Raw genomic sequence first — 72089 nt, 5'->3', positions numbered from 1 at the left:
AACATCCGGTTTTGATTTATTTTAAAAAAAAACAATTTAGTTTAGTCAAAACCGGATGTTGACAATCAACGTAAAATGTAACAACTATTTAAATCAAATTATTTATGCTGATAATACTTTAATACATTAAAACAATAAAATATGATCATATTAAAATAAATATGCTGACACATAATTGTTGGCGGACTGGTTGTAGTGGTGACTTAGATATTGAAACTATAAGGTATATAAATAATAATAAATAAATAAATCATTTTTCATATTGATGGTAAGTCAATTTGGATTTGACGTTATGATCCTTTGACACCGGACTTCAAAATTTTTTTAAAGAATTGCTGTTTGTCAAAACCTTTACGGGCTTGCATAACCAAGCCATCTCAAAATTAAATTGTTTTAATTATCCTCAATAACCAAAAAGGATTAGAGTTTGTTTTTCCTGTATTATACGCGAACCTCTAAACTTTTCCAATGGTTTTATCACGGATTAAATATTTGTTTTACATAAATAATGGGATTATATACATAAATTAAACGGAAATCCTAATTTAAGAATGCCTTTAATTATTCAAAGGATGTATGCGTGTAATAGAAATCCTTATTATTTAAACATGAGAGGATGTTATAAATTTATATTACACATTTTTAATAAAGTGATATCGATCTATTTATATTATATACGAGTATCATGTATTTGCGAGTACCTATCATGCGACACAAATTCATTTTCAATCGACTTAAAAAAAGGGTAGGGTGTCAATTCGTCTGTGTTTTTTTTATATATATTACCTCATAACCTTTTACTAGATGAACGGATTTTCATATTTTTTTTGTTCGAAAGCTAGTGCTTCCTCTGTGGTTCCATTTTAATTTAGTCCAAATCTGATGATGGTATCCATATGAAAACGATATACCTAAGTCTTAAATTTGCATTATGTATCTGCGTGATAAATAGGTTAATAACTCAAAATTGCGCCAACCAATTTCGATGATTCTTTTTTTATTATAAAGAAACTACTTCAAGGGTAGTTTGGTGAAATTTTGGTTCTGAGCATATCATCCATGAGAAAGTAACGGAACGGAAAAGAACAGAACAATTCCTTAGCGATACTCGGCCTAATCTTTTCTTTATATGTTTTTTGGATATTTGAGTCACCTTGTGTAACGTGGTTATGTTTATGTAATTGTCATAGTCGAATATTATAGTCAACTAGCGACCCGCCGTGCGACCTCGCACGGGTGCAATACTGATACTAAATATACTACAGAATTTATTTATTTACGACATCACATTACAAACTTCTAAAATGATCAGTGTTTCTTTACTATATTGTTCATGTATAATATAAATACACAAACCTTCCCCTTGAATTACATTACCTATTAAAAAAACCGCATCAAAATCCATTGCGTAATTATTAAGATATAGGGACCAAGAAAGTGACTTTGTTTTGGAATGGATGGATGGAACTCCTAGGCGGCTCACAGTAAGGGTGCGATACGGGGCAGAATTTCTTACTGTCTTTAATCAAATTTTGTGTATTTGATGTGATGTCATATGTTCTACGACATATATTAGCTCTTTTGCAAAGTTTTTTTTACTGAGGTCGATTACAGCTCTTTCGAGGGTGGTATTAAAGCCGCATTTTCTTTTGAAATTGTCCTCAAAGTAGTTTCTGACTCATATAAACGGCACGATTAATCTATCCGTATTAAGAAAACTTAGTCATCACTACATCAGCTTCGCTTAAAATAAAAAAAAAAATAAAAATTTAACAAAAACCGACTTCAAACAAAATACTATTTTAAAACAAATAATTATGCACTAAAAAGTAATAAAAATAATTCCGTACTTAACATATTTTTTAGATAAGTAAGTAAAATAAAATGAAAAGTATTAGACTACTTAAAAGTCGATTTACGATTATATAACGTAGTTATAGTTATTACTATATATGGAGTCGGTGTTTATACTTTTAACTTAAAGACCTCTTTTGCCTTTCCTCTCAAAGTCACCAAAAATGACATATTACTGTAACATGTTTTGTTTATTTGGACATTTTAATGAAACGAAAATGTGAAAACTTTTGGAAGCCATAGCCCAGGGCGCTTCGGTGGTCAAGTATATAAAACATGTGGATCTTAAACAAAGCTTACAGGCTACCATGTACATTGTACATTCACTAACTCGCAGTGGAGCAGTATGGTACAATAAATCGTATTGCCATCGTACGAGAGTATTCACTTGTCCAGCAATACGTGCTGTTACTACCTTTTGCTATCAGAATTTGTTGAAGTTCAATTATTATTAATAGACGAGAATATCACGAAATCATTTGCCAATATTATTTACTAGTAGTCGACTCGCGACTTCGCTCACGTTTTTGAATATTGGTTGTCATATGTTGGGTAAAAAAGAAGCCTATCCTTTCTTGGAGATCAAGTTTGCCTCATACAAAATTTCATCAAATTTGGTTCAGCGGTCTGATCGTGATAGATCGTCAGACAAAGTTATTTATTAAAATATTTATTATAAATATTTAATATAAAATACGGACAGACACTATTTGACTAATTCTACTCTTTAATTTGGTAGTTGTTTGGTGAAAATTTCATTCACAGTACTGAAGTTTTACTGATTGTTTTGTTATAAAATTTCGAGGGACTTGGTTGGGTTTGCGGTTTATAATTGTCGCTGAAAGTATTGTTCAAAATTTTCTCCCAGTATTCAATAGCATACGAAATCAGTATCCGAATCTCTGTCGCCAGCCTGCGGTTACACTCGGCGCGGTTTTCAACAAACTTCCACAAAAGGATTAGTTAGTTTCGTCCGTAGTTTGTTTTACTGCTTTTCAGGAATATTTTAAAGTGGTATTCATTTTAATTAGTGTCTTTGTATTTATACAATTCAGCACTGAATGTAATTATGCAGTGTTTTAAATTAAATGAATGGAAATAAATTCCTAAGGTTAAAATAACTACAACATACTTAATTCACGGATCCATTTTATATCTGCGAGTGGACTATGGGATTAATTTTAAGATCTTCTCCTTGATGAAAGGGAAATCTTTTGCCACGCAATAGGTCGTATACGACATGGGGTCATTTCAAAATTTAGTTTATATTTCCCAGTAGATATAAAGGCAGAGAGAGCATATTTTACAAGTGGCTCATTGGTTAAACTAAGCTAAAATGTAATAATATATTCTATATACATATAAATAGACAAATGAGAAAAAAGAAAAATGAGTTGTGCGCCTGAGTAGCTGCGCGGGGGGAGGTAACTAAGCATTTCGTGTCTCATTGCAGTTGGCCGGCGACAGGCGAGGTGTTTAGACGGTATTCAAGTTGCGACTGGGTGAGTTTCACCCATCTTACGCTTCTTGTTACAAATTTGCGTAAACATTTTTTGCGTTATATTCGTTATATTTTAATTTGTTTTTGTTTTTTCAGGTAAATATTTAATAATATCATACGAACAAAACCAAAGAAGATTATTAAGTCTTTTTGAAGCAGCTGAGGACGATGATTCTAATGATGATTTCGGTAGTGACTTCGAAATTGATAATGTTTGTCAAAGAAGCTGTGGAAGTGATTCGGAACAAGAGATAGAATTACAAAATGAGGCAGAAACAGACTCAGCTGGACGCGAAGATTGTGAAAGCGAAGGTGACCCTATTTTACTGGAAACGAACTGGAAGACGAGCTGTGCGCAAACTACGATGTTTCACGCAATACATAGCGCTCGCCAATGGTAATTTTCTATGCTGTTCTGAACATGGCCGGTATAAATAGCATGATAATTTACAAATCCAATAATGGCAGTAATTTATCACGTCGCAATTTTTTAAGAGACCTGGGAGTAGATTTGGTTTCAGAACACTTACAAAACAGAGAAGAAAATAAGCATTTACCCCGAGTCCTTCGCAAAAGAATTCTAGATCAAGTCGGTGAATCCTCACACTCACAACCGCCTCCGACCAAAGTTTCTAAGCCTATCAGGAGATGTGAAATATGTCCCACTAAAAAAGACCGCAAGACTAAACACACTTGTTATAAATGTAATCGTTATTTATGTATGGATCATGCTGTTTTTACGTGTGGACATTGCGCTCAAATTGAAGATGATTATGAAATGTCTGATTAATTATATAGTACAAATTTGATCTCATTTGATTCCAAATATTATTACCTAATAGGAAAAGCTTTTAGTTTTATTTCTTTTTTTTGTTTACCATTTTAAGAAAATAATTATTTCAAGTGCCATGCTATGTTTAAGGGAAAATGTTATTTTTTTATTATTCCATAAATAAATGATTAAAAAATATTTCTTTGGTTTATTTTTTTTTCACAATCAATGCTTGTACTATTAAATAGTTATATTAGTTAATAAGGTCATCAATAAAATATTATATTCACATTAAAATGCCTAATTCAACATTAACAACAACAACCTTACGCTCTATGTAACAAATATTAACCTTACGCTCGCCGGGTTAATTTGTCTTTATAATTCATCATGTGAATTCCACCAACCCGCATTGGAACAGCGTGGTGGAATATGTTCCAAACCTTCTCCTCAAAAGGAGAGGAGGCCTTTGGCCCAGCAGTGGGAATTTACAGGTTGTTGTTGAGGTCAATGTCATAGCAAAAAGAAAAAAAAAAACAAAAAGTCGCGACTTACGTCGTTTCGATTTATGTCGAGTATTTCAAGAACCTGACATGCCGTAAGTACGAGGTCTGCGTGTACATAATTAGGCTATTGTAATAGCCATGTTCAGATGGAATTTGTTTAAGCCAACAGACGATGTTATTACAGCATTACTGCATTATCTGATATCAAGCTTACTGAGGCATTGACGGAATTCAGGACAACTATTCGAATTGAGTATACAAATGCATGTATAATAGGTAATTAGATGATAGTGCGTAGTGGTAGATCGACCACCTAATCAAATACAGAAAGTCAGTAGCAAAATTTTAAAGTATTTATTATGTCGGATTATCCGATTATTTCGGAAATTTAAGTTACGGATATTTGATTATTTAAATTTGTAAAAGAGTAAATTTCGAGGTTACTTGTAAGCTATTGTCTGGTGTTAAGTGTAACAATATGCAAAAAATTAAATTATAAAAAAAAAAATTTGTATCGGATTTTGTTTAGTATGGATTCGGATAGATTTTTACTATCGGATATCCGAAAGTTTCCTAGATCACCAACATCCCTGATCTCCTTACCCACTATTTCTTTTCTTAATCATACTCTCAAGTAGCTTAATACTATTTTTCTCACTCACTTTACAATATATATACATATGTTTTAATATTGTTCCTTAGTTAGAATCAACGATATGAAATATATATGTATCTATACGAGCTCTATATATAATGTTTAATATAATCATTGTTACCCAAACGACATTCTTGAGACCACAGCGATTTCTGGCATGTATTGAATATTAATTTAGTTATTAATATAATTTATGTATATGCAAATTATAAAGGCAACGCCACATTTATGTTTGTATAATCGAATTAATATGCAATCGAGAACCTTCCTAAATTAAATATAGAAGCATCACCGGATAGGAAAAGGATATACCCTTATCTGAGAAGAACCGGCGAAAGAAAACTCAGCGGGTCTTTTTTCGTAAATTTTATTATTTACATATGTTGAATATGAAAAGAAATAGCCTGGATGCGATCGTTTCATTCTCAAGGTGTGCTATCAATCATAAACTCAAAAGACCATTATGTAATATGAATTTACCTTTGTATTTAACTTATCTTACACATCTAGAGAATCGAGGAAGGCTCTATTGATGGTATCTTCATTTCTGTCTCATATATGCAATATCAAAAGATATCGGTTCCCATGATCTTTTTACTATGACCCAGATATGTTACCGATTCTTTCTGTTTCTGCCAAAACATGTGAGATATAAACCAAGTATAATATAAAATCAGCAATTCTGTGATATATTTATATCAGAAACGACTCCAATGATATGGATTTTTTTTTTATATAGAAGGTTTTGGTTTTGTATGTATGAATGAATATTATTGAATGAATGTCTAAGACATTAAAAATATAGCTTTTGACTTTTGATTTTTCACTTTTATATGAAATTTGAGCCGAGATGGCCCAGTGGTAAGAACACGTACATCTTAACCGTTGATTTCTGGTTCAAACCCAGGCAAACACCACTATATAATATATAGTATATTATATGTGTGTTTAATTTGTGTTTATAATTCATTTCGTGCTCGGCGGTGAAGGAAAACATCATGAGGAAACTAGTGTGCATTCTACCAACCCGCATTGGAACAGCGTGGTGGAATATGTTCCAAACCCTCTCCTTAATGGAGGAGGCGTTAGCCCAGCAGTGGGAAATTTACAGGCTGTTACTTTACTTTTTTTATGTAAAATTTATACATACTTACAGAACTCTGAAAATTACTACATAGATTACAATAGGCGATAAATGTTTATACATAACAAGTCAAATAAATAAAAATAAAAGTTAATAGATAAATATATATAAATGTTACACTTCATCCACTGGTGACAGCATGTTAATATTTCTTATGTTAATAAATATATAAATAAACTAACGACCTACCCCGGCTTTGCACGGGTGCAATACTGATACTAAATATACAACTTTATTTGTTTATTTCCGACATCACATTAAAAATGCTAAAATTATCAGTGTTTCATCACTATGTTATCTATATTTTGTATACAAAAACTTTCATCACCAATCTTTTTAAATATCTAAACATATATAGGGACAGACAGCGGTAAGCGACTTTGTTTTATACTATGTACTGATAATATAAAGTAGCAAAAAAAAGTTTAATTGAAAATCAACTGCGTTAATTTTTTAAAGAAAATAAGGACCTGATGGCATCCGAAAAACGAGAATTCTCACCTAATGTCTTTCATTAACCCCTTAAATTAACTTTTAGCGACGTCGAAAACTTCACCGTTAGTAATTAAATTTAACAAGATCAACTTAGCGAACTGACTGAAGACTTTCAAACTTTTTCGATAATAAGCATATTGAAATTATATCCAAGGAATTCGAATTCGCTTTTTTGTGTTTGTAGCTTCACTACACATTATAAAACAAAGTCGCTTTCTCTGTCCCTATATCCCTATGCATGCTTAATATTTAAAACTACACAACGGATTTTGATGTGGTTTTTTTAATAGATAAAGTGATTCGAGAGGATAGTTTTTGTTTATAATAAATGGACAATAGGTATAGTAAAGAAACACTGATCATTTTAGATGTTTGCAATGCGAGGTCGTAAATAAACAAATTCTGTTGTATATTTAGTATTAGCATTGCATCCGTGCGAAGCCGGGGCGGATCTCTAGTAAACATATAATTAGTTAATATAACAATAAAAAACTATTGCTTTTTCTGCGAAGTTATTATCTTGATATGACAGCGCTTATACATATATTATTGTAAAGATAATAAAGACGTTGATCTCTTCGTTCGTGTCGAAGTATCGTTTCGTCGGATTATAAGAGAGAAAAGAGATGGCTTAGTGGTTAGAACGAGTACGAGGTAACACCACTGAATTGATATGTAATTAATTTGTGTTTATAATTCATCTTGTACGGTGGTGAAAGAAAAACATCGTGAGGCGAGCTTCATGTGTTTAATTTCATTGAAATTCTGCTACATGTGCATGCCACATGAACAGGGTGGTCGAATATGTTCCAAGCCCTCTCCTTAAGGGGACTACAGGAGCTAATTGCCCTTGAGAATCACGCGCACACACTTACACTAACGACAAAAACGGCATGCCCCCCCGCGCACTACGCTTAGCGAGGCGGCGAGGTTACGCCTGAATATTCCAATAGATGGCGCCGAACCGCCGCGCGCCGCGCCGAGCTAAAGCGAAGCGAAGTCAATTCTATCAATTCTATCAATCATAGATTTCATAAAAATAGACAGGACAACAGAATTATTTTAATTTCTTTGTGTCATTTAAAAAATTATGATAAAATTAAACTGAATTAATTAAACTTAAATTATTATTATTTTATGTACAAAAAATAGTTAATTTAAATATTTTTTTCTTTAATTTTTACTGTATCAATTCAATTAGTTGTAATACTAAATATTAAATCGTACCTATTTTTAAATTTTGTAAGTTTGTTAAGCGATTTATTAAATAAAATTGGAACTGTTCGTAATTTGTACATTGACAAAAAGCGTAGAGTTTGTTCGTTTTACTGATATCGGTACACAAAGAAAAAAAATTAAGTTAAAAAAGTCAGCATCAAAAAGTTACTATAAAAATAATATCGTCAAGTCGGTTTAGTAGAATTATTGGTAAACTCGGTCAATCACAGTGGGTTTAGTCATAAATCTCATAAAAATAGTTTGGATATTAGAATTATTTGTATTGTTTTTGACTGATATTTTAAATAAAACTGATTCAATTAAATTCAAATATTTTTATTTATTTTTGGTTTAACAAAAAAACAAATAAATTTCGTTTCAATTTTTTTATTAAAATATTTTTTTTAATTATTCGTTCGTCGTCGTTCGTTATTAAAATATCTTGGATACTTGCAATCAATATTTCACCCACTTTCACTGAAGCTACGAGCTAAAATTTTTCAATTGATACTATTTCCAATCTTTAAAAAATATTGAATTACGTATATGACACTTCTAAATATTTTAGTTCTTTGGTTCACAACAATTACATATTTCAAGATGGCCCAGTGGGTAGAACGCGCGCATCTTATTGCGGGTTCAAACCCAGGCAAGCACCACTAAATATTCATGTGATGTGCTAATTTGTATTTATTTTTTTTTTTTTAATATTAAATTTCATCCATACATAACTATATTTCCTATTATAAACAAAATTGATAAAATTAAACTCTAACGTAATAGAAATAGCTTCCGTGTTATTTTTTTTCGATTTTCTTAATTCTGAAAAAATAAATGCATAGTTGTTAGGAATTAAATTTTAATAATTATAAAATATATATATATTTTTAAATATAGTCCTTTAAAAATAATAAAATATTAGTTCAGAGTGCGGGGATCGAACCCGCACATTTTTCTTGGACTTGCTCGCATTGACCAAATACTCCATGGTGACTGTAAGAAATCTGTCGAAAAATCTGATTCTATGCGAACTAATTGCATTGTTTTTAATAAATGTTTCCAATAATCATCATTTATAAAATATATATATATATATATATATATATATATATATATATATATATATATATATATATATATATATATATATATATATATGTTTACTAATTAAATACTCTTACCTTTTCATATTATCTTTCATATGTTCGGCTTTTTAATTTATATGAACGTTTTTTAGTTTTCTTCACAAATTGTACTTTATTTCCCATGTTTACAAAATTAAACTTTATAAAAAAATAACTTAACAAAAAAATAAATGGCTAACTACAACTAGACTATTTTAACTTAATATATTTATTTACATAAAAGAATAATATTCGACAATTAATTTACAATTAAAATTACACAAAAATAAAATCTACGAGATTTTTTTCGTAACGATGCGGTGAAAAGAGCGACACGTCTTTATAGCAACAGGCCTCGGCCGGCACTGTCTGTACGAGGCGCTCACGCACACATGCTTACGCATTTTGGTCGAAAATAAGAAAATCTGATTTAAAAAAAATCTATTAATTTTACTAAATAATTAAGATAATAAATTTTTAGTATATTGTTTGTAGAATAATCTGACAAAAGACCAAAATTATTGAAGGTATATAAGTGTAGTTAAAAAACAAAAAAATACTTTTTTAGAGGTAACTTTGCGATTTTTTTCTATCGTACCAAATTAAATACATCATGTTTTCAACACAATTAATAACTAGCATCTATCCTGAAGATTAACATATATTTTTTTCATTTGGTTTATTGCATTGGATTATATACTTTTTGGCATTTTAAAACTTGCATTTAGCTCACGTAGTCCCCTTAATGGGATTGATGGGCTATTAGCCCAGCGGTGAGAAATTTACAGGCTGTTACTTTACTTTTTTATATAAAATTTTTATACCTACAGAACTCTACAAATTACTACATAGGTAACATAAGCGATGAATGTTTATACGTTACAAGTCAAATAACTAAAAATAAAAGTAAATCGATAAATAAATATAAATGTTTAATTTCATAGAAATTCTATTAAATGTGTATCTCACCTTTCCACATTGGGGCAGCATGGTTAAGTATGCTCCAAACATTATCCCAAAGAGAGAGAAGACTTCAGCCCAGATGTGGGAAATGTAGAGGCTGTTACTGTGCTGTGTATGAGAGAGAGAGATGGAAGTTGCATGTAAGCTCATGCACGAAATAAAAAAATACAACACATATAAATATAAAGATTTATTCATATAACTTAAATTCCATTATTAGTATCTGCAAACACATACAACAATCTTATGATCTATCTTACATCATATACCTATATGGCTTATCATATCTTACCTTGAATGGTCTTATAGTTAACTATCTTTAACTTCGAATATACAAGCTCACTTTAAGTAGAATGATATACATTTACATAATCTAATACAAACTGTAATTATATGTGACTACGCTATTAACAGCTTATATAAAATAATAATTGAAATACTTAACTTTTGAACTAGTCGCTTCGGCGGCCGAACAAAAACTGCCCCAGAGATCGGTCACCATACTTTTATATCTCGGTTGACACCGCACTTACTTGAAATAATTTATATTTTTCACCTACCCTCAATAATTTATCAATACAAAACACTTGTAATAAACGAGTATTATACTTTTTACAAACATGACTCAATTGCTATTAGTATAATAATCTGTCACACGTAAACACAGTTATATTGTTGACATACGTAAAAGCTTTTAAGGAGGCACCAGAAAGCATCTCTGTCATTAGCAAGTATTTAATAAAAGTAGATAAATCCGACCAAAATTCAAGATTAAAATTTCATTATGAATGTTTTGTATGCAATTAAAAATAAAATGTTGCAGTTTCATGCAAATGCGACGGTTGTTTACATAAATTATCATTATAAAAGTTAAACGAAAGAGCTTAAAAATATCCTGTAAATCTGAATCCTTGGACAAAGCGTCGTCATTTCGTCCAGACTGCATACAGCTGAGATGGCCTACTAGTTAGAACGCGAGCATCTTAACCAAGTTCAAATCCAAGCAATAATTTTTATGTGATTAATTTGTGATTATATGATATTGATCTCATGCTTAACGGTGAAAGATAACTACGGCAAGAAATTTCAATAAAATTCTGCCACAAGTGTGATGTTTTAGCTTTATGACATGACTGTTTTTTTAAATCGAAAGAGTAATATTACTGAGTTTTTTGCCGGTTCTTCTCGGTAGAATCTAATTTCCGAACCGACGGTAGCTTCACTTAATTGTAAAATGACGATTCAAAAGTGCACGTAAAAGTCTACTTGAATAAAGTTTATTTTGATTTGATTTGATGGACCAAACCATCTCTTCAAAGAAGTGGAGGACTTGGCCCAGCAGTGGGATATTTATTAACCTTTGCCGCATGAAGATATAATATATTAAAACTAATGGTTTATTTGTTTAAGATGTAACCCCATTAGTAAAAACAAAGTTAAATTACTTAAATTGAAAATAGAATGCAGAAAAAAAAAACAAAAAACAAACATTAAATAACGTTTTCTTAAATGTCAGTAATGAAGCACAAAGGTCATTAGCACCGACAATCACAAAGCAATTTTAAAATCCGAGTTTCACTTTTAGAAAATTTTCCAGCGACGTATCTTCAGGCCGCAGGCGATACTAAAACATGGACCCTCATCAAAAACCCATTGATGGCTCGAGCGAGTTTGTTTATTACCAACGAGACCGCTGCCCCAATATGACGCTTCAGTAATATGACTCTTCAGTAATGTCGCCGCTATCGCTTGTCGCCTTTAATTATATACTTATTTACGAAATCACAAACGTAACGTAACGTACTTTTATACTTATTTAAGGAACAGCCTGTATATTTCCCACTGCTGAGATAAGGCCTCCTCTTCCATTTACGAGAGGGTTTGGAATATATTCCACCACGCTGTTCCAATGCGGGCTGGTGGAATGCACATGTGGCAGAATTTCGATGAAATTAGACACATGCAGGTTTCCTCACGATGTTTTCCTTCACCGCCGAGCACGAGATGAGTTATAAACACAAATTAAGCACATATATATAGTGATGCTTGCCTGGGTTCGAACCCGCAATCATCGGTTAAGATGCACGCGTTCTAACCACTGGACCATCTCAACTCACTTATTTATTAAATTTTTATTAACATAAGAATCAATAACATTAAATGCTTAAAATATCATTCCACGCGGTTAACATTTATGTATAACTTGGTGATAGGGCTTTGTGCAAGCCCGTCTGGGTTGGTACCACCCACTTATCAGTTATTCTACCAGCAAACAACAGTACTCAGTGTTCTTGTGTTCCGGTCTAAAGGGTGAGTGAGCCATTGTAACTACAGACACAAGGAACATTACATCTTAGTTCCCAAGGTTGACGCATTGACGATGTAAGGAATAGTTAAGATTTCTTGCAGCGTCATTGTCTATGGTCTGATGGTGACCACTTACGTGCGTCAAACTATTCCATAAAAATAAAAATACAGTAACTAGTTTTAGTTCATATATGTATTTAAGCATGCAAAGACTTCGGCTATTTCATAATAAAAAAAAACTGGAAAATATTGCATTGTTATTTATTAAAACCTCATTTGAATAAACTTAAAATAGTATGCAAATCTCTGTAAGTTTAACAAGGTATATTATGAACGAGTTGCATTAAAGTTATTACTTATCTACGTTACAATCCCGTGAAACAACAGCGGCTAATATATTTTCGTAGATAACATGATATAGATTGAAATTACTTTAAACATTTGTATATACATGTATCGTGGTATCTATTTTATCAAATCGAATGTTTCTTTTTTACTTTGAGATATGTATTTGTAAAAGTGTCTTTTGTTAATATGATAAAAGATTTAATTAAGAGTGTTTTGTGTATCTTTTTTATTCGCGAAACATTAATCATCATCAGACTGTAAATTCCACCAGTAGGGGCAATAACGCAGGTGCTATTTTAATTTCACTATTCCTGCATAATTTTTATGTTTTTTTTTTATACGAGTAATTTGAAAAATATAATGTTTCGCTTGAGCTGGCACGATCCATTGGTTAGAACGCGTGCATCTTAACCGATGATTGCGGGTTCAAACTCAGGCAAGTACCAGTGAATAGTCATGTGCTTAATTTGTGTTTATAATTAATTTCGTTCTCGGAGTTGAAGGAAATCATCGTGAGGTAATCTGCATGTGTCTAATTTCATACAGATTCCGCCATATGTGATTCCACCAATCCGCATTGAAACATCGTGGTGGAATGTCCCAAAATCCTCCTCAAAGGAAAAGGAGACCTTAGCCCAGCAGTGTTGTTGGTCAGATATAACTAAACTGTGATGTCTTTCTGCAGAATAAAGAATAAAATTTTAATTCAGTTTTGAGTGCTGTCAGTTAAGACTTTTTGGACTTATCGTTTGTGTTTAGTCTTACCATTTTGTTTTCATTTTCCTTCTGTTTATTTCACTCATTTAGAGAGAATAAGGAGAACGAATGAGATCTTTTATTTACAACTAATCAATAGAACTAAATCATTAGACAGTTAAACAATGGAGCGTTAGTTAAATACAACAATCACTGGTCTGCGGTTCCGTCGAGGGTTGTCAGATCCGGTTTTAAGCGGATATTTTCGGTTCTAACTGGATGCGTCCGATATAGTATTTACGGTTTACCCGTTTTTGTTGTAATTAAAAAGTTAGATATGGCTTTATCATTATTGTCAATACGTATTATTTATACGTCATACTAATTAAAATTTGCTAATTTAAAACTGTATCTATTGTCATATCAAATTAATATATTCTTTATAATAGTAGAGCCATTAAGCAATTGTGAAACGTCAGGTTTATAGAGTTGAATTAAATTTAGAGCTACCACCGGTTCGGAAAGTATTTTCTATCGAGAAGAACCGGCAAGAAACTTAGTAGTTAATCTTTTCCACTATTTTAATAATAGAGTTTGTTAATAAAATAAAATTAATTTTAAAATTTACATATATCGTGTCTAGAAATCAACAGATATTAAGTCCACACTTTTTTACCTAAATCTTGTATTATGTGTACATTTATCAATGTTTTTTGTATGAGACCATGATCTCAATCAAATATTATTGATTAAATTGATCTAGTTAATAATAATTATGGAATTGTGTTATGGAAACAAATATTATATAATATTGGTTTTTAGAAGTCGAAAACTAGGCGTTATTAGTTTATATTATTTTATACTAGTGATCTGCTCCAGCTTCACACGGGCTATGCTGAAATAAACTACAGATTCTTTAATATATTGTCCATGTATTATATACAAGAACCTTCCTCTTGAATCAAAAACCGCATCAAAATATGTTAAGTAATTTTAAAGATCTAAGCATACATAGAAACAGACAGCGGTAAGCGACTTTGTTTTATACTATGTAAGAATTATGTATTTAGCTTTAAGGTATTGTAATTTAATTCCGTAGTGCCTTAGTCTGACAACCTTAGGGATGCTCTTGATGTAACGAACCCCGATGTGATCAGGGATACCTCGCTGAGAACCTTTGTTTGTATCTTTACATTTTACTCGCTGAGGTTCAGTCTATGTGTGATCTGTTTAATTGGTTTTTAACCGACGTTCGTTCTTAGGAATACTTTTGAAATATATAAAGGTAAATAAAAGCTAAGCCAACGCCTGCAAAGACTGTTACATTTGTAAACGAATGTGTGATCATTTTGTTGCCGAATTCCATAAATTTAATTACAGTTTTTAGAATCCGCATTATTTAAAATAAGTTAAAGACTTTGTTAATTTTTCTGTATCGTGACAACTCAATTTAACACGTTGACACAAAGTGACCCTTTAAAGATACTGTTAATATGTTTTACTTGGTGGTAGGGCTTTCCCACTCATCAAATATTCTACCGCCAAACAGTACTTGGTATTGTTGTTGCGGTTTGAAGGGTGAGTGAACCTAACCTAACCTGGTAAATGTTTCTTACAGCGCCATTGTATATGGAGGGTGGTGACCACTTACCATCAGGTATTTGCTCGTCCGCCAACCAATAGCATAAAAAAACTGAATCAAATAGGTTGTATATTTCATTTGTAGATTGATTTACATTTTTCGTACGACCAATCATAGTAGGGGTCCCAAAAAATCGTCAGAAAGCGGGACTCGGGTCGCTAACGATCACATAGATTTATGTCCTCATTGGCACCGGAATTAAATTGAAAACTGTTCATTCCCCGTTCCTGCTTCAGAATCGACATTTTTCCCGCTCTCGATTTATCTCACCGGATACGTTTTTTGCGCTTAATGGCTTTACCGGAACCGATGTACCCATCATGTTTAGAAATGTATCAATAAATAATATTTTAAGCATTACGAAGTTTTTGAGCTGAGGTTGTCCAATGGTTAAAACAGCCTCATCTGTAATGAAGGTTGTGGGTTGAAACATGAAATCTGCACATAAGGGATAAAAACCTGTCACTATTTCTTCCTCCATTTCTCAAGAGCGCAAAGAGTTGGAAAATGCTTCTAAACATTTCCTTTCCATCAATAAATGGACTTTTTACTTAATCTTGGTAGCCGATAGCTGTTATACTGATAATATATACTCTGTACCGTTATTTAACTTAAACTTTATGACCTTGGAATTGTGTAAAAAATTACTTAATGAAGATGGATCTGGTTGTTATTGCAAGTGCTCGAATTCAAACAAACCGTTTTCCCTCATCTGTGGTGTGGATTACAATATCTCTGCCAAATATGCCGTGTAAAGAGATGGATTAACTCCAAGCCTGAGTGTGTTGGACAATTAACGCGAAGATAACTTCAGCACGTACGTTAAGGGCTCATTCACACTATACTTTCAATTTTTTTTAAATTAAACGTTAATAGGAATAACAAAATATACGAACAAATTTTTTTCTCTTAATATTATTAAAACCTTTTTGTTAAATTGTCTCGGATCTTCTGAAAAAGTGATAACTCAAACTAATCTAAGTTAAACTATTTTATATATAACTTGAAAAAAGCTTAGGTTATTACATGAAATACATATATTTTAGTCTCATATATATATATTATAATTTTGTGTATGTATGTACTTACGCCATATGCGTAAGAGAAGGGGAAGTCAAAAAGCCGTAACACGTTACGTAACGAAACGGTACATCCTCCCATAAGTGGTTATTACTTCAAATAAGTGTGACCATTTGCAGTGTATAAACTTTAATTAATCAATTAATTAGAACAAAGAAAACACGATTATACATTAAACAAAATAATAACTGTCATTAAATTTTCTCGAGCTACATGATGACACGAAGACTTATTGAGACTATTTATGTGTTTTTATAAAATAAATATCTTAGTTCTAACTATATAAAGAAAATTGTCAAAAATATCTAACAAATAAATATGCTATTTACATTTTCTAATAAGTTTTTCTCTTATCTTAAATGACGCGACAACAACACCCCATAAATATTTGTTGAATCTGTCTTGTGAGGATTTATACGTTTGGAGATACGTCGCCAATGAAAATCACTCTTTATTGTGATAAAGCAAGACCATCTTTTCTAATAGAGTATTAAGAAAAGTGAAAGGATTAACCGTCTCGTTTGTTTACTGGCAACATTATAAAGTTTGGGTTATAATTTCCGCTCATAATATCATAATAACCAAGACAGGTTCAACTATTCGGAAAATATCTCAGTTTTAAAATAAAGAACAGTTTGCATGCAAACTGTTAGGTAACACCCACGTATTATTGAAATAAACCTAGTTTTAACGGATTTGAATCGCGTATTTTTGGCATCCCGACGTTTCGAGCACTTTACAGCGTTCGTGGTCACGGGTAGACTAAGGTGGCATTTGTCTATTTGAAGAACAAAAGAAAATATTATTTACAACCACCGCCAACGATTTCTCAATTGGTATCTTGAGTAACGTTCCGGTTGCACGCAGAAGGCACTGACTGTATCTTTAGGTCTTGCAGTCTGTTGGATTTGGGATTTTAAATTTTAATAAGTGGATCCCAGGTGTTAGAAAGTCTCCAACCATCTTCTCTATTGAAGTTTCTCGATTCAAATTTAAGACAACATTACCCACGTATTATGTTATAATTTTCGGCTAACCAGCAATGCTGAGAGCTTGTGTTCCGTTTTAAAAGGTGAGTGAGCCATTGTTCACAGGCATGGGATATAAAATCTTAGGCCCTTAGGTTGGTAGAGCATTGGCGATACATCGAATGGTTAATATTGTAATAAAACTACTCACATAACATTCATTTATGTCACTATATTAATTTACCAATCGATACATATATTATATATCCGCTTATTTTATATATTTATATCCTTTTACCGCCAAACCTCGAATCAATTCTCCTCTAATCTAATCTCTTATTCTACACTCCCCGTTCAAAATCCATCGCCTTTTGTTTTTCTCGTGTCAGGCAGTACCAGCTCGCGACACCACTCCACGAGAGGAAAACGATACAATACGGTGTCGATAACCGAATCAATAATCATACTAATAAATATTATTTCAATTAATATTATATAAGTATTTAAAAAAATCATGACAATATAAGGAATATTAACCATCAACACATCAATGCTTATCAGCGGTGGTGACCACTTATCGTCGTTGGCCTATTTGAACGCCGCCCCCTCCCCTCTTACCTGAATAATTTAAAAAAGAAAACAAGGCACGGGGTCGTAGAAAACTCGTAAAGATCTTTCGTTCTTCTTTCTCGTATCGCTTTCAATTATTCTTATATAAAAATCATTCTTCTTGATTGATCTTGATTTACGTTCATTTTGTTCTAAATTATACTGTATAAATTGCTACTGTTTGGTAACAGTCAAAGTTAAGGTCAAAAATCATTATTTAATATAGAAGTGATTGCGCTTGCTTATTGAACGTCAAAAATCCACCACATAAATAGAATAACTGCTGAGATTTCGTTACCAAATAAACTTGCACAAGACCTAACACGATATCCAACACTTACTTCAGATCAGATTTACCTTATACGGCTAAAACTAAAGTACGCTGTGAATCTCTAAGATTAAACGGTTGTATGGACATCAAAGAAATTTCCCGCTAAGCCTTTATGTATGATCAACGACGCGTGCTCATTGTACTGCTCGCTTTGAATAACTTTAAAAATTAAGTGTGTTTATAACGGTAGACGAATTTGATAAGTGTCGAATATTTTATGGAATTATTTATTTGATTACACATTGGTTCTAATTGTATAAAACGCAGTTGTGATGCTTAAAAAATTAAGCAAGTTAACTTTTTGAATTTTTTTAGCTCAGATTCATTTTGTTGCTATGTATTTTTTATTAATAATACTTTTATATGAAGGTTCCATTAACTGTCGTGTAATGTGTATGAGTAATAAAGAAAGAATAAAAAACAACAAATGGTGCGCAAAGGCGGTCTTACCGCTTATAGCGATCTGTCACAGACAACCAACGTATGGTGATAGGAGCAACAACATATAGTAAAGAATAAAGAATTATCTATATATATTATTAGTGATTCGAGAGGAAGATTTTTAAATATAATTCATGGACAGTAAAGCTCTTACTCAAACACTTATTACCTCAGTGATATCACCGCGATTTTGAATTAAGAATCACCAGTTAACATCATACCCTATCTATTGAGCCATATTATTAATAATAATTAATGTTTTATAATAGAGTTCAAAAATGTTCACATATAACATAAATAATATTAAGTGAATTGCTTTTTTAATTTATGTCATTTGATAATATAGGGAATTATGTGTGTAATATTAATTAAAAGTGATTGGTCGTTTGAATATTCATTTATATTGTCCCGATCGGTATAATTGTTTGTTTATAATAATGGAACGAGAACGTTAAACTGCTGATAATACAAATCAACACGAATTGTTTGGTATGAACGTATTTGTGAATTTTCAATTCTATATTTATAGTCACAGCCTTTTTTATGGTACAGGTTGGCGGACGAACATATGGGCCAACTGATAGTAAGTCACCATCACCCATAGACAATGACGCTGTAAGAAATAGTAACTATTCCTTACATCGTCAATGTGCCACCAACCTCGGGAACTAAGATGCTATGTCCCTTGTGCCTGTAGCTACAGTGGCTCACACACCCTTCAAACCGGAACACAACAGTACTGCGTACTGTTGTTTAGCGGTAGAATATATGATGAGTGGGTGGTACCTACCCAGGCGGGCTTGCGCAAAGCCCTACCACCAAGTCAAAGCTGACTGCTGGGCTAAGGCCTTCTCCATTTGAGAAGGTTTGGAGCATATTCCACCACACTGCTCCAAAGCGAGTTGGTAGGTACACATGTATCAGAATTTCGCTGATATTAAACACTTGCCGGTTTCCTCTCGATGATTTCCTTACCTATGAACACTTATCTGTTTTATTCTCAGAATCTTCTTCTAGCACGTGGATAATTTCTTTGCATTCATTAATTCTTAATTAATTAGTATCATTATTTTTAATTTAATTGACTTTATTTTATGTAAGAAAATAATTAATTCAAGTGGGCGTTTTGAAGCACTTCTGAATGTCCGCTTTAGAAATCTGTCAGAGTGAAGCTGCCATCTCGTCCCGGAATGTATATTATGAATAGGGAAAACTTTCAAGAAACTAATTTAGGCGTCAATAGCGCAATAGCTTACAGTCGCATAGCGTTCTAAAAAGACGCAGGTTCAAAAATTAGTAACTTTTTTGGAACTTATTTTCGAACATATTTTAAAGGATACCAAATAAAAGTAATGCAAGGGAATGGACTCTTGTCATTATAATTTCTTTAAGAATTATGCGATTTTAATACAAGTTGTTTTAATACAAGCCCGCAACTTCGTTTGTTTGAATGCAACTAAAATGTTATTGTAGCCTACATTATTCCTCATACCAGCTATCTGCCATTGAAATGCGGTTTGAAGGTTTAGCGACGGGTGCAACGCTGACACTAAATGTAATACAGAATTTGTTTATTTACGACATCTCATTAGCAACTTCTACAATTATCAGTGTTTCTTAACCATATTGTCAATGTATTATGTACAAAAATTATCCTCTCGACTCACTCTATTTATTAAAAAAAATCGCATCAAAATCCGTTGCGTAATTAGAAATATCTAAGCATACATAGGGACAGACGGCTAAGAGCGACTTTGCTTTATACTATGTAATAAAGATAAAGATGATATATCAAGAGATTGTTATATTACTGAACAAAATAAAATTTTGATTTGAAAATGATTTCATTCGATAAGGCTCATTTTAGCGTAACTTGAATGTTATTTCTGTCCAATAGGTACCTACATGTATTGGTAACCGTAACCCACACAGTCGCAAGGGAAATCAGCACCTGTGGCCCTCAAAGCGACGACACTAAAGGGTCGGAAGACGGCGAGAACTTTTAAACAAATATGAATTTTTCATATCCTTTCACCGTAAGGGGACCAAAAAAAACTAACGTCTTGATATTTTTTAATTCCTTAGAGAATCTTTCTGTGATGTTAGGAAAGTGAGTAACCCAGTGGATATAGATACAGTATTATAGATGGTAACTTTATACCTCAACAACAACAGCCTGTAAATTCCCACTGCTGGGCTAAAGGCCTCCTCTCCCTTTGAGGAGACGGTTTGGAACATAATCCAAATTATAAATATATTTATTATTTACTGAGGTATAAAGTTACCATCTTTAACTTTATACCCCAGTAATTTATAAAACGGTTAACTAGAATCAGAATCAGGTTTATTTAATAACTGAAGTATGAGAGTTAGTCTCCATTTCTTTGGTACTGCTGGAGACTGTTTTCCGAAGCGTTGGTGGAGTTGAATTTTTGTCTATTTAAGAAGATTATTATAAATTTTATTTTTATAAAATACATTTGACTTGATTTTTTATATATCTACAAAATACTGATCTTTTTATTTATTTATTATTTATTGGGGCTGCTGGCCCATGTTATACGAACATCAATCTAGTTTGATCGACCAGTATCCTTCGATATCTCAGCTTCCATATCAATCTAACACTTAGATTATTAGATTTATTTTCGGAGTAAATGTTATTTGTATAATTTAAAATTTAACATAACAGATAGTTTTTATGCGTTGTTCAAATTTAGTTTAAAATGTAAGGGAATAATAAAATATATAAATGTATCAGCTGTTTATAATTTATTTTCAAAGTTACTTTTAATTAGGCAATAGATACACTCTCTAAAGTGTTTTTTAAAAGTGATTGCGAAATGCTAAGTGTTGTAAAAATTATTGATAAGTTCGTTTTAAGTGCTTGTATTTCGTTAAAAGCGTTTAAGTCTCGACTTCTCTTGTTTCCATTTGAGTCTGAAAAATAAAGTGTTCAAAATTAATGTCACTTATAAAAAAATCGTTGCAAAAAGTGATACTTATCTATACTAATATGAATTCGCATTTGGTAATAAGTAACTCTGTCTCTCTGTTACGCTTGAACAAAATGCTGAACCGATTTTGATGAAATTGACATAAGCAACATTTTAAGCGACCAAACAGCGGATGAAAAAGTAAGAATATGAAACGACAATAGTTATTCTATTCTATGTGAAATCACTTCGTATTTCACTTATGAAATGTTGAAAGGCGATTTATGGTAATACGCTCTTTGATGCTTAAAATAAAGGTGGATAGGCGAATATCTCATGTGATGGTAAGTCAAAACTGCCTGCCTGGTACTGAATGCTTTGACGATCAAGATTTTCAATATCAAATATCTTTAATAATTCTACCAGCTATATTACCTTTCGAATAACATGATAACAGTCCCCAATATATATCCAGCTGCTAGGAGTATGAATGCTGGAGCAGCACCTCCCAAAGCTAAAGCTCTCGGGGAACTCCCTTCACATTTCACGCCATGAGACCATGTCCGTTGCTGTATACATCGTATTATACCCCTTTCCATCAGACGAGACAGACTACAACATAATCAAATAAGAAAGGGCAATGATACATAGTTGAATTAGACGTAAATTTTCCTCGAGTTTAGAAAGTAGATTCTAACGAGAAGAAACTGCAAGAAGCTCAGTAGTTACTCTTGTCCACTATTTATTACAGACTATCAATAAAGTAGACTCAAAGTTTTATGTATATATCTTGCCTTGAAGTCAATAAATCCATGCCTAAATTATTACTTATAATCTTTTTTTATTCGTTTTTTCTGTCAAAACGCTTGGCCCTTGGAATAGTGGTGCAAAAAGCTTCATCAAAAGTATGACACCTCGCCTCAATTCCTCCACTGGTGACATGAGGGCTGGTTCGTTTTTTACCCAGAGTATCGGAATTGCGATTCAACGGGGAAATGCTGCTAGCTTTCTTGCCACCATTCCACGCGGTCAAGATTTATACAGTAACTAGTTTTAGTTCATATTTGTATGTATTTAAGCATTTAATCTTATTAATTCTTATGTTAATAAATTAATGTTATTCTACATATAAAAAATACAAACAATAAACTTTTATGACATGAGTTTTCTTTTTCTATTACAAATTATCAAAGAATTAACACGTTTATATACGTGTATAATCAAGGTTCTGTTTAAGCGATAAAATAAAGGTTTACCTCCAAATAAAAAACTCTCTATACGGACTACGCTTCTGAACACACGGGTACAAAAGATTTTTCTCCATTGAATTCAATGAATCTAAATCACACAGCTCCTTTTGTGTAAAAGTTTGAGATATCCTACTATTAGCGCTGTTCACATCGGTATGGTAGACGTAACCTATAAAAAAAGGAACAATTATCAATTCATAATCTTTTTTATGTGGTATAGGTTGGCGGATGAGCATATTGGCCACCTGATGGTAAGTGGTCACCATCACCCATAGAAAATGACGCTGTAAGAAATATTAACTATTCTTTACATCGTCAATGTGCCACCAACCTTGGGAACTAAGATGTTATGTCCCTTGTGCCTGTTGTTACACTGGCTCACTCACCCTTCAAACCGGAACACAACAATATTGAGTACTGTTATTTGGCGGTAGAATAACTGATGAGTGGGTGGCACCTACCTAGACGGGCTAGCACAAAACCCTAGCACCAAGTGTCAACAACAATTTATCTTATTATTATTTTATTATTATTATTATAAATATGAAAGTAGCTCTGTCTGTCTGTCACTATTTCACGACCAAACCGCTTAACCGAATTTGATAAAATCCAGTTAAATTCCAGTTAACTTCGTACCAAACGAAGTTAACTGGAAATCAACATGACAACAAACACCCTAAAACGCGAGAAAAACCGCGGTCTGGTACTAGTATAAATATAAAACATAAATTTCCAATTTCTAATGTCAGAGGTAAATTGTAATGTAGGGAATGATTAACATTTATTATTCAATAAAAATATTAAATAGAGAAAATACATTGATATTTCAAAGCTACCTCCTTTTCTGACCAAATCAATGCCTTCGTTCACGGGTATAATGATACTGTTTCCTTTCTTCTTCATATTTAATATTCTTTTCTTCAGAACTTCTTCGGCTTTTGCGTTCTTTTTGTTATAATAATAATCCGGCAACTGAAATTAAAGTCTTTATCAAAAGCTCAATATCCGCACTATGAGAAAATATCTAGATCACTCGTTGAGAATGTTCCAGAATAGAAAGATATAAGAACATTATCTTTCGTTTAGATGGCTCATATTTTAAATTCCATCAAAATTTCGATTTAAATTTTGCCTGAACAAATATACACGATATACATGCGTTTGACAATCATATATTGTCTAGACTGATAAAACCTTCAGTTTTATTCGCAGCTTGATTTAACTTCGGCCAAACCTTCAGCGTCGGTTGAAATGGGCCGAAGTTTTAGCAGAAGCTGATGGTTTCTATAACGTGCCGATATTATTACGATTCATAACGGATATCACGACATGGAATTGTTGATCGCAGGCTTCGCCAGCAGACTAAAGTAAAACAAAGCAGTTAAGTTGTGTATCAATTGCATATGATTGTGTATATATTAATATAGCGTTAATTGAGGCATTATTTTGAAGGCCTACAATTGAACTTTAAAATTTCAAATCAATTAATTGTCTGTCAAATAATTGTAACTTAGCATACCTTTTCGATTTTTTTTTTATAACAGTGACGTTATCTAATTTGGGGTCATTGAAAACCGACCTATTTTAGATCGGACATATAATAAAACATAAATGACTACATCAGACAAAATACCATCTAGTTTAAAGTGCTCAGTCGTCAAAGGATATATTTTCAGTTCTCTATCGACAGTAGATGAAAAACCTACACTCAACACATGTTATACTTTCACATTTGTTGAACCGATAGACTTACAAATTAACGATGAAATTGTGCTTTTAGAGCCGAATTGAATGTTTTGTAAAAGAAATATTGTAAGAGAGTGATTTTCTATGTCAAATTTATCTGAGGTACTGAGATTTATTAAGTTGTAATATTATTCAGGTTTATTTCTATACAAATAAACTATCATTGTTCTAAATATATGTATAGTATAGTATTCCTATATTTATATTTATATAGTATAGTATTGAGAGTCGATATGGCCCAGTGGTTAGAACGCGTGCATCTTAACCGATGATTGCGGGTTGAAACCCAGGCAAGCACCGCTGTTTTATGTGCTTAGTTTGTGTTTATAATTCATCTCGTGCTCAGTGGTGAAGTAAAACATCGTGAGGAAACCTGCATATGACATTTCATAGAAATTCTGCCACATGTGTATTCCACCAACCCGCATTGGAATATGTTCCAAACCTTCTCCTCAAAGGGAGTGGAGGCCTTTAGTCCAGCAGTGGGAATTTATAGGCTGCTGTTGTTGTTGTTTTGTTGTATAGTATTAGCCTGTAAATTTCCCACTTCAGGGCTAAGGACTGCTCTTCGTATGAGGAGAAGGTTACGAGCACATTCCACCACGTTGCTCCAAAACGGATTTGTGGACTAACATGTGAAGAATTTCGTTAAAATTAGACACATGCGTTATCTCACGATGTTTTCATCGATTAAAATGATAAAAGTCCTATACATGATCAATAAAAATTGTCAATCTAAGTATAAATGTCTGTCGCCCTTTTAAAATATTATTGTAGTTACTTAGACCAATTTACCTGTAACCAAGAATATGAGTATCCTGTATCTTGGAAAACTGGTTGAAGTGGACTATCGAGGAGTTCCCACAAGGAGTTAATGGAGGGTGGAGGTCCATTGAGGAGCCAGCTCACGACGCTGCTTGTGTAATAGTTGTAGATCAGAAGGCAGGACAATCCTGTTACCAATATTGTTAACTTCCTGGCTGAGAAAAAAAAATATCAATAAGTATTATGCACATCTTTTAGGACACGTTAATTATATTTATGTTTTGTTTTGTTGTTGTATTTTTATATATTAAGTTAGTTAATTAATTAATGTGTTTTTTTCTTTTTTTTCATATATTTTGTTCTTTTTATTGTGTCTCGTATCCTAATAAACATTTCTTTCTTTCTTTATTTCGTTCATTCTATTATTATTTTAGGTAATTATTGATTTGTTTTGGATCATGTTTTAACATTAATGACGCTGAAATTTTGGAAATTAATCATACTTGGCTTACTATACATTATACTGTTAAACAATGTGGGTGTAAAAGTTCGTCTTCGTTATATAAACTTCATCAATATATCCTTTAACATTTCTTGCCAATCCCATTTCTATATAAGTGACGATCATAAATCAATAACTTATTTATTTTTATAAGTTATTGATTAAAATGATTATGATTGATTGATTACATGATTGATTAAAATAAATACCTGAAGATATGCGTTTTATGTCCTCAAATTCTTCAAAAACTGGAAAAAATTACAGGATTAATTCGAAACAGTGGACTGACAACTCTTTTTCAACTCTTTTCTCTTTCCTCTCTCTGTCTTGCTATTTTATTTTATATTATCTTTATTATTTTCCATTATTTTTGTAATTGTCATAAGTCGCAAGAATTTTTGTTACTAATAAGTTTTTTATTTATTCCCAAAGTGTGTGGATTTATTATATTTTAATATTATTTAAATATAAAAAATAATAATAGCAATTTCGTTTAAAATATCTAGCTAACACTTACATTGTTGGCAAATCAATGCTAAGACTGAGAATAAAGCAAAATCTATGGTTATCGGACGTTTTTCCACGATCGCTGACAGCATTAAGACAATACCACATAGTGCTCCCACGGCTACCACGCACCACCAGGTAGCGGTAGACAGTGGCCTTAAGAATTGATTCTCGAATTTTCCAATACCGTAAGAAGGAATTCTATAGTAGTATCTTGTTCTGTAAATTGTTATAATTATATTAATTATTTAAAAAATGTAATTTATTGTTTTGTCATGAACACATGGAACGAGTCCTCGTGATGGTATGTGGTCAGTACCGTCCATGAATATTGTAAATCGAAACCTCAAATATCCTGTACTTGATATATCGTCGTCCCAACCATTATCATTATGAAGTGAAGATGTGATCTTTGGTGCATTAAATTCAACTAATTCACTAAATTTATTTCTTTTAACTGCGACTATATTCAATATATAGTTTTGTCATGAACGATGGAGCGGTATTTTAAGTGGTACATAATATGTAAACGTACGATGCGCTCGCGCCGCGCTAGTTTCTTAGTTTTACCCAAGACTAGAACCAAACTGGGCAAAAAAATGTTTACATATGAGGGCGCACAGTATTATAATAAATTACCGTCTACTTTAAAATCTGTAAACTCATTTAATGTATTCAAAACTAAACTATCGGAATATATTATAAAAAACTACCCACTTAAAAATTTAATACATTAAATGAGTAAAACAACTCGCTATTGTAATAATATCTTAAGAACGACATTAAATATTACTTGAATTTGTTTTTTTCATGTAAGGGACTTTGTGTCTTTTTTGGAAAACAAAGATCTCTAAATCTACGTAAAGTTTTAATTGTACATGATTACATAATTAGTGGGATTTTGTCCAAGGTAGGTGCTACCCAATTATTACATATTCTACCGCCAAACATGCACGGTATTATAGTGTTTCAATATGATTCGTAAGCTAGTGTAAGACAAATGGATAACACCTTTGGTCAAGGTTGGTTTGGCTCTTCAAGGAATAGATAATATTTATTTTTGCGCCAATATCTGTCAAGGATCACTTACCATCACATAATCAATTTCATTGTCCAGCTAACTTGATAAAGATGATATAAATAAAATAAATCACTTACTCAATAAATGTGACAGTTGGGAAAACTACGTCATATCTTGAGAAATGGGTTGGCAGAAATCGCAGAACTGGTGTTATGTCGTGTTCACGGAAGTACAGGGCGTTTGTTGCCGCCTGTCAGAGAACAATCTTTATTTAAGTGACTATCTGACTGAGGCTGATTGCGTAAGGATTTCATTCATATCAAACTTCCCCTCTCCTTTCGCCATTAAAATTTGTAATGTCTAAAAATTCTTTGTAGTGAATGTCTACATCATAAAATTAATTCTATTTTCTAAATTCAGTAGTTTTGTTGTGCGGTAATTGTGATCAGGACAAACACTCAGTACAATCATAACTTTATACATATATAAGTTGTGACCGCGACTTTGCGTGCGTTTGAATTTAACGAAAAGGTATTATTCTCGCCTAAGTTACTCCTTATTATATCAGCTATATTCCAATGAAACTCCTGACCAAACGGTTTTAGAAATAAGTTGTTACAAACAGATAGACAGACAAAAAATGTGAAAAAAATGTTATTTTCGTATAATATGTACCATGTATATATATGCAATATATAGAAATTCATTTTTTTTTTTAAATTAGGCATAGATTAATAATGTACTTTATGAAAAATGTGAAACCTAAGTTGCACACTGTATTTATACAATACTACTTTACATACTTACATATGAATGATTCCGATTGTAGTCTCCGACCCATCGATCTACAACAGTGTAAGTGTACCTAAAATTTTCAAGGCCATATTTTTAAACAAAAAACTTATCCATTGTTCCAAAAATATCTTTGTCGGTATTTATTCCTGATCGATTCGTTGTCGTTGCGTTATCGTTTCTCGATTCTCGATTTTTATTCGTTTTAATTACTTCGTTTTATCAAGATTTTTGAGCATTAACTTGAAAACATGGTTGAGATTTAGAAGGAAAAATTGGACATTGTGAAAAATTTTCGATGAGAGCACCTGAAATTATGAATTCCTGCTATCTCGTTTAGAAGCTGGGCACCTGTTTGGCTTATAACAGCGACTCCAGGGTCCGGGATCCTGCCTAACAACATCTCCGGGTGAAAGACCTTTGGTACAGGATTCATCTAGAAAAAATACTTTGATGAATGAATTTTTCTTATATAATTTCAAGAAAGTATTATGTATGACGGCGCGCTGATTTTTGATTAGTTTTAATGATAAAAATTACGAAATTATTATATTATTATTTAATGTTAATCAAAATTAGATTTTTTTAATATTATAATATTTATTGTTAGTTTTAAATAATACGAGCGGGTAACGCCTCGATGAATAGCGACCGTCATTCAGTGGACAGCTGCTGTACGAGGTGTACACGTGCTAACCTATTGGCTCGTAAAGTTACAATCCAGTGTTAATTTTGTGCCTTGTGTGTTAAATTATAGAACAATAAAATAATAAGACTTTTTCTTATTTTTGAAACTCCTACCGTTACAACGCCCACCATGCATAACGACAGCCAAGATCGCTATGAGTCCTTTTCTGACGCTCCTTTATGTATAATATACAAAGTAATTATAGATAATTAGTACGGGTCCTAATTTGTTCCCACAATTTTGTACCACATCGTATGGCTGGTTTAGACTCACACAATTATTTGACTGTCAAAAAGTGGTAAGTCATTCTTTTTGAAGAGTTATTACTGCTAAGAGGGTTACAACCTCTTGAATCCCCTTTATCGATATCATTTTTGTTGTAAGAAATTAAATAGTGCAAATTGCTACCCTCTCAAAATTAGTGAATTGTGAGTTTATAATTAGGGAGGATTCCGGACCACCGGACAGACAGACAAACACGTACAAATGTAGCAATAAATTTTACTTTTTCGACTATTATCCTATATTTGTGTTAGAAGATATTGCTTGTTATTAAATTTCACGATTCTACGTCAAACTCCCTTGCCCCAACAGGTTTTGATTGCCTTTGCGACTGTATAGAACAGAAGCGAATATCTTTGTATTTCATTGACTTAGAGGTTTGATATTTTCATAGCTCCAAGTGACAGAAATCTTTAGGTTCCGTTATTAATTCCAAATTTATTGCCTGAAACGTTCTCGAGAAAATGGTCTTGAACTGACTGACAGATAGACAGACAAACAGACAACGAAGTGATCTTATAAGTATTCCTTTTTTCATTTCGAGGTACAGAACTCTAAACATACACATCGTTAAACACTTTAATTTTAATTGATATTTCTTACTCACAGATACGATCATTCTGAGGGTCATCTTTTGGAAATTCCATCTGCGATAATACTTAAACGTCTTTGTGAGGCTTAAACCTGAAATATGAACTAACTTAACAATAAATCCAAAATATAGTTAAACCATATTTGAGTATAAAATGGTTACCACACACACCGATATGGTGTGTAAACATTTTCTATTTGTATCACAGAATTCGTACATAGTTCATTTATAAAGCCAGTACAGCACTTGTTTTTACGAATATAATGTAAAATTCAAATTTGCGTCAAATTATTATATTGAATTTTTTTCATTTCAAATTTCTGTACTATTCTTGGTGGTAAGTTTTAAGGCTTTGGGTAGGCATTATTACTCTCAAAAATAGTGAGCAAGTGTAGATACAGGTACAAGGGCATTACATCTCAGCTCAGTTATTGACGCATTGGTATTTTTACTCTACTTACAAAAAGATGGGTCATATTTTTGTCCCTTCTACAAAACTATAAAGTAATAAAAAAATGGATCGAGAAAATTACGACTGCATATAAGCGTCATCGTAGATAATTTTGTTAGTATTAAAAACAACAGTAATTACCTTCATCGAACTAAGATACTTTTTGATCAAAAATTAGTGTCTATATTACAATTTTGTGCAACAAAACCATAATTAAATACCTTAGTAGTTGTTTTAGTAGAATTTCATAAAACAGATTTGTTAAGAATAAATTTAGTATTAAAACATCTATTTTCAAATGTCCTCTTCATTAGCTACGTCATATAAAAACGTTTTATCAAACAAGTGGAGAATAATAGTCAAGCGTTTTGATAAGGTGGAATAATTCTCAATTCTATGTATTGTCAGCTGACTAAACTAATCAATATTGTAGATTCTTTGAAATTCAGAAGTTACCCCACAATAAATTATTACTTACGGGACTTAAAGGATTGCTATCAATATATCGAGCTTTACTAAAGGAAAACAAAAAAAACATGATACGTATCCCGTTTTGAATACTTATAAGAAAGATATAATTAATTACCCAGCATGGAAAGCAACGAGTGTTTCGTTTTATTTTTAACTGTTAGAAGCGAACTCTAACAGAAGTATTTTCTTATTTAGCTTTGTTCACTTACCTTTGTTTACATCCCAGTTACCTATATTTTGAATAACAAATTTTCCTCCACGACATTTGCCAAAATTAAAAAACTCGTATAAATTGTATCTCCAAGAATCTATATTAGGATAAAAGTAATATTAATTAATGTGAATTATATTTTATAAAACATTGTCTAACAATATTTTAAACGTTAGTTACTCTTTAAAATATTAAATACCAAATTTCTTCAAAATATCAGTAAAACTTTAATAAGAGTTATATCTAATTTTGCTTCAACTAACATAATATATGTTATCAGCTCTTGTATTCTATTGATCTATATTTATTAAAACACATCGTACCTCTTTTAATAGATACCGTTATATCAGCGTCGACGCTCAAGTTAAGATTATTAAGTACATCAACGATAGTCTTAACATCACTAACATTATCTGCTCCTGTTTTTGTATTGTTATCTTCAAAATATACATATTTTTCATCAAACATTACTGATAAATCTTTATGTAGAACTTTGTTGTGTTCATTAATTAGCCATTTGTGATTTCTATCTAGTAGTGAATTTTGTGATGCCTAAAATTTTTCAACTTTATAAGTATAACTTTCTTAAGTATTCATATTTCATACATTCGTAATCCACTCACGTAATACATGACGTCTTCGAAAGCTGAACAATGTGGGTTTATAAATACTCCAATGGGTAGTGAAGTTTGTTTCAGGCATAATTTAATCAGATTAAAATCCAATTTTTGTCTATTACTAAGATATGCTGTTGAAACTGCAATGTTATGAGTCGAAATTCTCTTGGCAAACTCTCGGTTCCCTGTTCGACGCAATGTTACAAACATTAGGTCTAATTTCACCAAACTATGTTTGTTAAATCTTAATTAGTAATTTACTAATGAGTTGTTAATAATTAACGGGCTGTTATATCATTAAATGTCCCAGGAACAAAATTTAACAAGCCGTTATTAAACAGAACATTTAACTGAATGACTTGTAAGTTACTCACTCTTATTTTAAGCAACCAAATTGAAATGCTTATTTGTGACATGTCATGTAGACGAAGTTCGGTAATATTTTATCTAGTCGTATAATACGTCATTTGTTGTGCTACGCGACCAATTTCAAAAATCGTTAGCTCCGAGTGATTTCAATGAAATGGTGACTACTTTTGATTTAAAACGATTGAAACACCAAATAATCATAACATGGTAATATTTATTTTTGAGTTGAGGTTATGTAGTATTATTTTGTGCTTTTTGATTGTGTTTGTGGTTTGGTTTATTGTGCTTCTTATTGAATATAAATAACTATGTCAAAGAAAAGACACGGACCGAATTTTTAGTCAAATGAAAAGGAAATCCTTGTTAATTTAGTTACGAAATACAAGGATCTAGTTGAAAATAAGAAAACGGACGCAGTAACTACTGCGATCAAAAATTGATGAATCTATGATTGAAGAAAAATTTAATTTGTACGCAGCGTCCATCTTGATTTTAATTGTCTGTTACTGTCTAACGGACCTCTAGAGCAGTGATTAAATTTAACGGCTTGTTATAAGAAATAAACACGCGTTAACTCGTGGTGGGACACTCGATAACTTTAACAGTCTGTTAACTGACTTAACAATACGTTAAATATTTAACAGGGTATGGTGAAACTGGACCTTAGTATTCGTATTTTAAACTTACAAATTATTTTTTGTTCATTTATATTCCACTGATTTGAAAATTTTGGTATTTTTAAGTAAGTCGTGCCAAAATAGGATTCAGTTTAATAATTAATTAAGTATTTTCTTGTGAATTTTGAGGAAATCTGAATATTTTCTGATAAGAAAGAGGTGAAACATAATACTATTATTAAATGTCTGAAGGATTAAATTATCAGTGTATTATTAATAAGTAAAATTATTTCTATATTTATAAATAAAATAATGAATAATGATTCAACTAAAGTCTAAGACAAGTTATAAAATTACTTGGTGGTAGGGCTTTGTGCAAGCCCGCCTGGGTAGGTACCACCCACACATCAGATATTCTACCGCTAAACAACAGTACGCAGTATTGTTGTGTTCCGGTTTGAAGGGTCAGTGAGCCAGTGTAACTACAGGCACAAGGGACATAAATAGCATCTTAGTTCCCAAGGTTGGTGGCACATTGACGATGTAAGGAATAGTTAATATTTTTACAGCGTCATTGTCTATGGGTGATGACGACCACTTACCATCAGATGGCCCATATGCTCGCCCACCAACCTATACCAAAGAAAAAAAAACTATAAAATAAAAAAATATCTACAACTAATAAAAATGTAGTATCAAACTCACAATTACGATTCCCACAAGTCAATAAGCAGACATACTTCGTTTTGATACTGACGAAGTAATCCACTGAAAAATTTATGGAATTTTCGTCCAAACCCAATATAACGGGTGACTCAGACCAAAGCAATATCATAATGATACAATGCATTTTATTCCAAACCATCATAATTGTTGTTTCTATGAACTTCACTTTCGATGTATGATTTTTAAATCACTAGCTGGCTTTTATACCGGAACTTTATGATTATTTATTAAGAACCGTTCTTAAGCAGACGATCTATTCGATTTAAGTTTATCATTATAAATAACTTTTTTTCAACATGTATTATTTTATTAACGAGATCATTCGAACGTCAGAGGTCAATGACAGGAGAAATGAGGAGGACTCTGGAGTAAAGGGATGTCGAATTAAAAACCGAAATCTTCAAAAAATAATTGTATATGATATAAAAATAAAAAAATAAAAATACTAATTAATGTTATAATGTTATAAATAGTGATTAATAACAGAAGTTCAGTGTGTCTGTTTGTCTGTCTGTTACGCTGGTGAAATTTAGTATGAACCGAGGTAGAAAATATACTCCTACCTACATTCCTGCATTACCTTCATATTTTCAGGCGTTAACAACCAACTGCACTCCAAAACACGGGTCACACCACTAGTAACTACTTGAATAAATAGAATTTGACTATGAATTTAGCAGAGGTAAAAGATAAAATTTAAGTATTAGTCATTGGTAGACTTGTCTGAGATCTTTAGTACGAAAAAAAGTTAATAGATCAGTGGTTCATCGACGTGAACCACATCATGTACTCTGTGGTCACATTTTCATATCTCCTTCATGTTTGATGGCCTTTTTTTTGTTTTACGAGGAGGAAAGGCATTTACGCCTCCCGCCCGGCCGGGAGCCCTGACGCCCTGACGCCAACCAGAAACGTACCAGTAGCAGCCCCGCGGCATCCCTCCCGCCAGTCTTAGCCGTGGCCGACGAGCAAGCTCACGCCGGCCCCGTTGCCCAGCGCACCACGAGGAGGTGACTGACTTGCACCCCACGTTTGATGGCCTTGAGCAGACATCACGAGATCACTCTTGCCCTAGGGGGCATGGCTTATAGGCTCTCTCTAGGAAGAAAGCTCCGAAACACAATGGCATGGCATGGGAAAGTCAGGAATTTTAATGTGGCTTCTGTTTGCATTTCATGTATTCTAGTAAACTGCCACAAGATTAGTGTAATACAATGTATGCCTTATATATGAATATAAAAAAAACTTGAAAGTTTCCTTGATTCATTGCGTGGTTAATACGTACAATAATTATTAATGAGCTCCAAAAAAAATTATGGCCAGCAACAAAAACAGAAAGTAGACAAAAAATATAAATAAATTGAAGGATTAAATAAAACGGTGATCCCTTAAAGTAATCAGAAAGCGTTTGAAATATATTATTAAACGTAATTCATTTCGATTCGATTTCAATTGGTTTATCATTATGATGTCAGCTTTGACATCTTGCTCTTTGAAGAATAATGATGGCAATTGAATGTGTTTGGGATTTATGTTATAAGGGGAAACGCCTCGTCAGTTTTATTTGCAAGGTTGTAATCAAGGTTCTTAATTCAAATCCTAAGCATTCCAAATTCAAATCAAATCAAAATTTAACTTGGTGCAAGCCCGTCTGGGTACCATCCACTCATCAGTTATTCTGCCGCCAAATAACAGCACTCAGTATTGTTGTGTTCCGGTTTGAAGGGTGAGTGAGCCAGTGTAACTACAGGCACAAAGGACATAACATCTTAGTTCCCAAGGTCGGTGGTACATTGATGATGTAAGGAATAGTTAATATTTCTTACAGCGTCATTGTCTATGGGTGATGACGACCACTTATCATCAGGTGGCTGTGGTGTACCCTGTGGAGTACCCATATGCTCGTCCGCCAACTTATACCATAAACAAGGTCATGTAAAGAAAATTCGGTTTCCAAGTCTTGCAGGAGTTTGAATTCAACATCTAAAGCAGGTATTTCGATACTCAATCACTCACTCAAGTTTCATTTGATTGATAACAAAATATTGTATTTTTGAATAATCAATCTTTATTTGGTAAGTAACGCCTCTAACTGAGGAATAAATCCATGTGCTTATTTGATGGCCAGACAAACATATTTTCAATAGATATAATTAGGGCCATTGTTGGTTTTAATAAATAAATAGTATTATTCATTGAAAGAGTACTTTTTGGAAAGAAAACGCTAGGAGTTAGGGTCGGGTTCCATGATAGGACATTAATTACTGTAAATAACAGCATTGTAAATCTGTTTATATGAACTAGCAACTATACGATTTTCTTGCCCTTTCTTCTTGCTAGAAGCTGCTTTCCGAAACGGTGGTATTTAATTATTGACGATTCAAAAACGCTTCATTGTAAAGTTTACTTGAATAAAAATGTTTTTGATTTGTTTTGATTTATGGATTTTTAACTGTGACAAAGCTATTTTTATCTTGACCGCATATTTTTCTTAAATAATAGGATAGCAGGCCAAAATTCAAACCATAAAATAATCATTCAAGAATGTATAAAAAACATACATATGTATCACGGAAAATATACTAAGTACAGTACTTTAAAACGTCAAATAAATGAATGACCAAACATATGCTCTCCTCTTCTAACACACATTATACCATATGTGTGTCTCGCTCATACGGGATAACAGTGAATTTGGCAACTCAAATCCTCGATAAGTACTAGCTTGTTACTTGGCCATTGAAAAATCCGACAATAAAACGAATGAATCGTTCTCTTAAGAGTCAGATCAGTTGATTCGTTAGTTGTTTATTTGATGAGTGAACAATTAGCGATAAGAAAATAAATCAATCAAACAAAAAATTCAACAAACAACTAAAAACCGTGATAACTCAAAAATTGTTCGCTTTTGCACTTAGCATATGTTAAAATTATGTATGCAAATAGTCACCCCTATCACCTCCTAACGGACATACGTCGAGTTACCAATAACCCTGTATATATAGTGGTGCTTGCCTGGGTTTGAATCCGTATCATCGGTTAAGATGCACGCGTTCTAACCATTGGGCCATCTCAGCTCAAGAAATATATATTTAGGAAAAGAGGCGACCGATACCGTCTACGATTGCGACTCGATTTGACAAATAATTGTAAAATAAATGATCAATCAGAATTGAAGTGAAACTAATAGCTTAAGATTTCATTAATATGTAACAAAAAACAAACCAAACAAACAATCTTTTTTTATTATTAATATGGTATAATTAAAATACAAAATGTTTTGTTTTTCATTTTAGTTAGGAAATGTTTTTGCTGACCGTACGCTCGAATTCACTGACATCTGAACGACGATTGAATCGCTCCTGAATAGTTTTCAAAATACCTTTTCATTGCTGTATACATTGTTGCGACGCTGAAATAGGATAACCATATATTTAAAAGGTATAGGGATAATCTATTATTTTTAGGACAATAGGCTATTTGACTGGTTTTTAAAATCCATTTTATATTATTTAGTAGAGGTTAAGAAACCCAGTAAAAGTAGATTTTTTAAATTCTAGTACATATTTGCCGAAAAATATCATATTAGAAATTACATATTTAAATAACGCGCGAAAACGCTACTTCGGCAATTTGGCGCTGCAATGGGGTCGGTGGCGTCACTTTGCTGTATTTTAATCTGTGGTACATATAGTAAAAAAGCAAGGTTTACAAGTAAGTGACTTCATCAGAAGCCCGGCCAATCAGGAGCGTTTTATATCACGTAACAAACGTTTGAAAAAATACATTTTTATTTATTGATTTTTGTATAAATAAAGTATTATTTTCAAGTTTAGTTAGTAAATAACCATTTTTAAACTCATAATCTACACTGATTACAATAATTCACAATTTATTTTTCGCATTGTCAAATAGCCTATTAATTTAATATGAAAAAAAAATTCAGTAATATTTTTTATATGACTTTAATGCTATTATAGCATAAGATATAATTATTTTTATAAAAATTGCGACGATTAGCGATTAAGTTTTTTTTATATATAAAGTCAAATTGTCTTTGTATGTTTTATAATTCAATAAATCAAATATTTATTTGGACAAAATTAAAAACAATAAACGTTATTTAAGTTTATAATTATTTTAGTCATCTAGTTTGTTTTAAATTCAGTTGCAAGTTATTAACAACACATACTAACAAGCAATGTTAATGTGAATGATTTAATTAAAAGTGACTCATTAGTATCACGCCCAATTTTCAACCGACTTAAAAAAGGAGGAGGTTATCAATTCGTCTGTATTTTTTTTATGTTCGTCACCTCATAACTCTTTACTGTGTGGACCGATTTTGACACTTTTTGCTTCCCGTGTGATCCCATTTTAATTTAGTCCAGTTCTGATGATGGCGTCTATATGAAAACGATATATGTCTTAAGATTGCATTATGTAGGTGCGCGATAAATAGGTGAATAGCTCAAAACTGCGCCAACCAATTTTGATGATTCTTTTTTTACTATAAAGGGTAATATACTCCAAGGGTAGTTTGATGAAAGTTTGTTAAGGTTCTGAGCATAGGATCCATGACAAAGCAACAGAACGGACGGGAACGGAACAATTCTGAGGAGCACGTTAGCGATACTCGGCTGAATCTTTTATTTATAAATTATTTGGATATTTGAAACTTGCTCCAAATTTAACAATAACTATAACTACGTTATATAATCGTAAATCGACCTTTAACTAGTCTAATATTTTTCATTTCATTTTACTCAGGAGGACTCTAAAAAATATTTTGAATACGCAATTATTTTTATTACTTTTTAGTGTATATTTATTTGTTTTAAAATAGTGTTTTGTTTGAAGTCGGTTTTTCTTTTTGTTAAAATTTTTATTTATCATCTAGAAATAATACTCGCATTGTGACTGACGGTATGATATGTGCCTACTATGGTTCGTAATCTGTACTTACACATGTACAAATTTGAAACATAGTACAAATGCTTTAAATACCATACGTCCTTGTTAAAAAATATATAATGGACATCCTACAGTTATCACGAATGTTCGAAATCGCGTTCCGTATTTAATTGAATGAATTTTGGCAGATCATCCAACGGGTTAGTTCAAAAAGATACTCGCAACCGTTATTAGCGATCAGATCCAATAACTTATTTATTGAAGCTGTTTTTAAATTTATTTTAATAATATAGAAAAAGTGTAACGTTTGTAATTGTCGAGATGGCCCAGTGGTTAGAACGCGTGCATCTCAACCGATGATTGCGGGCTTAAACCCAGGCAAGCACCGCTGATTCATGTGCTTAATTTATCTTTATAATTCATCTCGTACTCAGCGGTGAAGGAAAACATCGTGAGGAAACCTGCATGTGACAAATTTCATAGAAATTCTGCCACATGTGTATTCCACCAACTCGCATTGGAACAGCATGGTGAAATATGTTCCAAAAAACCTTCTCCTCAAAGGGAGAGGATGCCTTTAGCCCAGCAGTGGGAATTTACAGGCTGTTGTTGTTGTTTGTTGTTGTTGCAATTGTCACACATCTACATGCAATGACTGAGAAAAAAAATATTTTTACGTTAACATGTTACAATATTTAAAGTATATAATATAACCTTAAATTATTTTTCACTAACATATTTGATATAGCGAAAAATTTCAATCATTTTATTTCTTCAATCATTTGAAGACATTCCGACGCGAATGCGTGCAAAAGGACTTTTGAGTCAGCCCGTCTTGTAATATTTCTCAGCTTGAATTATTTAAAACCTTTTACTTGGAGTATATTACGCCTAGCGTACAGTTTGAGATGACGTTTTAAATTAAAATTGTGACGTCACGTCACATCGCCTTCATGACATAATATAAAACAAAGTCGCTTACCGCTGTCTGTTTCTATGTATGCTTTGATCTTCAAAACGCAACGGATTTTGATGGGGTTTCTTTTAATAGATAGAGTGATTCGAGAGGAAGGTTTTTGTATATAACACATGGACAATATAGTAAAGAAACACTGATAATTTTAGGAGTTTCTAATGTGATGACGTAAATAAACAAATTATGTAGAATATATAATATCAGTATTGCAACCGTGCGAGGTCGGGGCGGGTCGCTAGTTTAATATTAGAGAGGACTGGCTTTCAAAACATGTGTCATTGCCTGGTCTCCATTGTGATCTAATTTAATAGCAGCGGCTTAAGACAAAGTGCTTTCCATGATTGACGAAGCAGTTACAAAACTAATTTCTTAAATTTTATTCGATTAGAGTAACAGATTGAACGTTACAAAAAAATTAAAAAAAAAAAAAAAAAAAAGTTTTCATTGAAAGCCAGAGCTGAGATGGCCCAGCGGTTAGAACGCGTGCATCTTAACCGATGATTGTGGGTTCAAACCCAGGCAAGCACTATATATATGTGCTTAATTTGTGTTATAATTCATCACGAGCTCGGCGGTGAAGGAAAACATCGTGAGGAAACCTGCAAGTGTCTAATATCATCGAAATTCTGCCACATGTGTATTCCACAAACCCGCATTGGAACACCGTGGTGGAATATGTGGAATATTAAGAGGAGGCCTCATCCCAACAGTAGGAAACATAAGGGCTGTTGACTTTACTTACTACTTACTTCATTGAAAGCGTTTTGCGTTTTATAATTTAATGAGAAAAATTGTTGACGGCATCTTACCAGACAATTCTCGACCTCGCGCATTTGAGCCATATCCTTAAGGATTGGTACAATTCGGAACTCGAAACGTCTCCCTTTTTAGTACTTACCGTTGTTAGACAAATGGAACAATTCAGCGTCAAATGATAGAATATTCTCGAAGAATCTAGCAATACCAATTTGAATTAACAAAGGTTACTATTTCGTTCGTAAAAGAAAGTCTGGTGTGGAGCGGCAAATGTCGTCGTCGCCAATGGGATATGGGAAGCCACCTTAATGAATGTGAAAAAATTAGACACATTTTAATTATAACGTTTTTATTTTTTTATTTTATGGAATAGGTTGGTGACGAGCATATGGGCCACCTGATAGTAAGTGGTCAGCATCACCCATAGACAATGACGCTGTAAAAAATATTAACTATTCCTTACATCGTCAATGTGCCACCAACCTTAGGAACTAAGATGCTTTGTCCCTTGTGCCTGTAGTTACACTGGCTCACTCACCCTTCAAACCGAAACACAACAATACTGAGTACTGTTATTTGGCGCTAGAATAACTACTATAATAACGTTGTCGATACGTGCAATTTCGATGGATTTTATGCATTATGTGTAAAAAAACCTTTTTCATAAAAATAATAGGTATCATCGCAACTAAAATCTTTGTACTATATATTTACATTCACAGCCATAATTTTATTAATACGTACATGATTCTTTTAAAATGAAATTTAAGTGAATTTTTATTTCATCGTAATATTTCAATGGGAAAAACCTTCGTCAGTGGATATCATAAGTTGGGTCAGAATTTATAGCCTCGATAAGAAATACGGTGTGTATTATGAAAGGTGCGCATAAAGTCGTGAAGTCAGCAAGACCCTCACGAAGGATGAGGCTGCTTTAAATCATTTCAGCCAAGATTTTTTATTTACGACGTTATGAGGTATAAATGCTTTGTACATAACAGTTGTACAAAAGCATGGCACTGTTTATAATAAAATAAACAATATAACGTTCAATAACTCCTAAAGATGGTTTAGGGAATGATGATTTAAAATAATTTCAAGAAAGTTTGTGGGTTAAAATATATTAAAATATGTATTTTTTTTTTTATTATATATATAATTTTTTTTTATGTTATAGGTTGGCGGGCGAGCATATGGGCCACCTGATGGTAAGTGGTCACCATCACCCATAGACAATGACGCTGTAGGAAATATTAACTATTCCTTACATCGTCAATGTGCCACCAACCTTGGGAACTAAGATGTTATGTCCCTTGTGCCTGTAGTTACACTGGCTCACTCACCCTTCAAACCGGAACACAACAATACTGAGTACTGCTATTTGTCGGTAGAATAACTGATGAGTGGGTGGTACCTACCCAGACGGGCTTGCACAAAACCCTACCACCAAGTGACTTTTTAGTAACTGCACAATTTATCACCAAAGTAATAAATCGCATGTGACAGATAACATAGGACGTATAGCACGACACCACTCAGATGTAGCATCGGCAAAATTCGTAAAACCGATCACATCCGAATTAAGTAGATACGCTATCCCAAATTATCAATATTTATTTCTTAACTGAATACGATCTTTACATAAACGTAATAACTTGTAATGTCATATGGCGTAATATATTCGTCAATTTGACACGTCGATTTACATCCACTTGCATTCTCGGGTTGAACTGATGCGAGAATCTATAGCGACAAATAGCGTCGAATGGCGCGATGGGGAGCTTTTTTTATAGGTTGTATAAATCAGTAGTAGTTGCCGATGCTACATCTAAGTTGTGTCGTACTATATCTTAGGAATTATGGCGAAACAATTTCAATTTTGGCAATGTTCCTGATCTGTATAGGCACAGATGGCGTTATTGAGCATGAAATGAATAGGCGAATATTTTAGGATTAACTAGGTTTATTGAGAACTATTTGCTGTCCTAGTGTGGTGCCGGCGGTAAATCACTCTGCGAAGTAAACAATACAACTCTCTGAGTTGACAATTAGTACTTCCGCGTGTGATTTTTGCTTGTCTACGTTCTTACTTTTTGGTAATTCATGACGTCCGCCTGACATCTTCAATCTTGGAAAATCTCAATTGACATTTATGAAATTTTATAATAGGCTATTTGACAATGCGAAAAATAAGCTGTACATTATTGTAATCAGTGTATATTATAAGTTTAAAAATGGTTCTTTACTGACGAAAGTTGAAAATAATACGTAATTTATTCAAAAATCCATAAATAAGAATGCATTTTTTCAAACGTTTGTCACGTGACACAAAACGCTCCTGATTGGCCGGGCTTATGATGAAGTCACTTTATTGTAAACCTTGCCTTTCTACTATAGGTACCACAGATTAAAATACAGCAAAGTTACGTCACCGACCCCATTGCAGCGCCATCTTGTCCACGTAGCGTTTTCGCGCGTTATTTAAATATGGAATTTTTAATATGATATTTTTCGGCAAATACGTACTAGAAATAAAAATATCAACTTTTACGGGGTTCCTTAACTTCTAATAAATAATATAAAATGGATTTTAAAAACCAGTCAAATAGCCTATTCACAAATGTGCGATCAAGCAAAGGTAAACTTTCATAGTCCGAAATCAAGGGAAATCTGTCACGACTTTAAAAAGTGTTCAGGCGTAGGATAAATGGATTTTAAGTGTTTTTCTAAGCACGCCACTGTATATGTACATACATACTTAATTTCCAAACTAAATAATTTCCTATAATTGACAATTTTTCGACAGAAAAACCCAGTAACCTTTTACCAGTACTACAAGGGATTTGAGCCTAGAACTTAGGAACTTGTGGTCTCATGTGTATTTACCGTCATAGATGGAATGTTGGCCTATTCAGTTTGCTATGTTAAACTTCTGGTGGCTAGTCTTGGTAGTTTATCATTTCCTTTTAACTTGTTTTGACTTCTGTTCACCAATTACAGCATCGGATATATTGGTCAATAGTATTTTATTAACTTACAAAATATACGTACATGAGAAAAAATTTACATCTAAAAAAACCCCTACAAAAAGTATTTTTTCTAAAAAATAACACCAACTTCAAAGTGATCACTTAAAAGTAATAAAATAATTTGATTTCAACACGTATTATTGAAATCGGCCGATCGTATGTAAATATTTCTACATTTCGTTTTTTACTCAAAATATATATATATATATATATATATATATATTATACCGGTCGAATTGAGAACACTCCTTTTTTTTGAAATCGCTTAAAAATATTTCATCGCTTTTTTTCTAAACATCCAAATTTTTAATTAAATATTTAATTGAAATATGTCTACCAATACTAAAGTTTTCGTAAGATTTGAAAGAAAACTCATAGAAATTTTATTCGAGTAGGTACCTACTGAGTTTTGTTTGTTCGCCTTTAATTACGCAAAAAGTTTTTCGACTTTTTCGACTTTTCACTTTGACAAATGAAAGTTTTTTAATAAAGATCGTGACGACGTTGATAATTTTTAGACTGTACGAACGTTGGACACGTTAAGTAACCTCAAGTACTCAGTCCATGATTTTTTTTCATCTTATTTTATGGAATAGGTTGGCGGACGAGTATATGAGCCACATGATGGTAAGTGGATAGATAATGACGGTATAAAAAAAATTAACTATTTACATCGTCAATGTGCCACCAACCTTGGGAACTAAGATGTAATATCCCTTGTGTCTGTAATTATACTGGCTGGCCGGAACACAACAATACTGAGTACTGTTGTTTGGCAGTAGAATAAGTGATGAGTGGGTGGTACCTACCCAGACGGGTTTGCACAAAGCCCTACCACCAAGTAGATAATATTATAATAATTAAATATTTAGACCTCGATGTAACTTATTATTTATAACTTATTACTTATTAGAATTTATTGTTCTATCAATATTCTTTTGTTTTTTTCTCACTTTTCGAAAAAAAAAAATCTATTCAAGTAAATATTGAATTTCTTATTTTATTGTACAAAATCTTTAAAGGGGATTTATGGATGGAGTCCCGGGTTCGATTCCCGGCCAAGTCGATGTAGAAAAAGTACATTTAGATACTTTAAGTATTTACGATGTTCAGGATGGCTACTATTTTTAAAGTAACAATGTCAATAGGCATTTGTGGTGGCATCAAGTAGTCCTTTGGTCTATTTTCCTGTATTATATTTAAAAAAAACAACTATGTTCTGTTATGTTATATCATATTGAAACGCTATTACAGTACTATGATGGTATACATTTAATTCACGTTAAAAGTTTCCTGTTATAGTATAATACTCAGTACTTATTTCAGTAACCGGTTATGTAATGATATATCCTATTAGTATTCCATTAATAAAAAAATAAAACTTATATTAAACGCTTTTATTAAAGAAAAGCTAGCAGATCTGAAGATTGCGCTGCGTTTTATTATTAAGATTTCTAAAATCTTTTAGGAACGCTATGAAAAACGAGAAGATAAACGCATCTAAAGTCCATTTCGTGCCGAACCGGGAACATTATTCAGGCCGAATCCCGGGCTTTAGACCCGGGATTCTTTTACAATACCGCTGAATTGTTTCAAGTAGAAAAAATCCGAAGACTCTGTTAGCTGAGTCCCCTTTTAAATTTATCTTTCCGTGTAGATTATTGTGCAATGTATGATAATGTGTTTGAAAATGGAACACATTTTTCAGACGCGCTTGGTTATATGAAATAACAGCCTGTTATGCCTCACTGCTGGGCTAAATCTTCCTTTTCCTTTGAGGAAAAGTGTTGGAACGTATTCCAAGATACTCCAAAACATATTGGTTGTGGATACTTGCACAAGTAGTACAAGATGAATTTTAAAACCAAATATAGCACATGAAAGCTCAATGGGTTGCAACTCGCAATTAACGCAAAAAATATCGGTTAAGATGCTTTTGTTCTGACCATTTCCATGCGTGACCAGTGACCATTGCGTCATTTGGCCACAATAGATTTGTCAGAAATTGCTGATACGATTTGGGAACCTTCTACAAAATAACCAAAACATAGCTTAAAGGCCCGCAATTCTTAAAAATAGTAGGTAGTCACTTTCCATCACGTGAGACGCCTTAAGATTATTCACCAACTCTTTGCAAAAATACCAATGAAATAGGTTGTAAATTCAAGAAATTTGTTTTAATCGAGTTCAAGGGAATCGATCCTGTCAATAAACATAGTAATGATGTGCCCGTTGTGAAAATGAAATAGTGAATAGTATGTTATATTTTGCAAGTACACACTAGTTTAATTGTACGCATCTATTCCCATCAAAATCGGTGCAGCCTTTCCAGTGTTTAACCGGATCAAATAGACTGATAAACAGATAGATAGCCAGTGTAACTACAGGCACAAGGGACATAACATCTTAGTTCCCAAGGTTGATGGCATATTGACGATATAAGGAATAGTTAATATTTCTTACAGCTTCGTTGTCTATGGATGATGGTGACCAGTTACCATCAGGTGGCCTATATGTCCGCCAAAGTATACCATAAAAAATAAAAAATGTTATTTTGGTATACGTATAATGCATTAAGTAAAAAGCGGTTATATTATTAGACACTACGATTTTTTAATTACTATGCACTTATAAAAATTTAGTGTTTTTTTTTAACTTTAAATATAAGATAATTCTAGTCTGTTTTTCTAGTCCTTCCCTTAGGATTGAAAGGTCCGAGTGTTGGTCTCAACAAAGTTAATTTATTCTAATCTCGACGGAACAAATCCTATGGCCGCTCGCCAAATGTTCTTGCTGTAAGTGAAGAAATTATTCTTGTATATCAGTTCTAGGAATCCATATATCATATGTAACTGACACTGTGTAATCTTACAGGTTTTCATGGGTACTTTTCGCGTGAAATCAGCAAGAATATCAACGTCAATCTTCATTAAACACATATGTATGGCACACAGAGAATAAAATAGTCAAAATTTAATTAGATACACCACTTCTATCGTGTTTCGGTTTCATTGGTGAGTGAGCCAGTGTAACTACAGGTTCAAGAGACATAATTACTCAGTTGTCTAGGCTAGTGGCGCAAAAGAGAACATTTATGTATGGGTGGTGCTGATCACTTCCCTCTATCTTAAAAAAACACAGGGGTCGATACTGATGGCAAAAATGCAATCAGTAAAATTTTTGTCTGTCTGTCTGTCTGTCCATATAACCGTTATAGAAACAAAAACTACTCGACGGATTTTAACGAAACTTGGTGCAATTATTTTTCATACTCCTGAGATGGTTATAGTATACTTTTCATCACGTTAAAGTCCATAGGAGCAGAGCAGTGAAGGGAAATGTCTGAAAAATGGGAGAAGTTACCCCATATTTTGAGCTTCCGTCGCGTGTTTAGCCTTAATGGTTAAAGCTACACAGAAATCATGTTCTACGAAAAGGTTCTCCTTAAAATTATACAAAAAATATCCCATGACAGCCTATGTCTATCTTTTATGGTTGACTCACAATAACACGTGTCACTCCCAATAGCGTAGTAGCTCGAAGCTTTCTGATTATATTTGTCTATTATTACGATTATAACACTCTCAATCATCCCAAATTACAAAAGTTAACAGTATTAACTATTCCATAAAAAAATCATAGAAATCGGTATAGAAACACCAAAGTTATACATAAAATACGCTAATAATAAAGCTATCGCACGTCAGTACTAAATCTATACTATTATATAAATCTCTAGAGTCTGTATCTTTATAAAAATTGGCATACAGGAAAAACATGTACTTGCGCAAATCATAGGCGATCTATACATACAAAAGTATATATAAGATAGCCAAAAGGATGTTTTTGTATGTGTGTCATCGATAAACTCAGAAACTATTTGATCGATCAGTATGAAAATTGGTATGTTTATCTATTGTTTTATGGAGAAAGTAATTATTTCATCCGTATCATTAAAAATAACCAACAGATGGCCCTTACGTGTATCACGATTCACTTATATTCCGATCAACCGATAATTATAAAATATGAAATAAAAAATGAAAATCTATTCAAAAAGCATAACAACTAACTTAATTTCCGTCATATGCCAATAAACATAAAATAATCACAACAATAATAATTGTCATTTTAAAATGAGATAATTATTATAAATTACATATATGGGAAGAAGTGATTAGCTGTTCTGATTATAAGAAAGTAAACAATAATCATTATTGGTAAGTATACTCATAACTCCAATAACAATGAATCTTTAGTATAAAATTTAAACGTAAGACACATAACCAAAAAAAAAAAACAACTTATTTATATAAATTGAAACCACCATGCCATTGAAGAAATAGAAGATCGGAATATCAACAAAATATGCGTAGCGTCATCCAAAAGTGCTACGGAAACAACACACCAACAAGAAATACGTTTAGAAACAAATAGAATCCGAATTTCTACTTTAAGAGCTGCCATAACAGTTAGTCAACGAAATGATCAAGTTCCAGATCTTCGAACAAGCATCTTTATCGAGAGATACTGATAAACCTGACAAGTCCAATGACTGGATGATGAACGATTAAAATAGACTAAGTCAAGAACTAGAACCAATCTCAATAAATCAGCCTTTAATTACTATATAGGTTATGATAACAAGATGAATCCCGATGTGATCATTGGTTCAATGAATATAGTATGCCCATATTGTCACGCTAAATAAACTGATGGTGTATGCTACTCCACTGGTAAAATGTATTTACCACAACTGGTTGAATCACCAGAACCTCTTCTTACCTACGTGACGGGAACTATTAAGGAGTCTAAATATTTCCTTCAGTATATTAGAAATTACAATTCATGCTTTTAAATGACATCTTTTGGAGCAACAAATATTGTACAATACAATAATTTCGCGTCTACGTTTAAAGTGTATCATATGATTGGTTCACTTCTTCCAGTATCTAAATAAAATCTCTGGACATTTATTTCACGGACAACGTAGAAAAAAATTGATCTTCGATACATGTACAGTACCACAACTAATCGAGAAATAATCGCTAAATTTAGGATTATGCCTAAAACTGCTCTAGAAAGTGAAAAAACAAATGATTCAAAGTAATTATCAATGCAGATAGAACGCAGAGCATAAAAGGCGTATTAAAGCTTCCATAGCTCCTGAAGTTACAGCTGTAATTGTCGGTACAGAAATTACATAACGAGGTATTGTTATCACTAAGCGACACAAAAACAATCAAGGTGTCGCTGAAAAATATCAATCGTATGACAATTATTACGATTATCCAATTATGATTATGCGAGCAGAAGATGGATATCATCTCGGACTGTATAAAAATAATCTCACGACTGGCTCTGTGACATCGAAGAGTTAGATTTTATGCGTATCGTATAATTATAGATAATTAATCTAACCATATTCTGAAGTATCGTCAACTGTTTTAACAATTCATTGACATGTACGCTATGGTCGAGAACGAACGATTAAATTACATTCAATGCAACCAATCAAAACTTCAAGCCAAAGGGTACATTTATTTACGTGATACATACAGGTGACAAGGTTATAAATGTAATAACATCGATATTTGATAGAACCGGATAATAGAGGACGTTTTTGGGTGATACAAACTTTTCTAGACTATAGAAATTTAATTAAAATTTTCATCGTACAACTTTACATCGAGATTACACCAACAAAAACATTCTCAAAAATTATATCTGTTTCCGGATTCAAAAAAAGAAGATATGATCTTGATAAATAAGTTTATGGGTGTTATGACCAATCTGCAGCCTATCGAGAACATCATTGACGAATATTAAATGAAATATTTTTTAAGTATTTGATTAGAGCTCGCATGTTTCTTGATTATTTGTACATTCTATCAGTAATTAATTACAAAATTAAAAAAAATATTTTTCTACGACTAATGCCCAGCGAAGCGGGCGGGTATAGCTAGTATATAATATGTAAACATTCCAATTAACTTAAAACAGTTTCACGGGTGATAAATCAAATTATAATAGACTCTATTCAAATAGACTTTTGAGTTCACTTTACATAAATTTTTATAAATAAAAAAAAACCGCCTTCAAAAATGAACTAAAAAGAAAAAAATAATCAGTTACATCCATAACCAATTTACGATTTTTTAATCACCTCTCAAAGTTGGTGCCTAGTGCCTACATTGCTAATATAGGTACCTACATAATACACAATACATACATACAAAAACTAAATCTATTTATTGTATAGATGACACCATTAGACAAACCTTACTATCGATACAAATTAAATGATTTCAATATAGGAATTTATTTACTTTGTTGGCACCGACTTCAAAAGGTGATTAAAAAATCGTAAATTGGTTATGGATGTAACTGATTATTTTTTTCTTTTTAGTTCATTTTTGAAGGCGGTTTTTTTTATTTATAAAAATTTATTTACTGCTTTTCAGTGTTGTTTTGCTATTTATAATTACAATTGGTAGTGTTTGTCATTCACTTTATTATACTCAGTACATTTCGGCTTTCGACTCTAAACATAACCGAACGCCGTTTCAATACGATGTGGACTGCAACTCAAATTAAGCGTTACCTAAGTTACAATAGCCTAATGTTAACTGCTTATCGCCAATTAGACAATACCATTTCTTCCCGATGCAATGCCGTTAATCATTGAGGAGTTCTCCTGGTAGTCCACCATCAGCTATACTTCATCATAGGCATGTTTACTAACATCAATTGCTTGACGACTATCTTAAAGAAATAGAACTAAACCCGTAAAATAGTTACTTACTACTAGGTTCTGATTACCAGTTGTGGTCTTCATCATCAGTTCCACTTCATCAAATGTCACTTTTCGTGAGCATATGACCAAGGCACTTCGAATAAAACCGAAATCACTATAGGTTTGCCTATAAAATTTGAGGAGTTCCCTCGATTTCTCCAGGATCCTATCATCAGATCCTGATTTCCTGACAATGGGACCACCTGTAAAACATGCCCTTTCAAACAAAAAAAGAATTGTCAAAATCGGCCCAGCCATCTTCGAGTAATTCGGTAACATACATAAAAAAAAAAAAAAAAAAAAAGGCCCCGACGAATTGAGAACCTCCTCCTTTTTTTGAAGTCGGTTAAAAATTGTAAAGATATGTACAATAAACGTAAAACATCGAGCAGATTCTGACAAGAAGCAAGATATGAATTTATGTCTGTTAATAATAATAATATCGTCATTTTTTCCCAATTAAATTGGGGTCAGCGCAGCATGTCTTCATATTCCATACTTCCCTTCTCCCTTCCCCTTTATCTGACGTCACAAGTTACATTCATTCTAGCAATATCATCTTTCACATAATCCATACGTCGTCTCATTGGTCCCCTTTCTCCATATCCAACAACAACAGCTGCTTGTAAAGTTTTCACTGCTGGGTTTTTGGAACATGTTCCACCATGCTGTTCCAATTTGAATTGGTGGAATACACATGTGGCAGAATTTCTAAGAAATTGGACACATGCAGGTTTCTTCACGATGTTTTCCTTCACCGCCGAGCGCGAGATGAATTGTAAACACAAAATAAGCACATGAATATTCAGAGGTGCTTTGCCTGGGTTTGAACCCGCATTCATCGGTTAAGATGCACGCGTCCTAACCACTGGGCAATCACGGATCACTCTATATCCAATGACTGTTGAATACAATCAATATAAAAGATTATTTCTGAAAGTTAACAAGTATTACTGAGAAGTCTTTCTGACATCGATATGGGTTTGATCAGAACTCAGGATTATAACCATCCCACTAGACAAACGTGAAAGGGAACTGTAATAGTTAAAACTCATTATTAAAGTATACATCAGTAATCCCTGTGTTCTACCCTTATCACCCCAAACTTTAATCGTAGCTTAAATTTTCACACAGTAATTTAAATTAAGTATAATCTACAACCTTGCATAGTTATAAACAAAAGTCAACAAAAACAAGTAATTAGCATCCCTCGTAACAGCAGTTTAAGTTTGGCGTTAGTTTGTTTGTATTCGAGGCGAGATCTTTTGATATACTGTTTTGTTTTTTATCTTTGTTAATGTAATAGTTAATTATTTATTATCTATATATATATAATACAAGTCCTGACTGACTGACTCATCGCCGAGCTTAAACTGTTAAAGTTAGGGCCTTGAAAATTGGCGAGTAGGATGGATTTATTGAGTAGGCACACACAAAGAATGGAATTTTGGAAATTCTACCTCTAAGGGAGTGAAATATGAGTTAAACGTTTGTACGGAAGTCCGTCAGTTTTGACTTAGAAACATGAAATTTTATTTTTGGGATACTGATTAAAAATAGGTCGACACCTATTTCAGCGTTTTAGATATTCTATCCATAAAGGGGTGAAATAAAGGTTGAAAGTTTGTACGGTAGTCCGTAATTTTTTTTAAGTAAGAGACAGGAAATTTTAATTTTTGGCATGTTGATTAAAAATAAGTTGATACCTATTATAATGTTTTTGGATATTCTACCCCTGAAGGGGTCAATAAGAATTAAGCGTTTGTACGGAAGTCCGTCATTTTTAATGTTAAAATCATAAAATTTTATTTTTTATACTAAATAAAAATAAGTAGATATATATTTAAGCATTTATGGAAATTGTACTCCTAAGGGGGTAAAATGAGGGTTGAAAGTTTGTATGAAAGTCCGTAATTTATTAAGTTAGAAACATGAAACTTTGTTTTTGGATTACTGATTAAGAATAAGTAAATACCTATTTATGCCTATCCGGATATTCTAGCCCTAAAAGGTGAAATATGGGTCGTTATTGCTTATATGATTAGTAAGGAAGTGTGCCATTTTTAAAATTAGAAGCATGAAACTTTGTCTTCAGGCGTTTAATTACTAATAAATAAATAGCTATATCAGCATATATGGAAAATCTACTCCTAAGAGGGTAAAATAAGGGTTGAATGTATGTGTGAAAGCCCCTCATTTAGATAAAATATAAAACATTATTTTTGGGATATCAGTTAGAAATAAGTTGATACATATTTTAATTTTCTGTATATTTTAGCCCTACGGGGTAAAACAAATAATAAATTCTGCCACATGTGTATTCCACCAACCTGGATTGGAACAGCTTGGTGGAATATGTTCCAAATCTTCTCCTCAAAGGGTGGGGAGGCCTAAGCTCAGCAGTGAGAAATTTACAGGCTGTTTTAAATTACATTCCTCACGATGTTTTCCTTCACCGCTGAGCACGAGATGAATTATAAAGACAAATTAAGCACATGAATCAGCGGTGCTTGCCTGGGTTTGAACCCGCAATCATCGGTTAAGATGCACGTGTTCTAACCACTGGGCCATCTCGACTCATAGGACAATAGTGGGGGAGAAGTGACATTGGTCGTGATGACAAGTGTTTACGCAGCAAACGTACGAGAAAGGAGGCAGTCCGATATGGATACTTCTAATGCCGTCAACGTCTACCCGCAAACTTCGAAACGTCTTGTTAAAATAAAAAAAAAACATGATAATTATACCATTACAAATAACTGTAATATACTATAACTGTTGAAGTTTCGATCAGTAGCCGGAATTTGGAAGGAGCTGTGTATTTCCATGCCTCAGATAGCACGTAACAACCTTGGTCCTGCGCCTGTTTTCTCTTTATTCGTGTCGGATATGGATCAAGAGATCTGAGTTTAAAGAAGCTCTTGTGCACTTTAATATGATCTCTGTAGTTGACTTTTTTATGGTTTAATTTGGTGAACGTCTATATGGACCACCTGATGGTAAGTGGTCACCACCACCCATAGACAACGGCGATGTATCGGATATTAAGTATTCCTCGAGTCGCCAATGCGCTATCAACTTTGGGAACTAAGATGTTATGTCCCCTGTACCTGTAGTTCTCCTCACTCACGCTTCAAAGCGGATCGCAATAATACTGAATATTGTTTTTTGGCAGTAGAATATCTGATGAGTGGGTGACCCAGCCAGACGGGCTTGCACAAATCCCTAACACCAAGTAAAAGTCTTTGAGATTGTCCACCGTTGCCAAAGCGGTCAAAATTATGAGACAGTTATTACTGGTATTTGTGTATTTCATAGCATATAAGCATACTGTCTGATTGACTGAATATATATTATTACCTGTATTCGTTTTGTTTGCAGAAGCATTGCGCAAATAGACCGGGGTTACGACCTCATTCGTTATCGATTACTATTTTAGTATCGGTATATCGTAAGTACCATTGCATTAAAACATCCTTGGACTCAAAACTGTTTATATCAGAATATGGTAACCTGTATGTATCTCTCGTGAAATCGATTTTGAAGTCATTTTTATCAGATTGAACTAGTGATTGCGGCAAAATGTTCCGCATTGAGTTTATTATTCAGTAACGGTCTTTTCACATTTCATATTGCTAATGCCAAGGCATCTCTCCCCTTGAGGAGAAGGTTTGGAGCATATTCCGATACACTGCTTCCAATGCTGCTTGATGAATTCATATGAGGCAGAATTTTGTTGATATTGGACACACGAATCATTCCGTTACAGACGAGCATGAAATGAAATATAAACTTATGAAAGTTCAGTGGTGGTCGTTTGAGTTTGAACCCGCAATCATTGGTTAAGATGCACTCGTTTTATCCATTGCGCCAGCTCGGCTATTAGAGGTTATTATTATTATATGGGGATGTAAGGGGGCGCAAACTACACCTTAGTGCCCCAAGCCAACCTCACCTGCCCGTGGTGCATCCTACCGACCAGCAAACGAGGCTCTGGCGACCGACTGATGGCGGTATAACCATCAACATAATAGGCGTAGCTAAATACCACAGGCCGGTGACGGGCAGCAGCGTCACCGGTGCGAGAAGCTACGCCCTGCGATCGCCAACCCGCCTGCCCAGCGTGGCGATTATGGGCAATAACCTCCACATGCAGCACACACGCAAGCCACGGCCTCCAGTTCCCGGCAGGCCCGCTATTCCTCGTCATGGTGGCGACGATGGTAACGGCGGGACGGGGGGTGCTAAGAATCACCGGGTTACGGGAGGCCACTACAACCGACTGACCCTTGCGACGTACAATGGACGCACGCTACGGCTTGAATCGCATCTAGCGCAACTTGAGGTGGAACTTGGGAAAATTAGGTGGCACATATTAGGGCTATGTGAAGTCCGTAGAGAGAGAGAGGACACCGTAACCCTCGAATCGGGCCACCTAATGTACTTCCAAGAGGGTGACCAACAATCAAGACCAAGGTGGCGTTGGGTTTCTGGTAAATAAGTCCCTAGTTGACAACGTTGTGGAAATCTCCAGTGTGTCGAACAGGGTAGCGTACCTCATTATAAAGCTCACCGAGAGGTACAGCCTCAAGGTGGTGCAAGCGTACGCACCGACCTCGACACACTCGGACGATGAAGTGGAAGAATTATTCGATGACATATCGAGGGCCCTCCACTTCACCACGAAAGGCCACTACAACGTTGTCATGGGGGACTTTAACGCTAAAGTGGGTGTACAGAACTGCAGCGAATCGGTAGTAGGACCCCATGGATTTGGAAGCAGGAATCATAGGGGGCAAATGCTTGTCAACTTCCTCGAACGGGAGGGGCTCTTCTTGATGAACTCCTTCTTGTGTTGAAGTGGACGTGGCAAAGCCCCGACACTATGACAAAAAACGAGATCGACTTCATAATGACGGACAAGAGGCATATATTCAGAGACGTCTCAGTGATTAACAGGTTCAATACCGGTAGTGATCATCGACTCCTCCGAGGCTCTCTGAATATCAATTTTAAGGCCGAGCGCGCCCGTCTGATGAAGTCCACGCTCCGACCAAAACTGCTCCAAACCATTGCGGGATCTGAAACATTCCAGTCAATCCTGGAGAACCGATTCGCTGCTGTGGAAACCACAACTGACGTAAACCAGAACCACGAAAATGTAGTTCGAATTCTCAGGGAAGAAGGCACGAGATATTGTGGCATGCAGCGTAAGGGCAGGAAGTCGAACCTTTCGGAAGAGACTTTGGGGCTCATAAAGAAACGACGTGAAAACCCACCTGTCACTTCGTCAGAGAAACGGCAATTAAACCAAGAGATCAGCAGGCGCGTACGACACGACCTCCGGTGCTCCAATACTCTTGCAATAGAAAGAGCTATTGAGCAGAATCGGGGGTCTAAGGTGTTCGTACAATCTCTTGGAGCCACCTGACGAAGTTGACCACAGCAAGTGGAGAAGTCGTTTCTTCTAAGCCGGCAGTACTTTCGGAAGTAAAGGACTTCACGGCCGGTTATACGCATCGCATGCATCTCAACTGATCCCGAAAATGAGGATCCTAGAGCTACATTAACACGCCATTTCTCCGAAGACCTGCCTGAAGTCAGTATTGGCGAAATCGAGACTGCTCTTGGACAGCTTAAAAATGGAAAAGCCCCTGGAGAGGGAACTTCAAACGCTTTTTAACTCTGTCTTCTTCGAAGGGAGAACTCCGGAGGCGTGGAGTAGGAGTGTGGTCGTCCTGTTCTTCAAAAAGGGAGACAAAACCCTGCTGAAGAACTATCGTCCCATATCCCTACTGAGCCACGTCTATAAGCTGTTTTTAAGATTGATCACGAACCGTCTTGCGCGAATATTCGACGAATTCCAACCCCCTAAGCAGGCCGGGTTTCGGACCGGATACGGCACCATAGACCACATCCATACAGTGCGGCAGATTATACAGAAGTCCCATGAGTATAATCGGCTCCTGTGTCTTGCATTCGTGGACTATGAGAAGGCCTTTGACTCGGTTGAAATCTGGGCTGTTCTGGAGTCCCTGCAGCGTTGCCAAGTCGATTGGCGATACATCCAAGTGATGAGATGTCTCTACGAAGCTGCCACCATGTCCGTCCGAGTACAGAATCAGCAAACAAATCCCATACCATTGCATCGAGGAGTGAGATAAGGGGACGTTATTTCCCCCAAATTGTTCACTAATGCAATGGAGGATATGTTCAAGACGCTGAACTGGCAAGGACGTGGCATTAACATCAATGGCGAATACATCTCTCACTTGAGATTCGCAGATGACATCGTCATCGTGGCAGAAACGCTGCAGGACCTACAACAAATGCTGAACGAGCTGGCTGATTCTTCTATGCGTATCGGCCTACGGGTGAACTTGGATAAAACCAAGGTCATGTTCAATGAACATGTTCTACCGGAATCGACTGCGATACACGGCACCGTCCTCGAAGTTGTTCAAAAATATGTCTACCTCGGGCAGACTTTGCGATTAGGTACAAACAACCTTGAGGACGAGGTGAATAGAAGAATTCAGCTGTGTTGGGCAGCGTTTGGGAAGTTACGTCGAATCTTAACATCGTCGATCCCACAGTGCGTTAAGACGGAAGTGTTCAATCAGTGCGTCCTACCCGTCATGACATACGGAGCCGAAACGTGGACACTCACGACAAGGCTGGTCCACCAGCTTAAAGTCGCTCAGCGTGCTATGGAAAGGGCTATGCTCGGCGTTTCTTTGAGGGATCGCATCAGAAATGAGGTGATCCGTCAAAGAACCAAAGTCATCGACACAGCCCACCGGATTAGTAAGCTGAAGTAGCAGTGGGCTGGTCATTTTTGTCGTAGAACGGACAACCGTTGGGGAAAATGGGCTGATAATGATGATGATGATGATGATAGGCGTAAGCTCCTAGATGCGACGACTTTATACAATATATGTAACGCAAAAATCAACTGTCCAGAACTATTGGGTGAAATACATTTTTTGATACCTACCTACCTATACCTATACACCTACCTACCTACATATACCTAACAGATCGTTGCGACAGACTCGCGAGGCTAGACTGTTCGCTATCAAAAAGTATCATTTCAATGCTGGAAAACGAGCCTTTATATCGCTTATTGCAAATTTACAATGAAACCTTTAACAAAATTGATATTTTTGTTTATAATAATAAAAGAAAGTATAAATTGGATTTACTTAAATGTTTCCGTGATTGAACGTGATGTTGCTGGGATATTTATCTTGTAAGAATATAATTATTTACCCGTAATCTACTTTTATATAGTCTGTCTTTTTTCCTTATATTGTTTTAATGTATCCGTGGACAATGTTGTGGATTCTACAACTACTCTTAACCCTATCTTTAGATTACTTCTTTTGTTACCACTTTTTTTTTTGTGCGATTGTTTAATGTTCCTCAACAAAGATTAAAAAAAAATAGTTTAAAAACGTAATTAGGTGTAAAACATAAGTACCGATAAGCTATCATAAAACAACTTCGAGTGTTTGGTGTCTCATATTTGTTATGATTCACTCCTAACAGATAATGCGAGTTTTATACAATAATATATTACACAATGATTAATAATAATATGAGACAACATCACATGCATTCCTCTGATCCCAATGTAAGTAGCTAAAGCACTTGTGTTACGGAAAATCAGAAGTAACGACGGTACCACAAACACTCAGACCCAAGACCACATAGAAAACTAATCTACATCGACTTAGCCGGGAATCGACCTCGGAGTGGCGTACCCATGAAAACCTGTGTAAACACCACTCGACCACGGAGGTCGACGTATTGCAATAAATTTATTATTATAATAATAAATAGGTGGATGGATGATGAGGCGGGTCTCCTGTGAGTGGTCAACACTGTGAGAAATAACTATTCCAATACCATCATCCCAATTCTACTTGGGTAGGCCCAAGTCTCTGTCATACAATCCATTCATCGTTTAGTTTGTCGTCCTCTACCTCTATATACATTTCATATCACAATGTATAAGTTAAGATTAAAAATAAAACATTATTTTTTCTAATATCATTAAAATAAAAATGTATCGTTTTTCAATGAGGTTAATTAAGACAAATTTATATTAAAATGAAATAAACTTTATTTGACTTTTCAATAATTATATAGCGTTATTGATAACTAAAGTAATAGTGTCACATTGATCTTTTACTTCGGAACAGAAGAGACTTTCACGACAATAATTTAAAGAAAAATAATATGAATAAATTTCATGGACAGTTCAACATTTTAAGTGATTAATTATTTGTCAAAGACACCATAGAAGTTATCTTTTACTCATAAACCGAAGGCACAGTACCGATTAGTATATCAAAAACATAGAATAAGGATGAACTTCCACACGACATTTTATCCATCATTAAATAATTAAGGGATGTGCTTTGACAAAGTGCAAAATGTCTTCTTCGATCCACCCGTGTAGGATCTGCATTTTATTAAGTAGATTAAATAAATAAGTATATAATAATTATTTGTGATGCACTTATTGAATATAATAAAGATTTTATTTCGAACGGTCGATAAACATGCTACGAAAAATTAATACAAATATACATACTGTGTAGGTATGTGTTAAAATTGTCGTTAAGTTATTTTGGATTTATATTATATTATCACAGCTTAAAATTTGATATAAAAATGTACCTATTTAAAAATGGAACAGTGCTATTACATTATTTGTAACGGTTAAACTATTTATAAAAAAAACGGTATAATATTACGTTTTGTCAATTTTATTTCTGCAAGCGTGTTATTTGACATACATGAAAATATGATCCTACTGCTGACACTATAAAGTGAGTGAGATTTACAGGAAAAAAAAATCTGTCATGTATTGTCATAACCAGTTTTAACTAGTTCCGAATGAAACATTGTTATTTGAAAGGAATGTAATCATTGAAAAAGTTGCTAATTAGATAATCATAATGAACTCATACTTGTACATATTTATTTATACTGTACGATATAAAATAGTTAATCTTATATACGTACAATTATAAAAATGAGTCTTAAAAACTATTTTTGCCCATAACCAAACAAACGACCATTAATATGATTGGATTTATATGTGTGTTGATTGCATTGTTATTTAATTTGCAGGCATCTTCTGTCTGTGATACTGCCGTCCAATTTCCTGTCGCTAAGCCATCGTATTCTTGAAAAGCCGTTTTTGTCGCGTTTGATAATGTTGTAGCTCGACTTAGTTTCCAAGCTAGAACTGTATACAAAAATAAAAAATATATATAAAATTCTTAATTTATATGCGTGCGTTCTTAAATATAAAAACAAAAAAATCATAAATATAAAATCAGATCTGAATCGGGAATATCATTTTGAATGTGTCATTTTACAAGGTAATGTTACTTTACAATGCAACAAACAATTCAGGGCATTTGCATGAAAGTTCTACTTGTCAATTATTCTACAGTAGATAGGTCTGAACAGCAATATTGTTGTGTTTCGGTTTGCGGGATAACTGAGCCAATATTAATATACAGGAGGCACAAAAACAAATGCAAAAGAAGAAACAAATTAGCACACAAGTCTGGGTTGCATTGGCCATGTCCTTTAAATTTCCCACTTCTGGACTAAGACCTTCTTTAGCAGCGCCACTTCGCTGCTCCAATGCGTGTTGATATGCGGCATAAATGACAAGTGGCAATTACTTACTATCGTAATCACATATTTTTTTAACTTTTTTTATGGTATAGGTTGGCGGACGAGCATATGGGCCACCTGATGGTAAGTGGTCACCATCACCCCTAGACAATGACGCTGTAAGAAATATTAACTATTCGTCACATCGTCAATGTGCCACCAACCTTGGGAACTAAGATGTTACGTCCCTTGTGCCTGTAGTTACACTGGCTCACTCACCCATCAAACCGGAACACAACAATACTGAGTACTGATATTTGGCGGTAGAATAACTGATGAGTGGGTGGTACCTACCCAGACGGGCTTGCACAAAGCCCTACCACCAAGGAAATCTCCGTTCTTCTACGAATTTTATAATACATTTTCCGATATTTCACGATCGTGTACGGTGATTTACGAGTCTTGCAGATCAACTATATAAGATCAGTTAAAACTTTCCTAGATAAATTATTATGGCTATTATTTTCTTCAAAAACATACCTGAACCGCTTTGCCCTTGATTTGAACAACTGTAGATTACTGCGTAGTCTTTGTAATTAGTTTTCATTATAACGAATTCTATTTGAAGGCCATCTGAAAGAATTTAAGATATTTAATAATAGTCGAGATGGGACAATGGGGATGTACTAATTGCGGGGACTTGTTATGTATAATAGTGAGAGTTTTCTGTATTAATTCTAATCCGATGGTTCAAGATTTAACCATTATCGGTGAAGTTCCAATGTTTTATGAACACCCTGTGTCTTGGACTCGGACGAGTCTTAAAATTTCTATACGAGGCTCGGAAGTGCAATGAATACCAATTTCCTTACTGATAATTTATCGAATATAAAACCAATAAGTCTTTAATGGCTAATCCAGGGTTGACCGAGGAATTCGAGTTGTGGGGTCAGTGACTTCGTCATGCAATTTAACAGGATTATTGATTAATTAATAACAATATGTATGTCTCACCTGTAAAGGTGGCAAGTATTTTCATTGTCGATGTATTGAGTGTAACGTTTCCATTGCGCGAAGAGAGTTTTCTATTATCGACGTGTTGAACTAAGATCTTCATGCCGACAGTTATATTTTTCTCCTTGACGGCCGTTAGTGTCCATGACGAACAAGTACCGTTTTCGTAGGGGTTCGCAACCCTTTCAATTTCGTTCCATTTTCCCGTCAACTAAAAAATGGAGATTCGAACGTGAGTCGAGATGGCCCAGTGGTTAGGACGCGTGCATCTTAACCGATGATTGCGGGCTCAAACTCAGACAAGCAACACTATATATATATGTGCTTAATTTATGTTTATAATTCTTCTCGTGCTCAGCGGTGAAGGAAAACATCGTGAGGAAACCTGCATGTGTCGAATTTCATCGAAATTCTGCAACATGTGCATTCCACCAACCCGCATTGGAACAGCGTGGTGGAATACGTGCCAAACCCTCTCCTTAATGGAAGAGGAGGCCTTATCTCAGCAGTGGGAAATGTACAGGCTGTTACTTTTACCACTTTTACGCCATCCCAAATTATCAATAACTTGATTAAGCTGGAATCAATGGTAGCCGGATTATGTTTTCCGATATCTTTTTATAAATGTCAATAATTCATTACACGCTTTTTACAATTAAACCTTATATATTCTTGTCTGACTATATTAATATTATATATGTGAAAGTAACTCTGTCTGACTGTCTATCTATCGCTCTTTCACGACCAAACCGCTGAACCTAATTTGAAGAAATTTGTTATGAAGCAAACTCGAAATCCAAGAAAGGACATAGGCTACTTTCTTGCTAACACATGACAACTAACACCCCAAAAGGCGAGCAAAGCTAGTCTTTTATATATCAAAATCGAAATTAATAAAGAAAAGTATTTACCTCATCAATGTTTAAATTACGTTCATAATTTATATTTGTCCAATCACAAGGTCCTGGGAGTTGAATCTGTCCCGTGGTCACGGAGAGTAGGCACAGGAGACTGATCAGGCGATACATCATCAAGATGGTAATGTCTCTTACGACTGAAAACTCTAACCAGAATAATGTGTCAAGCGATCAGACGTACATTAAGTACCATCCTACTTGTTTCCTACCCTTATCTATTCTAAGCTTGGTGCACACCATTGAATTTGTAATACGTTATAAATATTCGTACGACACTGTGAAAACTCAAATCTCAAATTCCTTCATTTAATGTGGAAGCAATTACACTTATTATTTATAGTCAAATTAAACGCTATCACCGGTTTGGAAAAGAAAATACCCTGACCTGAAAATAACCTATTTGGTGGTAGGGCTTTGTGCAAGTCCGTCTGGGTAGATACCACCCACTCATCAGTTATTCTACCGCCAAACAACAGTACGCAGTATTGTTGTGTTCCGGCTTGAAGGGTGAGTGAGCCAGTGTAACTACAGGCACAAGGGACATAACATCTTAGTTCCCAAGGTTGGTGGCGCATTGACGATGTAAGGAATAGTTAATATTTCTTACAGCGTCATTGTCTGTGGGTGATGGTGACCACTTACCATCAGGTGGCCCATATACCGCCAACCTACATATAACATAAAAAAAATGTCGGCTGGTATTTTTTGTCAAATCTATTAAATGCATATTTTTAGTGGGAATTCGGTGTCCAGGGCAACGGTGTGTCCCACAAAGCCGCCTTCCCTCACTTCCACATGGGGGAAATACGTAATGTATTTTTCCAGCTAAATAAAGAAAAGTTTAAGTTAGGTCAGGTAACCTTCTTCTCACTAGGAGTGGAGGCCTTAGCCCAGCTGTGGGAACAGGCTGTTGTGGTTGTTGTTGTTGTTGTTTCTTACATCGAGAGAGAAGTGGCAGTCTCTATGCCGGTGTCGTGCGAATGGCTTTCTTTGGAGCATCATTGGTTTACACAAACACAGGACTAAGACCTCCTTAATTTAACCTCGTAAAAAATCGAACAATTTTCTCAAATAAAAAAAAAGTAATGATTTTAATAACTTTTTAATTTTATATCAACGATCCAGTCATATAGTTATATATTATGCTCTCTGCTTTATTGACGCAAACGTCAATTATTTGTCATGCAAGTTGAAGTGCATTTTATCATACGTTTTGTAATACATATATACCACTTGTTCTGAAAGAGAGTCGCTGTTATGTTATGTATATAATATTTATGTATATCAATGAGGGAATGAAAACATACCTAGAAAACTAATCAATAACGGAAAGATTGTAGTTTAAAACGACAGTCTCGAAATTATCTCTCTGTTTGTTTGAAAAACTCAAAAATTACGAAAATTTCGAACAAATGATTGATTTATGACAAAGTTGTATCATTGCTGAGAGAGCTGAGATGGCCCAGTGGTTAGAACGCGTGCATCTTAACCGATGATTGCGGGTTCAAACCCAGGCAAGCACCACTATATATATGTGCTTAATTGTGTTTATAATTCATCTCGTGTTCGGCGGTGAAGGAAAACATCGTGAGGAAACCTGCATGTGTCTAATTTCATCGAAATTCTGCCACATGTGCATTCCACCAACCCGCATTGGAACAGCGTGGTGGAATATGTTCCAAAACCCTCTCCTTAATGGAAGAGGAGGCCTTATCTCAGCAGTGGGAAATTTACAGGCTGTTACTTTACTTTACTTTTACTACTTTTTGTATCATTAATTAAGGTTTTGTGTAAGCCCGTCTGGGTAGGTACCATCCACTTATCAATTATTCTACTTCCAAACAACAGTACTCAGTATTGTTGTGTTCCGGTTTGAAGGGTCAGTTAGGCCCTTCGTACACTAAGCTACGCAAATCTTATCTGTATCCAAGATTTGCGTAGCTTAGTGTACGAAGGGCCTTAAACATTCATAAAACCAGCCAATGATTAGAATATATTCGTCGCTAAGTAACAATAATTAGTATTTTGTCTTAGTTCTGAAGTTTGGTGCCTCATTAGAAATGAAGGAAATGGTTATAATGTCTTACGCCGCTTATGGCTCATTTCCCGATTGCGTTTATTTTATTTAATATAAGATAAAGCAAAAATTTTACATAGTATTTCTAAAATGAATAAACGTGATATAAGCTAAAATCAAAATAAACTTTATTCAAGTAAGCTTCTACAAGCACTTTTGTATCGTCATTTAACAATTAAGTGAAGCTACCACCGGTTCGGAAAGTAGATTCTGCTTAGAAGAACCGGCAAGAAAATCAGAAGTTACTCTTTTTGAACATTTAAAAAATACCGTCATATTAGTTAAATACAATTATATATGTATGTAATGTATTCTGCCTGGAAGTCAACAGGTGTTAACTCCATGTATTTTTTACTAATGTATTTTTGACAAACGATTTGAATTTACGAAACGGCAAAGTTACAAAATTCTGCGGAATTTTACATGTATCACGATTATGAAATACTTCAAATATTTATTAAAGTTTCCGGCTTATCATATTTGTATGATACACTAGAAAGCAGCGCACTGCAGACACCACTCCATTCTGAAATGCTAATAACCGTGAATCGGTTAAAACTTGTCCTAGGACTGCAGTTTATGCGCTGTTCTACGGAATACTTAATGTATTTCTGAAAATATAAACTATTACAGATCAAACGATTTAGTCAGATTGAAAAAAAAAGAATGGGAATACATTCGTAGGAACAATAAAACATAGTAAAAACATTTATATTACATATAATAAAATTGGAGTGTCTGTTTATAATATTAAAATAGCCCTTTTTTACTCAATGTATGTGTATGTATACACGGTACATGTAACAAAATAACATTTTTTACAATTTTTGTCGGTCTGATTGTTTGTCAGTATGTCATATCAGTATGTCCGTCTAGTCTCTGGAACGGCTGGACCGATTTTGACGGGGATTTCACTGGCAGATAACTGATACAATAAGGAGTAACTTAGGCTACACTAACATATTTATTTTTTAAATTCAAACGTGTACAAGATATAATAATAAAGTTGTACATGAGATAGATTTATGTTAAAACTCTTGTATTTCGTCACGCCCTTGAAAGCCAGACAAGTGATGATATTGTATCCCTCTTGAAGGTAAGTAGTTACTGCTGGAATATTCAGTTATAGTTTACCCTATCACACATTTACAATGTGTTATGATTAACACTCGCGTGATTTTCGCAGTTGATTATATCAAGTCTGACCACTCCAGTAGTATATAGCTTGTATATAAGTTGAGGGCAAACGGTTGAATAGTACATTTTTTTAGTTGAAAAATTTCTTATTCAATTAGTTCAATGTCAGAACAAGTACCATATAGGCATCCAGTTGCTCCCAATGATATTTATAATGGTGTTTTATTTACCTATATCTTATTATGTATATATTTTATTTTTCATAATAATAACAGTATTATTATAAACAATTATTTAAATTTTGATAGTAAGCTGACTTCCGATTATATGTGTGATATATATGTATGTCTATTACATATAATAAAATTGGAGTGTCTGTTTGTAATATTAAAATAGCCCTTTTTACTCAATGCATATGTATGTATACACGGTAAATATACCAAAATAACATTTTTTACAATTTTTGTCTGTTTGTTTGTTCCAGATAATCTCTGGAACGGCTGGAGCGATTTTGACGGGACTTGCACTGGCAGATAATACAATAAGGAGTAACTTAGGCAAAAAAATTTTAACAAAATTTTTTTTTTTGTTAAATTCAAACGCCTACAAGGTCGCGGGCACAGCTAGCTTAATATATTTTTAAAGATATCGAAGAACATCCTTTGGTGATTTGACCATCGTAAACAATTTAAGGAGCTGAGATGGACCAGTGGTAAGAACGCGTGCATCTTAACCCATGATTTCGGGTTCAAACCCACGCAAGCACCACTATATATATGTATATGCTAAATTTGTGTTTATAATTCATCTCTTGCTTGGCGGTGAAGAAAAACATCGTGAGGAAACCTGCATGTGTCTAATTTCATCGAAATTCTGCTACATGTGCATTCCATCAACCCGCATTGGAACAGCGTGGTGGAATTTGTTCCAAACTCTCTCTTTAATTGGAGAGGAGGCCTTAGCCCAGCAGTGGGAAATTTACAGGCTGTTACTTTTTTTTAAACAATTTAACGCAAAGCGAGGATTAATGCCTTCGGCGGACATATTTTATTAATTGTAACAAAGCCACAAAACTATGTACAGCACTTGTTAACAACTAATTCGTCACATCACTATAACTACATATTATAAAACAAAGTGCCCTTGCCAGGTCTGTCTGTCTGTTCGCGATTAACATCATAACTACTGAATAGATTTTCAAGTGGTTTACACTAATAGACTAAGGGATGAGAAAGGTTTTTGTGTAAATAAGTTGAAATAAAACGTCAATTGTTAAACACGTTGGACAAAAACAACAAAAAATATATAAATAAATGGTAAAAATATTAGAAAAAGAAGCCGGGATAGGATACTTTAATATTTCAAAGTGAATCATGAGGTGATTGTTTGTTTCAAGTACTTGGAACAATCATTAATCAAAGTTATTGAACTTATTTATAGATAACATATATCTTGGAAATCGGTTTTATAGGTTAATTATAGGGTAATCAATAAGGGGGAAGACCCACCAGATATATAAAAACATTTTTTTGCTATGGTAGTTAGTCGTCACCAACGCTATAGGACTGTAAAATAATAAAACATTTTGAGTTTTTTTTAAGCGCCACAAACTTTAAAATGTAATGTCCTTTTAACTGTAGTTACACTGGCTGACTCACACTTCGAATAGTACTTGCAACAATTCTTAGTATTGATGGTTTGGCGGTAAAATATATGAGAGAGTGTTGAGCCAATCATAATTCAATGACTACATTATATCTCCAAACCGGAAGACATTTTTAATAAATGCACGAAGTCACCTTCCAACAGCCTATTTTATTTTGGAATGTGAGATTTGTTACTGAATCGATTTTGATGAAATATAGCTATCGAGATAGTTTCACTTATATGAGAGGAAAAGGGGGCCTGTTGACCTAACCTAACTGTGCGTTAGTAAATTTCGCTCGAATATCGTAGCAGGTTCAGCAAGTATCAAATTACACGTAAAATAATTCCATCCATAGTTAGTTTGTACTGCTAATGATAGCACACTACATGTCAAACTCTGTAGTAAAACCTCTTTCTTATTTCTTTGCTTTTTTTTTAATGATGATTATATGTATCATGTGAGTCGAGATGGCCCAGTGGTTAGAACGCGTGCATCTTAACCGATGTATGCGGGTTGAAACCCAGGCAAGCACCGCTGTTTCATGTGCTTGTGAAGGAAAACATCGTGAGGAAACCTGCATGTGACAAATTTCATAGAAACTCTGCCACATGTGTATTCCACCAAACCGCATTGGAACAGCGTGGTGGAAAATGTTCCAAAAACCTTTTCCTCAAAGGGAAAGGAGGCCTTTATCCCAGCAGTGGGAATTTACAGGCTGCAGTTGTTGTTGTTGTTGTAAATGTATCATCTATGTTCATATCTCTCGAATCTATGTACATTATATAGTTATTAACAGCAAAGTCGACCATTTGTTCCTAATTTCAGTAAATTTGACTGAGATGTTAAGCCATAGATTTTGACATGTATTGATGGCGTAATTCGTGTAAAAAGCAATTTCGTTCGGGCTTTTGTGTGTAATGGAGTCAGGGCTAATAAAAAGGGTTGAGTTTTTGCTCCAACACCGAGTGACCCTTTCGAGTAGCCATTTTTATCGTTGTATAAGTAAAATGATTGAAGAGTTGGGTCAGTCACGAAATGTCAAAACATGAGCCAGATGTATTAAATTAAAATTACGATCGTATTAAACGAAGAAAAACTCACTAGTTTTTAATATCAATCTTTTGAATTTGGGAGAGCGTACTTAATTCGGATGTGATCGGTTTAACGAATTCTGTCGATGCGACATCTAAGTTGTGTCGTACTATATGTAGATATATTATTAGTGAATTGTAGAGTGACAAGATATGACGCAAGCGAAAAGGCAATCCATACTGGGCATCGCTATAAATAGTCTCAAGTGGACAATACTATTGTAATTAAACGATGTCTGGGGTACTTTTTATTATATCTTTATTATCTTAGAAGTATTTTATTTGTAAACAAGAGTTATTTCGACTATAAAGTGGGCTAGTTAAAATGAGTGAGCCCGATATGCGCGAATAAAAAGTTCTATTTCATAAATTATTTATTAAAAAATCAGGAGTAAAGTTACATTTATCCTTCGTGCGTACCGATGGTTGGCGGTGATTCATCGGCGATCGCTTTGGTGGTCTTTGTGTTGTATTCCCCAGATTTCTCAAGTAAGGTGTTACGAGAATTCTTAAACGTAGAATGTCGATGGGAAATATATTACGAAATGTATAGATCGATAGTTATCAATACTGTGGTCTAGTACTATTATAATAGGCTGCAGTTTTTATTATAATTTGCGATGTTAAAGATAAAAAGCGTGGGGTTTGTATCCGTTGAACATCAAGCAGGATTAATAAATTTACTTGCCTGATTGTACTGTTGAGTTAAGGTTTCATTTTAGGGGAAGACTTTCATTTCTTTTGAATTTATATTATTGACTGTCGTTGACTCAGTGCATATATGTGAAAATTATCAATATTTATTTCTTATCTGAATATGACCTCCATGGTCGAGTGGTTTGTACTCGGTTTTCATGGGTACGCCACTCTGAGGTCCCGGGTTCGATTCCCGGCCAAGTCGACGTAGATTACCAATAGTTTTCTATGTTGACTTGGGTCTGGGTGTTTGTGGTACCGTGGTTACTTCTGATTTCCATCACACAAGTGCTTCAGCTACTTACATTGGGATCAGAGTAATGTGTGTGATGTTTTCTCATGACTTAACAGATGTACCACAGATGTATATATTATAATAATGTTACCGTATTAAAATAGGCGTTTTTAACTTCATCGAAGTTTAAAATCTAAATATATAAAACTATTCATTTATTTATATGAACTGTTATAGATAAATTTTTCTTTTGTGTTATTGCTGTAAATGTTAATGAAACAAATTAATATTTTAAAGTCATATATAGTTAAAAAAAAAAACAGTTTCTGATTTAGTTTCGATAGAAAAGAGGGTAAAGTTTTAGGCATCCTGTGTCATATCTGTACCCATGGTAAAATTTATTGTTAAGACGCAAAAGCGTTACAAAAAATATATATAAATGCACTTTCTTTCTACATTTTCGCGTAATAATAGTAATTCCTAATATGCTCCATTTTAACTCGTTATTAACATTCCAATTTGGGGTAAGTAGCCTACCTACTATTAAATATAGGTACACATTTTGTGCTACTGCACATGAGATCAGAATTGAACCAGCGACTTTTAACATCGCTGTCCGACCCGTAATCCATTGCACTTATGATTTCAAATATGAGGGTAAACAATTCGTATTTTTAAACTGTTCAAATAAAAATAAAATTTATTCCGTGAGAAAACGTGTTCTAGAGTGGAGACCGCGTCTCGGCAAACGTAGTGTAGGCCGTCCTCGGGCACGGTGGAGTGACGAGGATGACTTACGCAAGACGACGGGCAGGAGCTGGATGCGAGTAGCCCAAGAACGATCTCAGTTGCGTGCAATTGGAGAGGCATATGTCCAGCAGTGGACGGTAATAGATTGATTGATTGATTGAAACTTTATTCAAGTAGCCTTTAAAAAACACTTTTGAATCGTCATTTAACAAATAAGTGAAACTAACGCCTGTTCGGAAAGTAAATTCTACCGAGAAGAATCGACAAGAAAGTCAGTAGTTACTCTTTTTCAACATTAAAAAAATACAGTCATGTTAGTTAGAATTATATATGTATGTAATATATCCTGCCTGGAAGTCAACAGGTATTAACTAACTTAACATGAATTCATCAATGAACGCACGTGTGGTGAAGCTGTGGTTGTTTTGAACGGAACTCGTGACTAGAGACTTCCGAAGATGACGATGGTCAGGCACGTCACCTCAATAAATGGAAGACATTTGGAAATACGAATGTCCATGTAAAATATGTATTTGATTGGATAAATAGATGCAAGTAAAATATTCAACGAACTTATGACTGAATGAAAAAAATTTACGTACATTTTCTGATGCCTGTTTGTTTTTAATTTAGGTATAACTGAAAGAGGTTTTATTCCAAATAATTCTTAAAAATATGAATAGGTCAGTTGATATGTGTTTCAAGTTATTATATTTGAAACTTGAAATCGGTACTTTTATGCCTTTTGAACAAACCAAGCTGTCTCATTCTCTAGCTTGAGGAACAGCCAAAATTTTGGCATAGAACCACAAAAGTTAGTACCAAAAAGGAAATTATTTTTCTTAATTTAAAGCAACAGGAACTATGATATCGTTGTCTTGGTAAATAGTGTTTATAGCATATAAAGTTCTTTAAAGATACGAGTTATTCTTAGTTATTAGATCTACCACCTAGTAACTATATGCTTGCCCGGCTAAATAGGTATCACTTACCATACATTCTATTTATTTGTGAGCTGAGATGGTCATTACCAATGGATTCGGGCACCACTCTATACATATGGGCTTAATTTTAGTTTATAATTCATCTCGTACTCGGCGGTGAAGGAAAACATCGTGAGGAAACCTGAATGTGTCTAATTTCATCAAAATTCTGCCACATATACATCCATCATCCCGCATTGGAACAGCGTTGTGAAATATGTTCCAAACCCTCTTCTTAATGAGAGAGGAGGCCTTAGCCCAGCAGTGGGAATTTACAGGCTGTTACTTTTGCTTTTATTTTATATTGCCAAATAGTAATACTTATTGTTGTATTATAGTGTATGGGTGAGCCTTTGCAACTAAATAGAATGGATATAAAAACTTAGATCCCAAGCTTGGTTTAGCAATTTTTAAAAGCAAGTCAATAATGCTATGGACAATTTTATATAAACAACTTTACTCATATACTTCAACGCACATTTAACGAGTGCCTTAGTGTATGGAAAATAATATAAAATGAAAAAATATAATAATGTATTGTACAAATATTTAAAAAACTTACGTTATACGTAAGTTTATTATTGAATATTTATTGAAAATATGTATTTTCGATTTTATTTATATATGTTTTGTTTTAATGGTTACAAATTATTTAACAATATATCAAGACAAACCTAACATAAGCATTATAAAAAGAAAAACCGACTTCAAACAAAACACTATTTTAAAACGAATAAATTTGCACTAAAAATAATAAAAATAATATTCAAATTATTCAAATTATATTTTAGAGTCGTCCTAAGTAAAATGAAATGAAAACTATTAATTAGACTTCTTAGAAACCGATTATAGTTATTATTATATTTGGAGCCGGTGTCAGCCAAGAAAACCACACAGTATACCTATCTATTAAAAAAACAATGCGAGAATACTTTAAGAAATATGTTTTTTTACAAATTACCTTTTGTACGATGATATACTGGGTCAGAAAATACAGACAAATCGGTTGAAAAGTAGATTAAGGGTGTATCTATTTTAAGATTTTTATTTAATCTTAAGTTAATCCAAGCATTTGATAAGCTTCAGCTTATATAATTAATATGACAAACAAACACTTATTGTTCAAATGAAAACCCAAGTTTCATATTTCAGGATCTCAAAACGACATAGAAATATATTCATTTGAGATATGATCTTAAAGGATTTCTTAACAATACCTAATTTCCTGCTATCTCGAGAATGCCTCCTGCCGGCCTGGTGTCTGGGTGCTTTCCGAGGCTTTTTGTTCCCATGTCAAATCATCCAGTTTGACGTGCTGACGTGCTCCTTCTCAAACGGCGTGTCACGAATCTTTTCTTTTCGTATGTAGGTTAAAACGTCACGTCGTAGTGCATTGGATGCAGCTGGCGTTTGGCGAAATAGGACAAATCGTGGAATTACTTGTTTTCTATTTGTAACCGAAGATATTCATTGTTTTTTTTTATTTTTATAAATTTAATTTTACTTAAAAAAAAATTGTGTACCGCTAAATATTTAAAAATTACAATAAAATAACTGACATTTCACAAAACAGTATAAAATAATAAATGTATATGAAACGAAAAAGTATCTTTTTGTTATATGTCATGTGTGCCAATTATTTAAATTCAATTAAAATATCCACATTAATCGATATTAATATTAAATAAATTATATATTATTGATGGTTACATACCATTTTTTTATTATTTTTCCACCTAAAAGATTGTCTTATTCGTATAATATTACTGCAACATGAACGAATCTATTGTCTGAAAACAAAGCCACACATTTTAGATAATCTTTTTCTATGGGAATCTAATGTGAAAAATCTTGTAATGGAGACGAAGAGATGAATTAAAAAAATAGTGCTGCGGCGAATCATCTGGTCAGAATGTGGTGAGTAATTAAGAAATAAATTAAAAAGGTTATAGATAGAATAGCTTATAGCATTATAGCAGCTTTCGCCGGTGGTTTTCCCGAACCGATACGACATGGGAACCTTCAATAAAAGAGCGTACTCCTTCCTTAAAGGCCGGCAACGCACCTGCAATCCCCCTGGTGTTGCAGATGTCCATTGGCGGTGGTAGTCACTTTCCATCAGGTGAGCCTAAAGCTCGTTTGCCACCTATGCCATACAAAAAGAAAATTGTTTTACTTATCTTCATTACATGGTATAAAACAAAGTCACGTACTGCTGTCTGTCCCTATGT

At 33.8% G+C, this 72089-nt stretch overlaps 2 protein-coding genes across 2 annotated transcripts; both read right to left on the bottom strand.

The window, feature by feature from the left end:
* Positions 1-21496: 21496 nt before the first annotated feature.
* Positions 21497-33306, bottom strand: LOC124529843 (ionotropic receptor 75a-like). The gene is made up of 15 exons (XM_047103766.1): positions 33177-33306; positions 31492-31670; positions 31192-31420; positions 30867-30965; positions 29751-29827; positions 28482-28609; positions 28189-28246; positions 27519-27631; positions 26371-26579; positions 26063-26101; positions 25382-25566; positions 23677-23812; positions 22847-23009; positions 22026-22202; positions 21497-21594 (listed from the first exon to the last, which is right to left on the bottom strand). The coding sequence occupies exons 1-15, from the start codon at positions 33304-33306 to the stop codon at positions 21552-21554; spliced, it is 1965 nt and encodes a 654-aa protein (XP_046959722.1). The 3' UTR covers positions 21497-21551.
* A 25118-nt stretch (positions 33307-58424) lies between these two features.
* Positions 58425-61410, bottom strand: LOC124530119 (apolipoprotein D-like). Its single transcript, XM_047104121.1, has 4 exons — positions 61236-61410; positions 60325-60535; positions 59851-59943; positions 58425-58930 (listed from the first exon to the last, which is right to left on the bottom strand). The coding sequence occupies exons 1-4, from the start codon at positions 61353-61355 to the stop codon at positions 58722-58724; spliced, it is 633 nt and encodes a 210-aa protein (XP_046960077.1). The 5' UTR covers positions 61356-61410; the 3' UTR covers positions 58425-58721.
* Positions 61411-72089: the final 10679 nt, after the last annotated feature.

Source organism: Vanessa cardui, chromosome 5, assembly GCF_905220365.1.
Source record: "Vanessa cardui chromosome 5, ilVanCard2.1, whole genome shotgun sequence".
Lineage (NCBI taxonomy): Eukaryota > Metazoa > Arthropoda > Insecta > Lepidoptera > Nymphalidae > Vanessa > Vanessa cardui.
Note: the sequence above shows the minus strand (reverse complement) of the source record. Positions and strands in the feature narration are given on the sequence as shown.

Excerpts from the sequence above, each read along its gene's own strand:
- LOC124530119 (XM_047104121.1), bottom strand. The coding sequence starts at position 61,355 with ATGATGTATCGCCTGATCAGTCTCCTGTGCCTACTCTCCGTGACCACG. Across the intron at positions 60,536-61,235 it reads GTAATTTAAACATTGATGAG|TTGACGGGAAAATGGAACGA; the intron begins GTAAATACTTTT and ends TCCATTTTTTAG. Across the intron at positions 58,931-59,850 it reads TCAAGGGCAAAGCGGTTCAG|TTCTAGCTTGGAAACTAAGT; the intron begins GTATGTTTTTGA and ends TTTTGTATACAG.
- LOC124529843 (XM_047103766.1), bottom strand. The coding sequence starts at position 33,306 with ATGATATTGCTTTGGTCTGAGTCACCCGTTATATTGGGTTTGGACGAA. Across the intron at positions 30,966-31,191 it reads AACGGTATCTATTAAAAGAG|ATTCTTGGAGATACAATTTA; the intron begins GTACGATGTGTT and ends ATCCTAATATAG. Across the intron at positions 21,595-22,025 it reads GTTATCATGTTATTCGAAAG|ACTCAAATGGAAACAAGAGA; the intron begins GTAATATAGCTG and ends TTTATTTTTCAG.